Source organism: Hyperoodon ampullatus (assembly GCF_949752795.1).
Source record: "Hyperoodon ampullatus genome assembly, chromosome: X".
In the NCBI taxonomy this organism is placed as follows: domain Eukaryota; kingdom Metazoa; phylum Chordata; class Mammalia; order Artiodactyla; family Ziphiidae; genus Hyperoodon; species Hyperoodon ampullatus.
Window position 1 is genome coordinate 99,621,390 of NC_136913.1, and position 72,089 is coordinate 99,693,478.

Below are 72,089 nucleotides of genomic sequence, written 5' to 3' on the forward strand. Positions count from 1 at the left end.
TATTATTTTAGTCTTTTTCATTCTAGAATACTGCAATATATTAGTGTTTTTCAAATTGAATGTGCAAATGAATCACCTGGGGATGTTGTTAAACTGCAGATTGCTAATTGAGTACGTCTGGGTTGGGGTCTGAATTCTCCATTTCTTCTAATAAGCTCCCAGGTAATGCCCACTCTATTGGTCTGTGGACCACAGAGTAGAACCATTATGAATAATATTATATATTGATCCAAATTAAAACTTGATTGTAATCTGTAGGTCATTATTCTCTAAATTTTAAAGTAACTGTCTATAACTAGGTTGCCACGTCTTCTCCTAGAAGTCAACTGTCAATTAGTCTGAAGTTTGCATATACTTTGAAAGGCTTCTTACTGATTTCAGAGGCTTGTGCCTTTTGGTCTCTGAACTAATAAAAGAAAAAAAAAATCACACCATCAGAAAGTAGGAAATACTGCCTGCCAACTAGTATAGGAAACTCTCAGGCTTGTATTGTGCACTTTGTGACATCTGAATATTTCGAATATGATCTCTAGTCATTTCATTATTTTCAGCCTTTTAAGCACTGCATTCTTCCCACCTTTTGATGAAATGTGAAGCACACATTTAGACTATGAATGTATTTAAAACTTCTTGCTTCTTATTAATCCTCTCCACAGGTTATTTTTAAAGCCAAACAACCTTATTCATGGTGAATACTTTCATCCCAAGTGCAATGTTAAAAAAAACTAGAATCTCATCTTCCGAGATTTGACAATATCTCTATGGCTCAGTGCAAGTCACAAAATCACACTGCTTTATGAATACATCACAGATTAGATTCTGACCCCTCCCTTGACTTTTATACATGCAGCACTCTCATCTTGGATTGAGGAATGTTAAAGAGAAAAACCACAGGCCCAAAAAGGCATAACTTGTGCTAAAGCCCATGATACCAAACCTAGATTTAACAACTAACTTAACTGCAGTTTTGACCTTCCCCAGAAATGTAATCTTAATCAACCAGCCTGGAATTTTCTGGTCAGCACCAATGAGGTCATCTGCCACATAGGCCCTCTACATCCCCTAAGAGGAAGAAGAGGCAATCTGCATGATAAAACCCTTTCCTTTCCCTTCCCCCTCAGAAAAGATGTCTTGGCCTAAAAATAATCTTTTCTTTTTTCTTTTGCTAATAGGACCTTGTCCCATCCTTCTTCCTATAAAAACCTTTTATTTTGTACAACCCCTCAGAGTACCCTTCTACTTGCTAGATGGGATACTGCCTGATTCATAAATCATCTAATAAAGCCAATTAGATTGTCAATTTAATTGGTTGAACTTTGTTTTTTAACAAGAAAAAAATCTGTTAATAGGATTCAGACAATTTGCTACTAGTTGAGGATTTTAATAATCTAATGCCTATTTAAATACAACAAAGCTTTCAAGGTAAGATTTATTCAACATTTGGGGAAAAAATTCAGTTTGATAAGACTCTTGTTTAACATTTGGCCATAAGCCTGGAATTTACTGAGTCAGCCGTGTATCTCCTGATTAGAAAAGCCTTCTTTTTCTGTATGAAAAATCTGAAATTAAGAAAGAGCTCCATTATTAACAGTCATTAATAACACAAACTATTTCACTTAGATTAATAACTCAGAGAAATAGACAAAAAAGCATTCAGCAGAGAAATAAAGCAAAACATTTCACACACATTCACAGTTCTCATTATCTTTAAAAGACTTGGCATTAAGATATTTTTTCTCCAAGTCACACTTCCTCCTTAAAGCTCACCAACCCATAGTGGTCCCTCCATCTTCTGAAATTCTATAGCATTATCTGTATAACTCAAAGAGCAATCAGCTAAAATCAGGTCATAATGAAGGTTATATTTTTTTGTATAAATTCTAGCTCCTCCAACTAGAGTGTAAGCTCTTGGAGGGTACGCACCAAGTTTTTTTAATCGTTGTGATCTTTTGCCTGTGGCACACTAGTAGTATATCTCAATCTATGTCCATTTTAAGTCACTCTTTCCTTTCCCCAATCCTGCTTTTCTCCTGTAATTCTCATATTTTTCCTTTATCTAGAGGTAGTGTTTCATGTTCTAAAGCATTATTCTTATATTTCATTCAAAAGTAAATCCACCCCAAAACGTAGCTTTTTAGGGTTGATTTTTAAAATTACCGTACTTTCCCTGAAGACATTATCATAGTCTACACAACATCAATGAACACTCACAGTGTACAGGCAAAATTATAAAATGTAGGTCCATCAGTTCTAAATGCAAAATATTTTTTATCTACTATCTCAGACTAAACATTGTAATGTCATACAACTTACCGTTTTCAGCAAATTTTTTTGCTTGTACGAAAGCAGGCAAGCTATTAACAAAACAAGTAATGAGACAAAAGCAAATGGTGTCAAGGAAAATATTAAGGTTTCCTTCCATGTGTCACCTAGGATTAAAATCACCAAAAAAGGGGGAAGGGTTAGATGTGTACAATTATTTTAAAAACTGAATTATTTTATAAATAAACTAGTAAATGGTGAAGAAGTGAGTTAAACTTGGCAACTTCTGCCATATTTGCCAGTACCTAGATACCATAGTGATGCTTGAGAACAGCATTCCTTTCATTTGTGCACTTTTTTGCTGTACTACTTTACTGAACTGTGACATCTCTTTATTTTGCTTAGAAAAATAACTACCTAAGGCCCCATTCTTATTTTCTTACAGGATTTTGTTTAAAATTTGACCTTGCGAATTTTTCATAATAACAAAATGATAAAACGTTAGCCAAGTGATTAGGTAACCATGTCTTGTGTATCTCTTAACTCTCAATAACTCAAATGTTTACATTATATCTATCATACAATGATGTAGTGAGTGAAAGCAGGTCTTCAATAAAAGTCTCAGTGCAAATAATGGAGCCAGTCTTTCAAGGTCATGTTTTTAAAGTTGCCTCACATTCTGGATCCTAAAGAGATGAGGTTTTTCTCTTCTTTTTTTTCTTTTCTTTTTTTAGGGATGAAGTTTTAATGGTTCGTCTGCATAGCAAGAAATGAGCAATCACTAGATAAACTTAAAAAGTACACAAAGCTTGTCCTTCTAAAACTAGTATCTCCCACATGTTCTGAAATACTACGGAACACTTTGAATCCTAGGCCTATATCTATACTCAAACCTACCTCCAACCCCACATTTTTCTTTGTCCTATTCCCTTAGGATCTTATTTTCTACTAGAAAATTACCAAATTCATAGGCTCAGTTCAGTTCAGAATTGCAAGGATATAATCCAGAGAAATGACTAATAATGTAAGTTTTTTGGCATGCAAAATTAACAGTGGGAAAACAGGCTTCTTTTGTGAAGTTCCAGTAGAGTTAATCTTATAGTCATTTCCAAAAAAAATTATTGTGCTATTTTTCTATAACTTAAAACATCCAATAAGAAATGTCCAAAAGAACTAAAGACCACATGCATCTCAGGAAAGTCGTTGTTCCTAATCTGAAATTTCTTAATATTCTACCAAGAGATACCCATCAGGGCAAAAGAAATCGGTCAAAAATAACACGGTTAAGTGTATATTAAAAAAATTTAAAAAACAAAAACAAAAAACAACATTGTAAATCAACTATTCTTCAATTTAAAAAAAGATTGCATATAAAATACATAAAAGGATGTATATTTTGAGGATATGCCTAAAAACTCACCATATCTACTTTAAACCATGCACTGAATAATAACAAGATATAATTCAGGGCATGACTTTCTCAATGTCAGTTCCACAGTCTCCAGATTTCTTATATTAGTTTCAAAAATGAAGAACAGAACAAGTAAGTATTCTTTCTGATTCTATATATCTTTAGTTAATTGAGTTCTTCTTCTCTCTTCCTATTTTTTCTCCATAGCCCTTAGTGATTATATGATATATTTGGCTTCTTTATTTATTGTCTATCTCTACTCAACTTGGGAATAAAACATAAATTCCATGAGGACAAGGATTTTTTTTTTACTGCTATATCTCCAGTGCCTGAAAGACTCTGACACATAGTAAGTGCTTAATAAATATTTCATGTATGAAAGAGAACAATGATACCACTATATTAATAGGGAGATTACAGTCAAACACAAATTCTATTATAATGGAACAACATAAAAGGAGATGAATGATTGATAGAAATGCCATTCTGTTTGCATCTATATCTGTATATGTATTTATATACCTTTATGTGAAAGAGCAATGCTGAGTTAATCTCCTTCAATTTCAAACAACTATTAATATTTTCTATTAAATATGAATAGACCAATCACAAGCACTGAAATTGAAACTGTGATTAAAAATCTTCCAACAAACAAAAGCCCAGGACCAGATGGCTTCACAGGCGAATTCTATCAAACATTTAGGGAAGAGCTAACACCTATCCTTCTCAAACTCTTCCAAAATATAGCAGAGGGAGGAACACTCCCAAACTCATTCTACGAGGCCACCATCACCTTGATACCAAAACCAGGCAAGGATGTCACAAAGAAAGAAAACTACAGGCCAATATCACTGATGAACATAGATGCAAAAATCCTCAACAAAATATTAGCAAACAGAATCCAACAGCACATTAAAAGGATCATACACCATGATCAAGTGGGGTTTATTCCAGGAATGCAAGGATTCTTCAATATACGGAAATCAATCAATGTGATACACCATATTAACAAATTGAAGGAGAAAAACCATATGATCATCTCAATAGATGCAGAGAAAGCTTTTGACAAAATTCAACACCCATTTATGATAAAAACCTGCCAGAAAGTAGGCATAGAGGGAACTTTCCTCAACATAATAAAGGCCATATATGACAAACCCACAGCCAGCATCGTCCTCAATGGTGAAAAACTGAAACCGTTTCCACTAAGATCAGGAACAAGACAAGGCTGCCCACTCTCACCACTCTTATTCAACATAGTTTTGGAAGTTTTAGCCACAGCAATCAGAGAAGAAAAGGAAATAAAAGGAATCCAAATTGGAAAAGAAGTAAAGCTGTCACTGTTTGCAGATGACATGATACTATACATAGAGAATCCTAAAGATGCTACCAGAAAACTACTAGAGCTAATCAATGAATTTGGTAATGTAGCAGGATACAAAATTAATGCACAGAAATCTCTGGCATTCCTGTGCACTAATGATGAAGAATCTGAAAGTGAAATCAAGAAAACACTCCCATTTACCATTGCAACAAAAAGAATAAAATATCTAGGAATAAACCTACCTAAGGAGACAAAAGACCTGTATGCAGAAAATTATAAGACACTGATGAAAGAAATTAAAGATGATACAAATAGATGGAGAGATATACCATGCTCCTGGATTGGAAGAATCAATATTGTGAAAATGACTCTACTACCCAAAGCAATCTACAGATTCAATGCAATCCCTATCAAACTACCACTCGCATTTTTCACAGAACTAGAACAAAAAAATGTCAAAATTTGTTTGGAAAAACAAAAGACCCCGAATAGCCAAAGCAATCTTGAGAACAAAAAACGGAGCTGGAGGAATCAGGCTCCCAGACTTCAGACTATACTACAAAGCTACAGTAATCAAGACAGTGTGGTACTGGCACAGAAACAGAAAGATAGATCAATGGAACAGGATAGAAAGCCCAGAGATAAACCCACGCACATATGGTCACCTTATCTTTGATAAAGGAGGCAGGAATGTACAGTGGAGAAAGGACAGCCTCTTCAATAAGTGGTGCTGGGAAAACTGGACAGGGACATGTAAAAGTATGAGATTAGATCATTCCCTAACACCATACACAAAAAATAAGCTCAAAATGGATTAAAGACCTAAATGTAAGGCCAGAAACTATCAAACTCTGAGAGGAAAACATAGGCAGAACACTCTATGACATAAATCACAGCAAGATCCTTTTGGACCCGCATCCTAGAGAAATGGAAATAAAAACAAAGATAAACAAATGGGACCTAATGAAACTTCAAAGCTTTTGCACAGCAAAGGAAACCATAAACAAGACCAAAAGACAACCCTCAGAATGGGAGAAAATATTTGCAAATGAAGCAACTGACAAAGGATTAATCTCCAAAATTTATAAGCAGCTCATGCAGCTCAATAGCAAAAAAACAAACAACCCAATCCAAAAATGGGCAGAAGACTTCAATAGGCATTTCTCCAAAGAAGATATACAGACTGCCAACAAACACATGAAAGAATGCTCAACATCATTAATCATTAGAGAAATGCAAATCAAAACTACAATGAGATATCATCTCACACCAGTCAGAGTGGCCATCATCAAGAAATCTAGAAACAATAAATGCTGGAGAGGGTGTGGAGAAAAGGGAACACTCTTGCACTGCTGGTGGGAATGTGAATTGGTACAGCCACTATGGAGAACAGTATGGAGGTTCCTTAAAAAACTACAAATAGAACTACCATATGACCCAGCAATCCCACTAGTAGGCATATACCCTGAGAAAACCATAATTCAAAAAGAGACATGTACCAAAATGTTCATTGCAGCTCTATTCACAATAGCCCAGGGATGGAAACAACCTAAGTGTCCATCATCGGATGAATGGATAAAGAAGATGTGGCACATATATACAATGGAATATTACTCAGCCACAAAAAGAAACGAAACTGAGCTATTTGTAATGAGGTGGATAGACCTAGAGTGTGTCATACAGAGTGAAGTAAGTCAGAAAGAGAAAGACAAATACTGTATGCTGACACATATATATGGAATTTAAGAAAAAAAAAATGTCATGAAGAACCTAGGGGTAAAACAGGAATAAAGACACAGACGTACTTGAGAATGGACTTGAGGATATGGGGAGGGGGAAGGGTAAGCTGTGACAAAGCGAAAGAGAGGCATGGACATATATACAGTACCAAACGTAAGGTAGATAGATAGTGGGAAGCAGCCGCATAGCACAGGGAGATCAGCTCGGTGCTTTGTGACCGCCTGGAGGGGTGGGATAGGGAGGGTTGGAGGGAGGGAGACGCAAGAGGGAAGGGATGGGGGAACAGATGTATATGTTTGACTGATTCACTTTGCTATAAAGCAGAAACTAATTTAAAAAAATGGTCAAAGTGAAAAAAAATTTTTTTTCTATTGATAAAGCCAGTATACTGTGAAGTACAATAATATTTTGCCTCATTCTCAAGATTTTTTAGTTTATATTGCTATTTTTTGTCTTCTATGAAAGTTTATTTTCTTTTTTAAATTTTACATTGGAGTCTAGTTGATTAACAATGTTGTATTAGTTTCAGGTGTACAGCAAAGTGATTCAATTATACATATACATGTATCTATTCTTTTTCAAATTCTTTTCCCATTTAGGTTATTACAGAGTACTGAGCAGAGTTCCCTGTGCTATACAGTAGGTCCTCGTCGGTTACCTATTTTAAATATAGCAGTGTGTACACGTCAATCCCAAATATATTTAATTTAAACATGTCTTTTATCATAAATCACTTTAAATCAGTGTTGGAAGTGAACGGAATGTGCATTTTACTAATGATGACATATTAATTAGAAAAATATTCATTAGGCACAGTACCAGACACTCGAAGACAAGTGTATGCTACCTATCCTTGCTTTAAGATTTCTGTTCTCTTGAAAATTGAAAGCACAGGAAAATATTGATTAAAATAGGCTTCCCCACAAAGAACTAGCATATTCTCTTTACTGACAGAAAAACAAGATGTTGATGACTGAACTATAACAAGACTCTTAAACTAGTTAAAACTGAACATTAGATTTTCCATAAATCTATGTTCGATTGTGGTGATTGCTAATTTATCTTCTCTGTTTATAGACTATATGCAAGAGTATTTTGACTTCCATAATTACAAAATACACTGAGAGAAAATTATTTTGCTAGCCAATAGTTAGCAAAATAGTTTAGTTACTGTTCTTTTTTTAAATATATTTTCTTCAATAACCATGTCAACATATTTTATGATTGTTCATTCTTTCTAACATTTTATAAATGGATTCCTTTAACTCTCAATAGGGAAAAGGCACAGACTATAAAAAAGTTGAATAATGAGCACATAGTTTTTCAAAACCATATAAAGAAGGCACACAATAATGTCAAGATTCTGATAAAATACATATATACTTGTAAGTAAAACTTCAGAGTAAATATACGACTACAATTGGTACTAATACACGCAGATTTGGTTAACATCTAGTTAGTATATAAGAAGCTTGAGAATAGTGCCACCATACTTTGGAGCTAAGACTACCACTGGAAAGTAATCCACTAGTAAAATCAAAGCAAAACAGGTAAGATTAGTTTGTCAAATGAAAGTAGGAAGAATCAAACAGAATCTATTAACTCTTGAAATGTGGAAAAGATACAGCTCAATTAATGTTATAGACATCTATAAAAATATGGAATATAGCCAATATTTCATAATAACTATAAATGGAGTATATATAACCTTTAAAGATTGTGAATCACTATATTGTACACCTATAACTTATATTTCAATAAAAAAAAATAATGAAGAAGAGTTGACCCTATGACCTTCATAACCAGTGTCACTGAACTGTAGTGACCTATGACATCCAGTAAGGCATCTTCTTCCTCAAACAGTGCTAGAAATACTCTAGTTACTGTTATTTTATCTTATACCTTTCCAGCATTGTTCATCACTCCACTCACTCCATATTCCATCATCTGAGCAATAAATATTTACTTTGCTCCTTACTAAAAAGCATAATTGGTGGCTTTCACTTGATGTTCTTGTGATGTATATTTCATTTTCAACTGTGGTAGTCTGAAAGCCAAGGAAAAAATGAGATATTATTATTTGGTCTAACTGCAGCTAGCCACACCCAATTTGATTTGTCATTTTCTAAGTGGGTTTTGTTACATGAAAGAAATGCATCAAATGACTAGAAAGGTATATACCAAAATCCTAACAGTGGTCATCTCTCTGTATGGTGTTTTATTTTTCATTTTTCTTTCTTATTTATATTTAAATTTTTTTCTATAGTGATAATGGATTACTAGTAGTAAAGGGCATGTGTGACAGGGCAAAATTCCTAGGTAGTTTTGGTGCTTATGACACCCATTTTGGATTAGTGTCAAATTTCCCAGATTCCATAAATTGGAAAATGCTATATATACTGAGTTAGCAAAAAGAGTCATCATGTGAATGTTGTTTCTATGGAAACTGTAGAGTTCATATACACAAAGCTTCTTTTTTCCCTTATTCTTATTTTGGTTAATCATCTAACACCAGTGTAATAGTGCTCAGGGCTTGGCATGAAACTACCCCTTCCAGTATGAGAATACACAAGGCTGGACGATCTCAAAACAACCAAAAGAAAAAAATCACTGAAGTGATTACTTAAATTTTGCATTTCAAAGAGCTGAAGAGTGTTTCTCATCCAAAATAACAGCTTTTCTTTTGTTGTAACTTTTCTTGGGAGACAGCATAATGTAATGTAGGTTAAAGTGGACTGGGAATAAGATCTGGATTCTAGTTCTAGCTGTGTAATTTGATTGTAAGTCAACTCACTTCCTTGGGACTTGTAAATGTATTCAACTCCCAGTTTTCTCATCTGTATGTGAAATGAATTGATTAGAACTAATGGCTCACCTACTTGTCTCCACCGCTCCCTAAGTTGGAAACCAATGAATAAAATTAACATATAACACAGCAGGGCTAAAGGCATCATCACATTGCTGGTGCTGGGGGGTAATCAGTCTTGGAACCATGGCTTACTTCCCCAGTTAGCCTCTCTTCCCTGCTACAAGCAATTCTCTGGTAGCCCTGCCAGGCTCTATTCTGATTTTGACCTGATAGTTGCTCCTCAAGAAGTGGTTTTTATGTTTGTTTGTGCTTTTTGTTTTGTGTTCTTTTTACATGAGGCCTCTTCACAATCCGTCTTATGCATGTGCTTGACAACTTTAATTTTTTGACATAATATTAGAAACAAGTGACTAGATTATCTCTAAGGACCTATGTAGCTTTAAAATTGGTATAATTGATTGATAATACTTTCAGACTGCAAGCATCTTTCGTTTGTCCACTAGATTATTTGATTATTTGGTTTTCTGGAAGTTAAACTAAGGTACATGTCATGTTCTATTCTTCATGTAGATAGCAACTGAGTTTGGTTCTTAAGTTTGCTATTTTATTTAAAAGGCTATGTTCATGATTTTCTCAAATAAACGCAATATCCATACCACCCAGGTAGTATCATCTTCTGTGAATTCAATTTCATAAATGAAACACTTTGCTGGAATAGGTCCTTTGGGAATACTCCACTTCAGGTTAATTTCCTCTGAATTCTTCACGGTAAGACTAAGGTAGTCTGGTGGCAAAGGTTTAACTGAAAAGCAGAAGGAAATAATTTCAACATGGAGGTGACTAAAGTTTAGCAGTGGCCCTTATCAAAAGTTAGGGACACCTACTAACAGAAGCCTCCAGGATAAATTAGGTGGCCCAAGACTATTCACTATAATGTGAATTAAAATCAAAGCTGCTTGCCAACCAAGATTAGTTTATTAAGAAACCTGGTTATTTTGGGAACTCATGTTTTGATAAGTCACATATTGACAAATATTTAAGTCCAAGAGAAAAGTTAGATGATCCAAATCATTACAGTCATTTTTCCATTTTATAGCATTAGAAACAACTACCACAACAAATTACTACTACTATTTTTATTAATAGCTAATTCTTATTTAGAGCTTATGATGTGTCAGGCAGTGAACCAGGAATGTTACGTCATAAACTTATTCATGTCTCACAATAAATCTATGAGGTGGTCCTCTATTATCCTCATTTTACTGATAATGAAATTGAATCACGTTAAAAGTAACTCACCCAAAGTCATACAGCTAGAAAGTGGTAAATTCAAGGTTCAGACCCAGGTATGGCTGACCCTAGAACCTGTCATCCTCATAACTGTTAGAACTGAGAACACAAACTCAGAAAATATCCACCCATTTGCCTATTGAGGCCTGGGAATAAGTGATTCCATAATTACTCCATCACCAACACTGGACAAAAATACTTTATAGCAGACAGACTCAAGCTGGGAAACAAATTGTGAGTTCTAAATGAAAATGATACTTTATACTCATTCAATTCCTTATCTTCCATACTTTCGTATTTAATCAGTGCTTCCTCATACTCTGTTGGCCCCCAGTTTTCTGGCTTTGCATTTCTGTAGGTATCTCTTTTATCTCTATCTCTATCTCTATCTCTTCTCTTCCACATGGTCGATTGTAAATGGCCTAAACTGGAAACATTCTGAAGTTGTTTGTTTACCTCACCTATATTTTGAAGCTGAATAATGAAATAGCTGGGTCTGATAAATTGGGATTCTGATGATCCATTAACACAGATGTAGAAATCTTTATAGTCTGATGACTCCAAGTAGGGAAACGTGCAACCAATATTTTTTCTGTTAACCTTGATGTAATCATCACACTGTAACGCATGGTCCAAGCCCTCATACCTGTAAAAAGAAGTGTTGTAAGAACTGTGTTTACCAATATCTTCTAGTAGCTTGGTATTCAATTTTCAATTATTATAGGATACTAGGTAAATAAAAAATCATTTAATAACATACAATATTCATTGAGCACCAACTATGTGCCAGATCCTATGATAAGTGCTAGGGCTACAATAGTAAGGAAAGTAGAGATAGGCCATGATTTTACAGAGCTTACAATCTGGTGGGAGTCTTTACAAAATCTCAGATATATGGCAAGAATTCTTACTCAATATACTTAGGTTATGTTGACTCACCAACAGGATTTGAGAATCAAAGAATAAGATTCCTATTAAGAAAATATGGGGTTTATATTGATAATCCTAAATGATACTGCTTTTTTTCTATTGTACTGGAGAACTTGTTAGAAGAAAATAGATTTTTTAATAAGAAAACAGATTTAAAAGTAGACTTACAAGATGGCCAAAAAGCACGTGCAAAGATGCTCAACATCGCTAATTATTAGAGAAATGCAAATCAAAACTACAATGAGGTATCACCTCACACTACTCAGAATGGCCACCATCAAAACGTCTACAAACAGTAAACGCTGGAGAGGGTGTGGAGTAAAGGGAACCCTCCCACACTGTTGGTAGGAATGTAAATTGGTACAACCACTATGGAAAACAGTATGGAGGTTCCTTAAAAAACTAAAAATAGAACTACCATATGATCCAGCAATCCCACTCCAGGCATATAGCTGGAGAAAACTAATTCGAAAAGATACACGCACCCCAATGTTCACAGCAGCACTATTTACGGTAGCCAAGACATGGAAGCAACCTAAATGTCCATCAACAGAGGAATGGATAAAGAAGATGTGGTACATATATACAATGGAATATCACTCAGCCATAAAAAAGAATGAAATAATGCCATTTGCAGCAACATGGATGGACCTGGAGATTATCATACTAAGTGAAGTAAGTCAGAAAGAGAAAGACAAATATCATATGATATCACTTATATGTGGAATCTAAAAAAATGATACAAATGAACTTATTTATAAAACAGAAACAGACTCACAGACTTCAAAAACAAACTTATGATTACCAAAGGGGGAAGGGATAAATTAGGAGTTTGGGATTAACATATGCACACTACTATATATAAAATAGAAAATCAATAATTACCTACTATATAGCACAGGTAACTTTACTCAATATTCTGTAATAACCTATATGGAAAAAGAGTCTGAAAAGGAATGGATATATGTATATGTATAACTGATTCACTTTGCTGTACACTTGAAACTAACACAACATTGTAAATCAACTATACTCCAATATAAAACAAAAATTAGGGGGCTTCCCTGGTGGCGCAGTGGTTGAGAATCCACCTGCCGATGCAGGGGACACGGGTTCGTGCCCCGGTCTGGGAAGATCCCACATGCCACAGAGCAGCTAGGCCCATGAGCCATAGCCGCTGAGCCTGCGCGTCCGGAGCCTGTGCTCCACAACGGGAGAGGCCACAACAGTGAGAGGCCCGCGTACCGCAAAAAAAAAAAAAAAAAAAAAAAAATTAAATATAAAAAATATATAAAATTAAAAAATTTTTTTGATTAAAAAATAAAAGCAGACTTACAAAATATTGTTACGTTTAATAAAGTGAATTAAAATCCTCTGAGGATATAATACGCATCAAGAGATAAACCTCAGAAAAGCCAACAGGGGCTCAAAAAGAAAAAGAGGAGTTGTTTGGCAAGTAAATATCTAATTTCCCATTCTCCTAGACAAGAAATGTTGCCATATCATTGAAAGTTAACCTCTTTTCAGTAATAAAGCTAATGGGAATTAGGGGAGAATTTCCCTACTGATTTCCAAAGAAACAAATGCCTGGTTTATTTTCCTAAAGAATAACTTGTAATACAAAATTAACATTATCTGTAAAAGCAGCCAAAATCCCATTTGCAATGAGGCTAATCTAGCAGCTGATAAGGTGCTGGTACAAATATCTGGACTCTACTGAATTCACTTTATGCCAAGTATTTATTTTAGGCCAAGTCTGCAAAATTGTAGTCTCTGGTTTAGTTCACCTGGTTAGAGTTTGGGATATTTGCCTTCTAGGCTTGACTTTACATAATTTACTTTATGCCAGTGGAAAGCCTCATGGTAACCCTTATTTTCCAGTCTCTAAAATGTCAATATTTATTCCTCACTACTTTACTAAGGTGAGGATAAAGTTATGTTAAACATGAGCTACAATGAACAAGAGGACAGAGACTTTGCCTTATTCATACTTCCTTTTATCTAGAACAATGCCTGGCATTTAATAATTGCTTAATATTTATTGAATTAATGAACAAATAAATTGGAAATTAGAAATTGACCCATCCAATTCCAGATGAGGAAACTGAGACCCCAAAACAAGAAATTGTTTGCCCAAGACCACTAAGTTAAGTGATGCCATAATATGGATTAGAACCCAGTACTCAGGATTGTTAATAGCTTATACCATATTGCTTATACATTGTAATTTTCTAAAGAAAAACACCATGATAATTTGTGCCTGAGACTCACAAAGAGTAATGCTTTGTCCTCTCTTGTTTTTTCTGTTATTTAAAAATACATAAGTTCTGATACTTGTCTATCAACTTACTGATGTTATTATCATCCTTTGGTTCATTCATTTAATGAATATTTAGCGATAATCTACTATGGGCATAGCACAGCAGAGACAGTCAAGAGAAGTATCAGAAATAGTTTGTGCCCACCAATCTCTTAAAAATTTAAGAGAGGAAGGAGACAAAAATTTAAAGGTCATCTGGACAATAAGTAATTAAGAACTATAATAAGTAATAGTTCAGAGAAAAACTGAACAGAAGCTAATGTGAGCAGTAAAGGGTTAATGAAATTGAATACCAGATGGGTCTTGAAGGATGGATAAGGGTTAGTGAAAGAGAGAGTCAGATGGTATTCTAGGTACCAATGCACACAAAGGCATAAAAGATCAATCATAACATGGATAGAAAAATATGTAGAGATGGGTCTAAATGGAGCAGAACATTCACATTGGTGGTAGTAGAAGGTAACGTTGGAAAGGCAGTGATGCAGTGAGGCAGAGACTTGAATGGCCTAGACTTTATCCTGGAGGCAATGAGTAGCCACGGCAGGTTTTTGCGCAAAAGAATGGCATATGAAAATAGAAGAATAGGAAGATAAATCTGGCTACAGTGTGCAGAATGAATAGGAAGGGGAGAGACTAGAAGCAGAGAGACCATCATTTGGGAGGCTTTGGCAATCATCCAGGTGTGGAACGAGGTAAGCCTGAAGAAGAATTCTTACAGTAGAAATGGGAAGTAAAGAACAGATGTGAGACCTTGCAAAGGAGTGTCATTGTTGATTATGGTGATTAATGTTACCATGAAACAATTAAGGAATGAAGGAGATAGAAGATTCAAGATGGTTGTAAGTTTAAAAGCCTTAGTGACAGTTAACAAAGGTAGGGACGTCAGAAAAAGGATCAAAAGGCAAGAATATGAAATATGCCAAAACTTTTTAGGTTATAACTCCATCTATCTAAAAGATACAAAATATTTAATCCAGTACAGAAACAATGACTGCATTCCTTATTATCGCCCATAGAGTGCCTTCTAGTAGCTACAGCCTAAACCTACTTACTCCCATTGAAAATCCCAAATAATTGTAAATAAACTTCATCATAAATACAACTCTGAAAAGATATAATGAATTTAATTTAATGAAAATACAGTTACTCATACTGTGGATTAATTTTGATAGATACCTTCCTAATATGGAATTCTTATTATAAAAATACTTACCAATAAAACAAGTTGTAATTGGTATCAGAATGGACACCCATGCCAGGTTTCCAAGAGCAAAGTAAATATTGCCAGTTGTAATATACACAATCCATATCCTGAATTTTAGTTTCCAGATTTCCTAAGAAATGAAAAAACTGTGAATGCTTGAAAGACATGGTGATGAATCATATGGGAAATAACCATGCAATTTTATTTCATTTCCTTTGACCTCTCCACTTGATTTAGCAATCAACATAATGAGGAATATTCCAAAAGGAAGTTGTTGCAAATCACTTCACTGTAAGTGGAACATGCAAAATCAAAAACTTTTGAGGGCTTATTTACTGGTACTAGTGTAAGCATATGCAAAAGTACTAAATTAATAATTCTAGGATGCTCTGAGCAGTTGCATAAATAGTCACATGCATATTTACTAATATGAGCCCAAAACTGGGAACTATATTAACCTAATAAGATGTAGGTTTTGCCACATGTGTTTGCTGATTTAAAGAATTCAAAAAGGCCAGTCACCCACTCCTAAGAAGGATTCTCTTTTGTGCCACATTCTCAGTTGTACATGTAATCTGATGTATAAAGGTTAAGGGACTTACTTCCCATATAGATTGTTCTGACAGTATTAAATACGAAAAGAGAGCTTTGTTTTAACCTTGTGGTGATATCCAATAAGTAGCTTCTGACCATGAACTTTGAACTTCTGATCCGTTTGTGCATTGCCCTAGCAGAATTGTGTGTATCTTTGCTTCAACACCTTTGTTAAGATCAAACCCATCTTTGTAATGTAGATTCTTAGTAATGATCGTCTGTTTGATAAAAAGATGAGACAAAGTTAAGCTTAAAACAATAATGGTATCATGAGCCACATTTGTAAGGCTAAAAATTCATTAACACCCTGGAGAGTTCCCAATATCTAAGAAATTCCTGATGATTATCTGATAAAATGTCCCAGATATATTTCTGGCAGAATTCACTTCTGCATATTATATCATTTGATGAGATCATTTGAATCTTAGCATCTCATTAAAAAAAATTCTGGAAAACAAAAAAGGCTCTATGGGAGGAACTTCTGAGCTATAACTAAGTTGAAATTGAGAGAGAATTTTCATGTACCATATGCCTATTACATGACAATTTATCACGTTTCAAATATCATATGAACTCTTCAGGAATCATATAAAATCTTTGAGGTACCTGAAGAAAGCCAGACAAAGTGTGACCTCCTGAAGGACTAAAATCATGTATCGTTTATCCTTCTATTACTGATACCTAGCTAGTGGAGTGCTTGGAGAAAAAAGTTGCACAATGAATGTTTGATTTGAATTGTCCCTTGAAACTACCTAGCTGAATTAGGAAGGTAACAGAATGCCTTGTACAACCAAAATCTTTGAATAAACATGCTTGTTGACTATGTAAATAGTTAATTCAATAAACTTTCACTGAGCACTTAATACAATATATGCACAGAACCGTGCTGTGTTCTGTAGGGAGAGTACAAAGATAAATAAGGCTTGATTCCTACAGAGCAAAAGCTCACATAGCCCAGGAGCATATATAAGACCCATATACAGGTATATAAGTAACTGAAATATGGTAAAATGTGTAAGTACTCTTCAAGTCCATATTCCATGGGACCAAGTTTTCTTTTTTCCTGTATTTCCAATGGTAGACTTAATACTGGGTGGGGTGAAAACAGATGTTGCAGGATGCACAGAAGATAGCAGCAGGCATGCAGCTTATATATATATTTTTTCTTAAGAACTTTTATTCCATGATACAATACTTTAATGAGTCATAAATCAATCAAAAGCTGATTTAATGCAATGGACATTGTAATTACTATTTCAGAAATAACTGAAATGTCCACTCTTTTCCAATACAAATAAAAGAATTGCCATTTTATGCCTAGATAATTCAGGAGGAAAATGTGGTGAAACTGTGAAGAATATTCTTTTTTTTTTTTTTATTGGAGTATAGTTGCTTTACACTGCTGTGTCAGTTTCTGCTGTACAGCAAAGTGATTCAGCTGTATACGTATACCCCCTCTTTTCTGGATTTCCTTCCCATTTAGGTCACCACAGAGCAGCGAGTTAGAGTTCCCTGTGCTATACAGTAGGTTCTCATTAGCATGCAGCTTATATCTTAATAATAGCTATTGAGATACAGGAACAAAAGTAGACATTGACATCAGGAATCACAAGAAAACTAATAATCATTCCAATATCTTACGTGCATGCTTTACTTACCTTCCAGCTTGCACTATCAATGTTTCGATACTTTAATTCATATTCTACTGTGCATTCCTTAAAGTTATCCAGAGACAGTGGAGGTTGCCACTGCAAATAGAGATAGCCTAAATATCCAGGATCCACTATTTCAAAATCCTGAGGAGGATTAACTGAAAAAAATCAATAAAATATTTTTATTTTTATCCTGTATCTTACGACAAAGATTGCTAACTCTGGATTACTTCCATATGTCCATCAACTGATGAATGGATAAACTGTGATATATCCATACAATGGAATATTATCCAGCCATAAGAAAGAATGAAATACTGATACATGCTACAACATGAATGAACCTTGAAAACATTAAGCTAAGTGAAAGAAGCCAGCCACAAAAGACCACATATTGTATGATTCCATTTATGTGAAATATCAGAATAGTCAAATCCATAGGGACAGAAAATCGATTAGTGGTTGCCGGGGGCTGGAGGGAGGGGAGAATGAGATGTGACTACTGAATGGATTTGGGGTTTCTTTTGGTGGTAATGTAACTATTCTGGAATTTGATAGTTGTGGCTGTTACACAACTTTGTGAATACACTAAAAACCACTGCCCAGTATACTTTAAAAGGGTAAGTTTTATATCCTTTAAATTGTATCTCAATAAAGCTGTTTTTAAAAATCTAGGTTACTGCTACATAGTTGTCCCTTCTTTAAGGAATTGCATATGTAAAATGTGACTTAGCCAAGCTAGGTAATAAGTTTTCATGGAAATAAGAAATTCAACATGGAGTTATCTCTGTGGTCATATAGACCAGAATTTAGTCTAGGATGGGAACACTTTATTACCTAAATCTCTCTCATAGCAAGAATCAGTCAGTATTAATCCTGTGTTTACCATATGTAAATAACATCATGGCCCACACGAAAAAAGGGATAGAAAATATAAAATATGACTACTATGGCTAAGCGCCTTAAGAATTAGGAGAACAGGGGCTTCCCTGGTGGCGCAGTGGTTGAGAGTCAGCCTGCCGATGCAGGGGACACGGGTTTGTGCCCCGGTCTGGGAAGATCCCACATGCCGCGGAGTGGCTAGGCCCGTGAGCCATGGCTGCTGAGCCTGCGTGTCCGGAGCCTGTGCTCCGCAACGGGAGAGGCCACAACAGTGAGGGGCCCGTGTACGGCAAAAAAAAAAAAAAAAAAAAAGAATTAGGAGAACAGGCAGATCTTGTTGGTCCATTCAGGATAATTGGATCCTCTAGTCAACTGAAGTTCAGAGCTATTTGTAGAACATGGCAAACCAGAGCCACTCTTTGGAAGGGCTCAAGAAAAAGTGGCAGGCAGCTGAGTAGAGTGACAGGAAACAGCCTGTTTTATTTTGAGGGGGTGGGGGCAGTGGGAGGCAATGGCTCCCTCATCTGGTGATTTAAAAAGCAATAAAAACAATCAAATTATTCTATAAATTTACTAAACCTACTAGCAAATCTAGTACTATAGTACTGTCCTCATGTTGCCTTTCTGCTAATAATTTCCTCTCATTTTTGCCCTGTTGTTCATTTTAATACTTCACTTCATATTACTTATTGAGGTGAGGAAAAGAATCAACAGAAAGAAATGGTGGCACAAATAATTATTTGAAATGGGACCCACATGAACCAACAAAGAAGGTTTCTATTGAGGATGAAATGACAATACTATTGTTTCAACTTTTATGATTAGAAATCTTTGTTAAATGCATTGTTCTGACTACCTTCTGCAATGAAAAGTTCATTAGACATGATTTAATAATTCTGTAATTATTTTAAAATTTTGTTTTAAATCTCTGTATTTTTAAAATTTATCTAATTGTCTTAAAAGTTAAGGATAGTAATAAAGGAAAGTTTTCAGTTAGTTGGGTACCAGGCAATGAGGTTTCGGATAATTAACTTCTTTGTAGAAAAGACTACACAGAAAGGTATGGAAAGTGTCTTTTAGTTTGGCTTTTATCCCACAAAATGTTTATTATCATCAGTTACCTTATACATGAGGCTGACTAGTAAGACCATACCTTTTGTGTATGGACTCCCTGAAATATTTCCAATAACAAGCCATCTACTTGTTATGCACTTTTCATAGGGTAGGTTGAAAAGGCAGTTAATATCCCTAATTTTAAAACTAAAACTACTCCATTCTTGGTTTACCTTTTATCTCAGCATTTGAAGACAAAGTAGAGCCAAATGCTGTGCAAATAAGAAGAGTATATAGGCATCTGATATCCAAATGAATGAAAGCCATTTCTCCAAGATTTAATACCTTCAAATTTCCACTCTAAGAAGGAAAAATATAGCAGTTTAACTTTACCATACCTCAAAAAGGACTAAATGTGACTAAAAATACATTTGGGAACTCTCTGTGTGCTTTCTATCAAGACTTGTGAAAACTGTGCCCCTTTGAACCATTTAAACAGAAAAAAGATCAAGTTTGGAACCAAAATAATTGGAAAGGAGGATTTTAGTCTCATTCTTCTTATGAGAGAAAAAAAAAAAAAAAAAGCAAAACAAACAAACATATCCCTTCAACCCCCCCCGCCACACACACACACACACACACACACACGCACACACACACACGCACATACTTTTCTACACATCATATGCTATGACCAGGATTTGAAAGTTATCTGAATACTGACAAAGCTCAGAATCTACACCAAAGCCTCAGATAACTCAGAACTTTGCTTCTTTTCTTCATAAATATTAAAATCATCATCATCTACTCTCTTACCTGTTCTACTCTTCCCTGTTATTTCCTATATCAGTAAATGGCACCATCATCTTCCCAGTTGCCCAAACCAGAAACCTGAGAGTTTTCCTCAACTCCTCCCTCTCCCATCCAATCTCCCCTTCCTAAATCGAGGATCTCATCATCAGGGGTCTCCTTATCCAGTTTTTCCTGCCTCCAAACCATTTTCACACCACATACAGTAAGGACAAATCTGAATTTACCACCTCTTTCTTAAAAGAGCACTTCACTGTCACAGAATACAATTTATTCATCTTTTTATTATTGAAGAATAATAGTTTATGATTGAAACTAAACTAATAGTTTATGATTGAAACTAAAAGGATTCATGTCTCCACATATCCATTCAATCAAAAAATACTCTCCTTGGGCTTCCCTGGTGGCGCAGTGGTTGAGGGTCCGCCTGCTGATGCAGGGGACATGGGTTCGTGCCCTGGTCCGGGAGGATCCCACGTGCCGTGGAGCGGCTGGGCCCGTGAGCCATGGCCGCTGAGCCTGCGCGTCCGGAGTCTGTGCTCCGCGGTGGGAGGGGCCGCAACAGTGAGAGGCCCACGTACAGCAAAAAAAAAAACTCTCCTTTCAATGAAACATCACTACTTGCAGTTCTACACTTCTCTTTGAGTCTATATTCCTAAAACCAACAATTTCACAGGAAGTTAAGGATTAAAGGTCACTTACCCCAACAGTCAGGGATTACCTTTCTTTTCTCCTACATAAATTAATTAAGCAGGACAGACCCTCTCTCCCTGCTCCATCCTCTTCATCTTACCTGGTCCATTTGTAATGTTCTCATGTTGGTAGGCTTCATTATTATATAATGGAATCTTGGGATCAAACTGTTAGAGCCAGCAAGTATATTGGAGGCAATGCTAGTCCAATCCTCCTTCATATATTGGGAAGTAAAACTCAGACTTACCCAAGATTACACAGCGAGTTAGTAACAGAGCTGGAAGTAGAACAGAGATATGATTCCCAGTCTAGTGCACTTCCACTTTACTATGCTGGATCCCACACGTTTGATTCAGGATTATGAAAGCTTTTCCTCTGAGACTCCAGCATTTAAGTCTTCCTTCAATTAGCTAGCCAGGCTGAATCAATACAATGCTGGTTCTTTTTCTATGCCTCATAAACTCATAAGGGGATGCCATTTCTCTTACTGAGGTCTGGTGAATCTCTCTCCTCAATTCCTCCCTCCCCACCACCAGCCCACTGCTGCCTTCTAAGACATCTGTAAGTAGTAAGTAGGTTTCGTCAACAGAAAGCCATATTTCTGCCATAGAGCTGCTCTTACAGATTGAGGTGAACAGACGGTTTATTTTTGGATCCAAGGCAATAGATCTGACAAAGAGAAACCCTTTCATATGACCTATAAGGACTAAGACAATCAGGCTTCCCTTAAAATGCTCTCAGAGAGATCTTTTTATTTAAATAACTATTTATTTTAATTTTGGCTGCATCAGGTCTTAGTTGCAGTATGCGGGATCTTTGTTGCGGCACATGGGATCCTCCCCTGCAGCACGCAGGCTCCTTGTTGCAGCACGCGGCTTCTCTCTAGCTGTGGCCTGCGAACTCAGTAGTTGCGGCACGTGGGCTTAGTTGCCCCACAGCATGTGGGACCTTAGTTCCCCGACCAGGAATGGAACCCACGTACCCTGCATTGGAAGGAGGATTCTTAACCACTGGACCACCAGGGAAGTCCCTCTCAGAGAGATCTTAAAGTTATCTCTCCCCTATCAATCTGTCCTTAAATATTTCATAGCCCTGTGTCATGTACAGCATAAATGTTAAGAGCTAAAAATACCTTGCTTCTATTCTATTTATAGGCTACTGAAATTTGATTCAGGCTATCAAATAGCACTTCCTGGATTAGCCAAATACATTAAGCAAAGGTAGGAAATGGGATAGCTGCCTTCCTGAATCACTTATCTAGAAATCCACAAAAGGAATTCTTGAATCAACCTTAGTGTCCCACCTAGACTTTCTTACCCAAATGAACATGAAGACAATTCTTTCCTTGGCTTGTGGGTTACAGGACTGTCACTAGTGCAACGAGGTGTTTTGTATACTATATGGTTACCAGAGGACAGAGTTTTTCACAAGAGGGGAAGGGATCTGAAGACAAAGGGAAGATGGAGGATGGAAATGCAGAGATACAAAATTTGAAACATTTTCTGATATACTTCCCACCCCCAGCCCACAGTTAACAACCACTCATCTGGTCATTTTATTTTTAAAAATGAGGAAATACCCAGAGAGGAAAGTGAGTTATCCTAGCTCACACAACTTATTGGGGGCAGGGCTAGGACTGAAAACCAGCTCTCTTAAGTGCTTTCCACTGACTAGCAAATGAATTTTCTTGTTATAAGGAGTCTGTCCTGAACCTATGCTACCAGAAGGCTCCCTGCGAACCTTCCTCAACCTATTGTCACCACCCATACCATCAACCCCACCACATAGTTTTATCATCATGACATCTTTAGCAGAGTAATAATTCAATAATCTTTCATTGTGCACTTTTTTTTTTTTTGCCAAATACTATCCCAGCTGAATCTTGTCTAAGACACAAGGTACAAATGATGAATCATAACATCTGTAATAATGAAAATAATACCTCCTACTATTTATTTACCCTTCCAGCATCCTAGGCACTAGCCTGTGCTAAACCCTTTACGTGCATAATCTCATATAATACTCGGTCAGCCTTGGATGTATGTACTATTATTATTCCCATTTTAAAGATCAGAAACTGAGACAAGGAGAAATTAAACAACTCCCTGCAAGTTACCACAGGCTATAAATGGTGAAGCTTGGATCTGAACCCAGACAACCTAGTACCAGATCCCTTGACAACCACCACACAAGTGTAACCCTTGTGGAGGACAGCTTCCTGTTTCTACCCACTCAGTTTCCCACAACACTGTTACTTAGACAGTTTCCCACTAAGAATCTCCTTTGGAATGGCAGGCCTAAAGTTATTTCCTGGTTTCAGCCTCACTTCTCCACCTCTTCAAAGCCATGCTACATAATCCCTTCATTCTAAGAGTTGGCTGGGATAATCCTTGCATTATTGCAGAAACTCCAGGTACTTACCAATAATACAGTTTCTCAAGAAATGGATTATCATAGGCAATTATCACAGCCCCTCTTTTCTTCCCCTCTCCAACTGAGAGACAGTTACTGAAACTCTAACACTTCCCTTCCTGTCTGATAATCAAGCACACTGAAAAAAAATAGATTGGTATTCCTGAAACAGCCAGTGGGCCAGGATACAGATTCTGTAAGTCACAAGATAGGGGAGGTTATGGGTAGGGCTAAAAGCCATCCAAAGCAAACTTAGAATCACAGCACAGTGTTGCAAAAGCTGATGGGACTAAGTAATCTTTGAATAAACCAATAGATATATAGATGAGGAGCTTGTATACAGGCACAATAGTATAAATATCAACCTGGATTTCAGCCCTACCTCAACCACTAATGTGTTTGGAAGCAAATTATAACTCAATTTTCTTCTATAAAATGGAGGTAATGACACCAGCCTGGCAGTTTTAAGATTAAATGAGATAATGTATGTAAAAGTGAAAGAGAATAGTAAATTGCTCTATATACTTGCAAGGGGTTTGTTTCTGAGCACCTTGTTACTATGAAAAAACTTGAAAACAACTTGCTCCAAACTACACATCTGCTCCTACTAATTCAGCAAAATTGACTTGTGCACAGTTGATAAGTAGGTACTTATTATTAACCTCTAACTTCTACCACCCTTATTGATCCAGTAGCTGCCTTTACTGATCTTTGTCTTAGTAATAATAACCTATTGCATTTGTTTAGCTTTTTATAGTTTACCAAGAATTTATTGAATTATTTTAACAAATCTGCAGGTGTGAAATGTTGGTATCACATATTTACAATCAGTAAAATTGGGGCTTAGAGAGGTGATGTGACTTGAACAAGACTCCACTGCTGGTATAATCCACACTGAAAGGAAAGGTAACAGAAATAAGGAACAGAAATATGTTGTAAAGCTAATAATGCACACTTACATAATACGGTTTTGTAGAAAATTCCTTCTCTACCTTGACAAAGAAAAAAAAAAAGATTCTTCCAAAGTATCTGAAATAGCCACAGGTTCTTGTTTTGTTTGTAAAGGCAGTGACCAAGTTACAAAGACAAATAATTATCTATTAGAAAATGATGAATGGGGTTTTGCAATGTCACTAAAGTGGCTTCTAAGATAACCGCCTAAAGGAAGTATGGCCATGTTATTTCTGTTGCCGTTGTTTAGAAAAAAAAAAGTTATGAAATTTGATACTTTCTGTATTATTTAAAATATCTAAAAATATCATCCAAAGCAATTAGAATAGGGATAGGAGAAAAAGAAAATGGGAAAATAGAAGAGAAGTAATGTTTGAGGAGAGAGAAATGCAAAAGTAGGGTTGATACTGGAAAAGCTTTATCAAAAGTCCAGGCTCTTGTTCAACTTGTCCAAAAGAGTTTGGGCAAGGAACACAAGACACCAAGGAAAAATAAACACACACACACACACACTGAGGCTGAGGAGCAAAGAGAACAAAGAAGCAGTTTATTTAGGGCAGAAGCTAAGAGTGCTGGCGTCATCGAGAGTGAGGAGTGCCCACAGGCTTGTTGATCCCCGTTTTCATCTTATTTTTAGTCCTTTGAATGGGTGGGGGTCTTTTTGATTAGGAGCAGAATACTCGAGGGGAAGGTTTAGGTGTGGCCTGGATTGCACCAGGTTGCATCAGCTTCCGGTCCTGCACATTTGCCTCCTGAAGCCACTGTACATGCGTTCTAAGAGCTGTTTGCCCTTATATTTTCCCTCACTAGTTGAGCGCCACACCTGGAAGGTTGTACAGGGTCATCAGCAACCTGTGCATTTTTATTTGCACATGCTCCACTGTTTTCATGTTCAGAGTTTCTTGCTCAGATGCTACAGTTTCTGTTTTAGATGCCATTCTGACCTGCGTCATGGCCTCATTAAATGCAAAACAAGGAGGTGGCTTTGCCTTGTGCCTAATGCCTATACATGAGGAGGATGTCCTTGGGCCCCACCCTGTCTTCCCTGCCTCAGGGTGATTGCAAAGGCTTAAATGTTGTCTGGGGGTGAAATGACAAATTTATATGATCTTACATGAAAAGGCATTGACTAGGAGATCTGGGCTCTAGCACCAACTATGGCAGGGGATTTAGAAAATGATAATAATAGGGACTATAGTTTATTAAGCTCTTACCAGGTGTCAAGCTCTGTGCCAGATGCTTGATATGGATTAGCTCATTTAAGTCTCACAAACGTTGATAGTTACAATTATTATTATCACAATACTGTATTATAAATGAGTTGTTTGAGGCTCAGAAAGGTTAAGTAAATTACGCAAGGTCATACAACTTAAGCAAAAAATATGCGTATATCTAATTCTAAAGACTATGCTCCTATTAACATATAATACTGTCTTTCCATCTTACTTTAGTGAAACTCAATTTCCTCTCATATGAGTTATCCCTGGGATATCTTTCTGTTTTATCAGATAATCTGGTGTGTATCCATCCATGGTTTCAGGATGTGACTCAAAAGCACCGGCTTCCTGAATAACCAGTCTCGTTTCAAGGAGACCATCCAACATGTACAAATGTCTATTCATAGTTCCTGGAGTATAGCCATGACTCAGCATCAAAATCAGCACATCTGGAATGGGACAGATCCTGAGGCCTGACAACATTTTAAGATCAATACATAGCTCAATAATAGTACAATCAGTCTATGAACTGTTGGTGAGTCAAATCTAATTTAGGTAATAACTAGCACGTAATATTTCACGCAGTGGAGTAGTTTATAAAGAATGCTGAAGGTGACTTTGTGTACTTTCAAACATAAAAGGACTTTGAATCAGACAGATTCATCATGCTTGCCCCTAGTCAACTGTCATTTCCCACAAAAATACACAAAGAAGTTAGGCACATACTGAATGATGAAAATCACTGCAGACGAATGAAGTACAGGTAGGATCTCTTTTTAACAAATACCACTTTAACATCCAGTTACATATAACATGATTATATTTGTGTCCCTGCCAACATTACATACTAATATTGTTTCTTGATATTTATGAAATATGTTCAATAAATCCTGTAAAACATAAGTAGTCATTTTATTCCCAAATCCTTTTTGTAGATGGTTTCCTGTATGACATCCTGAGTTCATCCAGCTGACAAGTTTCCTGAAGCACTGTCAAAGCTACAGAATTCAGTTTTGAGCTACCATAGCAACTGACAGGTTTATAGTATTCCTTCATGAAGCAGTTTACACATTTCAGAATCTGTCCCTAAACTGGGCAGATCAGAGCTTTTTAGCTTATAATTCCATCCAAATAAACCAACAACAGGCTTTTACAACCGTTTAAAAAAAATCTATCAGGTCATCGCTTTCTTAAAATAGGTCAGATTCTTATTATTAAATACACCTTAAGTTCTATTCAAATGAAGTCACAGCTGAAGAGCAATGCAGTTTCTTGAAAGGCACCACTGCTCTGGAACTAGCAAAACAATCTCTTTTGTTTGTTCAACACCCTTCTCCTCACTCCCAGATGCTCCCAAATAATTATTAGCAAGCAAACACTGTGTACCCAAAACATTCACTTCAAGTAATGACTTTAGAATAACAACTTTAGAAGTCAGTAATAGAGTGTGACCCACCCTCTCCATACTAAGTAAAAACAGAATAGAAAATGTATAATAGCAGATTTTATATTGCTTCAATGTTATTCTACCAGTATGCTCTTGCATGTACATAAGATATAAACTGTAAGTACATGAAAATATGGCATTGTGTAACATATACTGCCATCAGTTATGGAAAAGAATGTTAACAAAAACACATAAATATTTCTATCATGTATTCATTATTCAATGATTATTTCTGGAAACCTACTACATGCCAGGCACTGTTCCAGCCACTGGAGGTACTGCAGTGGACAAAACAAAGAACCTGCTTTCTTGGAACTAACTTTCTGGAGTGGGAGACAGACAATAAACAGACAGACAGACAGACAATATCAGATAATTATAAGTTTCACAAAAAGAAATAAAGCAGGATAACATGAAAGAGAGTAATGAGAGTTCATTTTAGATAGGGTGGTCAGGGAATGCCTCTCTGAAAAAGTAACATTAAGGACCTCAGTGAAGTGAGGGAATGAACCAGGTGAAGATACAGGGAAAGAAACTTCCAGGTAGAAGGAATAGCACATTCAAAAGCCCTGGGGAGGGAATCAGCTTAATAGTTCTAGGAATAGCAACAACGGTAGGATAGGAAACAGAAAAGGTTAGATGATCTCACAAAGCTAGGCTGACTGTGGGCAATGGTCCTGGATTTCCTATTTATTTTTAGTAAAATGGGAAGCAATTGGATAATTGTGAGTAGAGTAACATGATGTAACTTACATTTGAAAAGGCTACTCTGTATGGAAGGGAAGGATAGAAGCAATAATCCAGGCTAGAGCTGATGGTAAGTTGGACCAACTTGACAGCAGTGGAGATGCTGATAGGATTTTACTGATGGATTGAGTGTGGAGTATCAGAGGATGATGCCGGTATTTTTGTCGTGGGCAACTGAACAATTGTTTATGGGGCTTGGGGATGATGGACAAGAGTTCAGTTTTATATGTTTCAATTTGAGCTGCCTAACTAACATCCAAGAGGAGAAGACGAGTAGGCAGTTGGATAGTTGACTCTGGAGATTAGGGGAAAGACCAGAGCTATAGATATATTTTTGAAAGTCATCAGTATATAGGTAGTATTTAAAGCCACAGGATTAATTAAAGTCACCTAGGGTATAGTGTAGATAAGATAAAGAGAAGAGGACCAAGGGCTGAGATCTGGGACCCTCCAATATATAGAGGCCAAAGAGATGAGGAGGTACCAACAAAGGACACTAAGGAGAGGCCAAGGAGGTGAGAAGAAAACCCAGAGTTTGTGGTGTCCCAGAAACCAAGTATGGAAAACGTTTCAAGGATAAAGTGATAGACAATGTCAAAAGCTACCGATAGGCCAAGTAAGATAAGAATGGTCTAACAAATTTGGCAAACTGAAGATAGTTGGTGACATTGATAAGGAAATAAGTGGAATGTCTGGAGCAAAACTCAGATTAAAGTGGGTTCAGGAAAGAATGGGAGGGAGACATGAGTATGGATAACTCTCTTGAGAAGTTTGCAATGAAGGGACATAAGGTGCTCTTGCTAGGAGGAAGTCACTCATTTCTTCCTTCTTGAAAACAGGAATGGAGAACATCTCACATAAAGGTTTGATCCTGTTGTTACTTAGATTTTTGTCGTACCTGTTTAGTAACAGTGAATGTTCTTATTTGAGGGATGCAGGCCAGAGTATTTTAGGATTGTACTTATCAAAGGGTACCATACCAAGGTAGAACATTTTTCTGAGACAATTAGAAACTATCAAAGTTTAGTTTCACCAGTGATTACTTTAACAGATACTTTCCATCTGCTCAAATTGTTTTACAAAGGTATCTCCATCTTGTCACATTTCCAATGAAATATTATTTTTAAAAGCCTGCAATTTCTCCAGACTGTAGAACATCTTTACTTTCCATCTATGTGCAACCTGAGATTTCATTGTTTTTCTTCTAAATTTGTCTTCTGCAACAAAAGTAATCAGAAACAACTTTAACTATATCTTTATAGGGCACTTTTAAAACTTGGCTATTGGTCTAGAAACATGATTGAAAATCAGAATCAAGGGATATCAGAAATTCTTGTTCTAGGGAACATAAAGCCTTTATTGTATTTTGAAAACTCTGAAACTGAGGGATCAGTTTCAGATGTAACTGTCCATACTCCCAAAGGGCTCCAATAAGTGCATATCTCTAGGCAAGAGGATTTGTATTCTGGCTTAGATTGGCAGCCTATTTGAGATTCAGAGCATGGATGATCCTATTTCATCATTCAGGCTCTTGCTGTTTGCTTCTTCTCCCACACGCCCCTCATCATCTTTCCTTATACTTTTCTTTTTCCATTTTCTCCCTCTTTTCCTCTTTCTTACTGATGTTTTCTCTTTTCCATTAAGTGGAAATAAATATATTTTTGGATTCCTGGCTGTCCTTATTTTAAATATACTGGAGCATTCTCTCTTCTCAATACATTTTCTTTTCTTTTCTTTTTTTTTTAATAAATCTATTTATTTATTTATTTTTGGCTGCATTGGGCCTTCGTTGCTGTACGCAGGCTTTCTCTAGTTGCGGCGAGTGGGGGCTACTCTTTGTTGCAGTGTGCGGGCTTCTCATTGTGGTGGCTTCTCTTGTTGCAGAGCACAGGCTCTAGGTGCGTGGGCTTCAGTAGTTGTGGCTCGTGGGCTCTAGAGCGCAGCCTCAGTAGTTGTGGCACATGGGCTTAGTTGCTCCGCAGCATGTGGGATTTTTCCGGACCAGGGCTTGAACCCATGTCCCCTGCATTGGCAGGGGGATTCTTAACCACTACACCACCAGTGGAAGTCCCTCAATACATTTTCATTAGTTGTTTGGCTTCAGAATATTTTCCATGCATTACTTGAAGATTAGACCAGTTTTGTAACTTTGTGAGTTTACTTTTTTAAAAGTACTTATGATAAAAAAGTTATTTTTTACTTGTATGTCGGCAGAGCTTTACTGTTTTTCACTGGACTGACTGCCCTTCATAAAAATGAATTTCCTGCTTTAAGAGAACTGGTTCTTTATAATCATCTGCTTAAAAGCTCTAAATTCACTCATAATTTTAAGTGGTAGGTCTGCCTACTCACCTACTTTCTCACTTTTTTTGATAGCTGCTTTTGAGGTTGGGTTAGACAATGTTTCTTAAATGACTTTAGGGGCTTCTCATCAAAATAGAACCTCAGTTTCTATTTTTATGGCCTGTGCCTTTGACTGCTGTATTGGTGCTGATACGATCATAGGCATCTATCCAGATCTTCTTTTCACAGACATTTCCTGAGCATCCATTTTGCACTCAAGGCTGCAGATATGAAAGCAAGCAAGACACAGGGTTCCCTGCCATCAAGTTTATGGAAGGAGAGCCAAAGAAACCAGAAACCAAAAAACAAGAACAAAAAACCCCCACAGTAACTCACTACACACTTGTCAGAATGGCCAAAATCCAGGACACTGACAACAACAACAAATGATGGCAAGGATGCTGAGCAACAGGCACTCTCATTCTTTGCTGGTAGGAATGCAAAACGGTACAGCCACTTTGGAAGATAGTTTGGTGATTTCTTACAAAACTAAACATACTCTTACCATATGATCCAGCAATCATGCTCCTTGGTTATTTACCTAAAGGAGTTGAAAATTTATGTGCACACAAAAACCTGTACACAAATATTTATCGCAGCTTTATTCATAATTGCAAAAACTTGGAAGCAACCAAGATGTCCCTCAGTAGGTGAATGGATAAATAAACTGTGGTACATCCAGACAACGGTATATTACTCTACTAAAAAGAAATCAAGCCATGAAAAGGCTTGGAGGAATCTTAAGTTCTTATTACTAAGTAAAAGAAGCCAATCTGAAAAGGCAATATAAGTGATGATTCCAACTACACGACATTCTGGAAAAGGCAAAACTATGGAGACGGCAAAAAGATCAGTGGTTTCCAGGGGTTGAAGTGAGGGGGAGGGATGACTAGGCAGAACACAGAGGATTTTTAGGGCAGTGAAAATACTCTGTATGATATTATAATCATGGATACATGTCATTATACATTTGCCCAAACCCATAGACTATACAACACTAAGAATGAACACTAATGTAAACTATGGACTTTGGGTGATTATGATGTGTCAATGTAGGCTCATCACTTGTAACAAACATACCACTCTGGTGCGGGATGCTGATAATGGGAGAGGCTATACATGTGTGGGGGCAGGAGGTATATGGAAAATCTCTGTACCTCCCTCTTAGTTTTGCTGTGAACCTAAAAATGTTCTAAAAAAATAAAGTCTTTAAAAATTAAATTATATAAACTTACAGTTAAATAATTTATAATATAAGCAAAATTAATAAACAAAATGGTTACTATAGAGTGTGAGCTTTCTCTTGGGCTACTGGCAGAAATGTGAATTGATAGAATCTTTTTTGGAGGCAGTGTGGCTGAGATTACTACTTGTCCCCTAATATTCATTCTCCTTTCCTCCAGTGTAATGAAACCCCCATGTTTTAGCTGGGCACATGGGCATACAAAATGAAGGCTACCATGACAACATTAAGTTCTTGCCTAAGAGGTATAAACAGAAGTGTTATCTCCAATCTCTGTCATGCCTTTAAAGAGAATAGACCATTTCTCCCCTTTCCCTTTCCCCCTTTCTCCACTCTGCTTCTTAGAATGTGGTCCTAGTAGTGAGCCATCTTTGATTAAGCAGATGAGGAAAACACCCTAGGCATGGCAGAACAAGTTTGGAATAGCCCAGGGCCTTTGACCTCATGAAGTAAAGCTTCATGCAGCCCTGGATTAGCTACCTCCAGACAGTTATGTGAGAGCAAAATAAACCACTTTCTTATTTAAGAAGAGCCTGCAACCTAATTAGAGGCGTATTTAGCACTGTGTATAAAAGTCCTTTTCTTTGGCTGCGCCACGTGGCTTGCGGGATCTTAGTTCCCCGACCATGGATTGAACCCAGGCCCACGGCAATGGAAGTGCTGCGTCTTAACCACTGGATCCCCAGGGAATTCCCTAAAAATCCTTTAAAAGTTCATAACCTTTTAAGCCCAAATTTCCAGGTAATCAAAGTATGCGCTTATACAGTCCAACCCCTCATTTTCTACATAGGCTTTGAGTCAGCTACATTTAAGCTGTGTAGCACTTCTTTGGCTAAAGTCTCCAACCAGATAACTGGGGGGAAAAAATCATACTGAACCACCCCACTTGCAAATATAACCACAAATGCTGAAGTAGAAACTTTTCACAGTGACAAAACACAATGTGATAAAACTCCAACATCCCCTTTGACGCCTTCAAAGTCCTTACTGTGCTAAATAAGTGCTAGAGAACTCTCTCTGGCCATCTGGAGATTCTACTAATATGAGCTGCTCTCAGGTACCACAGCACTTTTCCCACCACCATGAGCTGCTGCCACAGTTTTCTGAATGATGTTCTGATGGTGCACTCACGTAATTTTAATCCTATGCTGCTTCACCTTTTCCAGATGTTGATAGCTCATCCACATGCTTTGGTTATTAGCAAAATGCCCTGGAGTTCAAGTTTCCTCTCAATGAATCAATACTAATTCCACCAATAATGTACACTGTTCTTCCTGAAAAAGTGCCAGATAAAGGAGATGGCTGATTCCATAGTTAGAGAGTAATCACTGCTGGATGAGCAAAGTCAAACATACCTAGAGAAAAGAGAACTACTTGTAGTAGAATCACACCTATAGAAGCATGGCTTTGTCTTCCTTTGACTGAGCATCCGTGGGAGAGTTAGAATGACTCATACCTCCTACCCTCCAACCCTGTTCCATTCCACTTCCTATCCTCCAACCCTACTTCATTCCTTAGAAGTGGGCAGGATGCTCTTCAGAAATTCCTAGGCCCTCCTGATTCTCTTGATACTTACTATCAAAAGACGATGAGATACATGCATAAATTTATACACAAAACATACTTGGCTTCCACTGTCTATCACCGTGGCTTATATACAGATGAGAAAACAAGCCAGAGAAGTTAAATGATTTTCCCATAATCTCCTTTCATTCTAGCTTACGTTTTTAAGTACTGCCACTGCGAGCATTTTTCAGCTTTGCAAAGACTTGACAGTTTTTTCCAAATCCATTTGGCAGACTTTGCTTTCTTTCTTTTTTTATTCAATCTAGATTAGTCTCCATACCCCCAAACTAAAGCTGTCCCTCTGCCTGTTTATCATAACTTCCTAACAAATTCCCAAGCTTGAATGAATCCAACTTTCAGGTTTTCTCTGTGCCTATACCGGAGAAGGTGGGTGCTGAAGGAATAAGTCCCACAGTAGATTAGTTCCATGATAAAGTTATAATATTCAATTTCACACGAACCCACAGTACTACTCAGAAACATTACATGTCTCTGTTCAGCTTTATTCCATTCTTGACAACAATTACAAACTTCTTCCAGTATCTCCAATCCTCTCATCTCCTCTCCCCAATCTCAGCACATGACTTTGTTTCTTTAAAAACAAAATTGAATAAGGACATACTGTATAGCACAGGGAACTCTTCTCAATGCTCTGTAATGACCTATATGGGAAAAGAATCTAAAAAAGAGAGGATATATGTATATGTATAACTTATTCACTTTGCTGTACAGCAGAAACTAACACAACATTGTAAATCAACTATACTAAAAATTAAAAAATAAATAAAAACAAAATTGAAGCTATCAGATGGAAATTCCCTCATCTTCTTTTTTTTTTTTTTTTTTTTTTTTTGTGGTACGCGGGCCTCTCACTGTTGTGGCCTCTCCCGTTGCGGAGCACAGGCTCCGGACACGCAGGCTCAGCAGCCATGGCTCACGGGCCCAGCCGCTCCGCGGCATGTGGGATTTTCCCGGATCGGGGCACGAACCTGTGTCCCCTGCATTGGCAAGCAGACTCTCAACCACTGCGCCACCAGGGAAGCCCCCCTCATCTTGATTCCACATTTTCCACACACCCTCTCTTCCTTCCCTACTGCTATAATAAAGGAGTATATTTCCTATTAAGGTAAAACTCCTCATGTGTGTTTTGGATTCCAACCCTGATCACATTATCAGGAATCTTACCATTTAATTTTTTCTTCTCATATATCTTCAACATACGTGAGATGTATGTATACATACATACATAAATATCAGGTGGATATATCCATTAGCATTTAAATATGCTCATTTCTCCCCAAACTTAAAAAAAAAAAACTATCTTGTGCATATATTTGTCTCCAGCTACTGCCCCAATACTCCCATCTTCTTCACAGCCAAATTTCTAGGAAGAGTTGTCTATACTTGCTATTTGTCGGAAGCCATCCTGGAGCCATTGCACCATGACAAAGTCATGAGCAACAGAAGGCGAAACTGCAAGGCAGCGCCATGCCAGGAAGGTGGACTACAGCTCTGTTGTTATGTTTTATGATAATAAATTTACATACAGGGGCAATTTTGGGGGGATGTTGCTCCACGTGAAAGAAAAAGTCCTCTAGGACTCCCCCTCCTGAAACTACCATAGAATGGGAAGTACCCGCTAAAGCCCCGGGGAAATGAGTAAAGAATTAAGAGCCTGGAACTAAGGGGATGTTTTTATGAAAAACACCCTCTAGTATGGAGTTATGGCCATGGGCCGGAGTTCCTGATGACATAGGAAATTTATGGTTCTATTATAAAGGAAGATTAATTATAGAAAAGCAAATGACTAGAGCAGAATCGGTTGCCAGGATAGGGAGAACACACTGTCTCAGTTGAAGGAAACAACGAGAAAGAGCATGCAGGTACATTGTAAATATTTTCATGGAACCATTGTAAAAGGTTGCCCATGCAAGAAGAGAAATAGGAACAAGTAGCTCCAACTTTTACAATTAAAATAATCATATAACTGCTTGGCTTGGTTACTAAGAAATAACCTGTGATTAATGGGAACTTGGGGAAATATTTTAATAGGACATCTAGAAACTAGGGGATTTTTTTTAAAAAAAATCTTTATAGAACATTTTGAGGTTTGGTTGTGCTAAGATTGTTTGGCCACGTACCTGGTAATGTAATCAACTACAATATATAAACCTGTGATTGTAAACAATAGAAGAAGAATAAAGAATAAAGACTTGAGAAAGAGAAACATGCAATGCTGATACTTTAAGAAGTGTAATAGAATTATTTCCTTCGTCAATGCTATCCATCCCTCGGGTATCCCTGGACTCTCTGGAGCTGGACTCCGGCAGCTATTTTCACACCTCCCACTCACTCTTCACCACTCCATTCCCTTCTAGCTTCTTCCTTCATCCCACCACCAATCCATGACTCTCCTGAAACATGTCCCACTAAAATAACTAATGGCCTCCACGTTACTGAATCCAATCAACATTTTTTATCCCAATCTTAGTGGCATTCACCTGTTTACCACCATCCTTCTTGAAACACTGTTCCCTTGGCTTTTCTCACACCAGTTTCCCAGTTTTCCTTCTACCTCTCTGGCCACACTTATCATTTCAATTTTAGGTTCATCCTTTACTTATCCTAATATTAAATGAAGTTCTTTGAAGCCCTCATCTTTTTTGACTCTATGTTCTCCCTACGTAATTTTATCCACTCCCAGAGCTTCCATTACTATCTATATGCCAATGACTTTCAAACGTATATCTCTCACTCAAGCTACTTTTCTGAGCTCCAGACCTGTATATCTAATTGTTCTCTCAAAATTTTCACTTAGAAGTCTCAAACACACCTCAAATGCAAAATATCAAACACCAAAATCATGATCTTCCATCTGAAAATGGGTATTTAGAGAAGGAGATTTGTGATGTGTGTGGGTACGAAATGATGGTTGAAGATAAATGAGAGAAAGGAATCTAGGATGATTCCTATGTTTCTGGTTTAGGACACTGCTTGGGAATTTATGCTACCATTTGGTACTGGAAATAGAGGAAAGGAAAATGATGATAAATTGCATTAATGTTTTGAATATTTATAATCCCTATGTGTATTCATGTTCTTTGAAACAGAGAAAACTGAATTATATCATCCATCTGTGTTTTGAAATCATGTATTGAAGGATCATCTGGCTATTTTAAGAAAATCTGCATACATAGAATTTATCCCTGTTCTAGGGAAGACATACTTTCTTCTCCATGCCTTTCTTTGATAAGTACAGGTTTGTTATTTACACAGCTTAAAAATATTATTAGTGACTGATGTGCAAATGAATGAAAGCATATGGCAGGACACCAAGTCTCCTGACTTCCATTCCAGTGCTCTTCCCACTCTACCACAACTACCCATACCAGATATTTAATATATTATAATTATTATAATAAGGGCCTATGCATATACATTATTATCTCTGTTTTCTTCAAGAAGAAAGTGAAGCTCTGAGAGATTAGTTATCACATGCAACTTAAAAAGCTAGGACTTGGTGGCATCAGAATTCAGTTCCAGGTCTTCCTGGCTCCTAAATCTGAGCTCTTTCTCCAATTTCACACTGTCTGCTAAGGTATTAAATGATAAAAGATTTAATACATGAACTCTCCTAGGGGTATGTGCATTTGAAAATCCTCACAACCTCCCCACTGGCAAAGAAAAACGAAACAAGCAAAGTAATCATTTTAGTGGTAAAATCTCAGGGAAAGTGAATGTGACAAGCCAATGAAGATGATACTTGTAGGCAGGCCTGTCAACTGCTTCCCAAATCATATCATGTAGGCACCTGCCTACCTACTCTGTGACTCCACGTTATCCATCTCCCCAGTATAAGTCTTGATCCCACAGAGAGAATGGAAGACATAATTCCAAATCTTCTCAGTATTGCCCCATGAGACTCTTGGAGCAGCATGGAATAATGGAAAGAGCCCAGACACTGAAGCCACACAGATCTAAAGAAGACACTTCAGCTCTCTGCACTTAATTTTTCTTATCTATAAAATGAAGGCAGGGGCTCCCCTGGTGGCGCAGTGGTTGAGAGTCCGCCTGCCGATGCAGGGGACACGGGTTTGTGCCCCGGTCCGGGAGGATCCCACATGCCGTGGAGCGGCTGGGCCCGTGAGCCATGGCCGCTGAGCCTGTGCGTCCGGAGCCTGTGCTCCGCAGCGGGAGAGGCCGCAACAGTGAGAGGCCCGCGTACCGCAAAAAAAAAAAAAGAAGGCAGTAATACTTGGGGCTTAGGAAATAATTAAATGGGATAGTGCAGTGGTCCCCAACCTTTTTGGCACCAGGGACCGGTTTCCTGGAAGACAATTTTTCCATGGACTGGGGAGGGGGGGTGCGGCAGGAGGGGGGGATGGTTTGGGGATGGTTCAAGTGCTTTACATTTATTGTGCACTTTATTTCTACTATTATTACATTGTAATATATAATGAAATAATTATACAACTCACCATAATGCTGATAGGAGGCGGAGCTCAGGCCATAACGCAAGCTATGGGGAGCAGCTGTAAATACAGATGAAGCTTTGCTCACTCACCCACCGCTCACCTCCTGCTGTGCGGCCCGGTTCCTAACAGGCCACAGACGGGTACTGGTCCATGGCCCAGAGGTTGGGGAGCCCTGGGATAGTTCACATAAAATGTCTGCAGCATAGTGGCCATAATAACTCAATTGTTATTAGCTGCCTTCAGCTTCTCCCATATCCAGGAGTCACCTCCTATTAATTCTTTGAAGACACTCTGAAAAATACATCAAAAGGAACCAGCAACCTACCCCACCCCCACTCCTCCAAGTTGCAGAAAAATACAGGTGATATTTCTCCGATTTTCAAAAAAATACCCTGAAAGCAGCTTTTCATTTACAGGTAAGATCTTAGCATTAAAAAAATAATAATAAGAATCCAATAGTTGTTCTGTCTCTCCCTTGTTTAATCCTATTGTTTAAATAATCATTTTTAACATTTCTACTGCCTTTCACAACATTAGGCAGAGTCAGGACAGCTGGCTCACTCTACAGATGAAGAAATAAAGATGGAGAGGGGGTAGGATGTCCATCCTAAGGTCACAGGACTATATGGGAAAGATCTAGAACTAAAACCCTGATCTCTTAGTCCTTAGTTTATTACTTAATAATAATAAATCTATGCAATTAAGTCTTGAACGCTCTAAAAATTCTATACATTAATAAAATTTTAACCAAAAACAGCTGATAAATGCCCTATATTCATGTTCTGGTTTTATATATCTTTTTACATATTAAAAAAAGAAAGCTAACCTGGAAGCATCCAAAATGAGTGCAATGTATAAAAGTGATGGTCAGATTTAAACCTTAATTATGGATTCTTTCAAAGGAAAACAAGCATCAAATGTATAAAATGTTAGTTCATTTCAGAGCAAAAGCAGTGAAAATTGTAATTTTTATTTTAATAACCTACTATATATGTAACCATAATATTCAAATAAATGAAATCACCATATATACAGGTATGCCTGTTCCATAAATTAAATCAAAATATCATATAAAGGTAAATTAAATCATTCATTTTAGAGGAGCTCTATGGTTATTTCTGAGCTTAAGAGAGAAAAGTTATGGCAAAGTGGAAGATTCTCACTTATAGAAAAAAAATCACCTAGAAAACAATCTCAGAAAACCTCTTAACTCTAAAATGCAACTATTCTTACCATTTCTAAAGGACCAGGTTTGCTTATAAGAGGTATGATTTGTATAGAAAGTAAAGGCTAATAAGAAAACAACAATAAAAATTAAAATCACTAGTGTTATTTATACTGATTAACCAGCACCTATTAATTAGCTTCATGCAAAAAATTACATTATTTCCCCAAATTAACATTATGTCAAGTCAAACAATTTTTGCCACTAAAGAGATTTATGAACCCATTTAAAAAGAGGTGAAGAAAGTGAAACAAATAATTATTCAAAACAATTTACCTCTAATCCCCTCTCTCCCTCCCCCAAATTTAAGTTCCAGACTTACTATAAGTGAATAATGTGTCCAGTTATAATCAAATTCTTCTGCAATATCACTGAAATCTGCTCATTGAACAGCTTCTTAGCTTAGTGGATTTTAAATGACCTTAGAACTGAAGTCTTTATGTAGGAGGAGCTCTGCTTTATCCACCAAATGTACTGTCATGAGAAAATGTGCATTCAAAGCAGTTCAGCATTCAAGGTTACATTTGTCAAAAGACTCAGAGGAAATCATGAAGTTCATCTGAGTGATTTTCTTTCCCTTTTAATTAGTTCCTGATACAGCATTTCAGTATGCTAATGTTATTTTACTATGTGACTCACCACACTGGGAGTTAAAAGATAATCCAAAGGTAAGTATGTGATTGATAGGACTATGCCAGGACTATAAACTCACTGTGTTGAGTTTCAAATATCTTTAAGTACGAAGAGATTCATAAGTGGACAAGGAATCCAGAAGCCTGGGTTCAACTCTAGGCTCTCCTTTCCACAATCAACTAGGTGACCTTGGGCGACTTCCTTAACTTCTTTGGGCCTCAGTTTCAAAAAATTTATTGAATGTAACCTCAGAAGTCATCTAGTCTAACTTTCAGTTCCAAGCAAAAATTGCCTCTGTATTTTCCCTAAGAAATGGTCAGTTTCTCATATGTAAAATTAGCATTAGAACTAGATGATGGCTAAGGTTTCCCTGATTTCTAAAATCCTCAGTGTTATTATTAAAATTCATTAAGTGTCATGTATATTTTCTCCCATTGAAAGTTTATCAAATAGTTCTTTACATAACCAAACAAGATTTTATTTCAGCCCAGATAAAATTAAATTAAGAAACTCAGATCAACACCAAATCATCCCTCATCTTTCAAGTCTCCACAGAGTTTTTAATCCACCCCTGATTTTATCTCCATGACCAGGAACCATGCAAAACTATAAGAAGCCAGGATACTTTTGATGCTTTTCTAAAGTAGATGAAGTGACATCAGTGATTTATTCTGAAATAGGGATGAATTGAGATTGGATCTCAGTCTATATACCATCTAATATTCCAATGGATAAAAAGTATCTTCCTTGCTTTGGAACACAGGTTCAGAGTTGATAGCTTCTCTCAAATACCAAAGATATATTTTACACTAAATATATGAATAAACAAATAAAAAGCAAAGAGTCTGAATAAAGAGGGGATCATGGATTACAGTCTTCACTCCATTACTAACTTTATGTTTTACCTAAGATATTTTTTTCTTTCTGTGTTCTTTTGCATAGTTAATGCTTCCCCCTAAATTGAAGTTGGAAAGTGGAAAGAAACTGAGAATTGTTTAGGGAGTTTGGTATCTGCTTTCCAGATGTCAGCTAGTTTGCCTCTTTCACAGTCATTTTTGTCAGAAATTACTTATCAGGCCTATGCGAGGAATTTTATAATCAGAATTTGCTGACATGATGGTAAGAAAAAGGAGATCTAGATTCAAAATCTTCTTTCCTTTCCCTGTGACTACAATTCCAATTAACTCATTTACTTTCTTCTATTTAAAAAAAGAAAAAACAAAAAACAACTCTCCAGGAAGTTTTCTTCAAGCTTCCTATTTCCCCCAAATTTTCTGGCCCTTGCAAATATTTTATTATACTATACTTTATAGTAGTATAATGGAGAGGTACAATTCAAAGAAATAGAAGTATCATAATACCTTGGAATAATACAGCACATTTATCTGTAGACATGCAAACCATAAATTAAATACAGTCATCCCGTGGTACCCACAGGAGATTAGTTCCAGGATCCCCACACGGATACCAAAATCCATGGATGCTCAAGTCCCTTATATAAAATGGTGTAGTACAGTTGGCCCTCCTTATCTGTGGATGCAGAACACACAGATATGGAGGGCTGACTGTAAAGTTAATAAAATGCTGTTGGAAACAATAATGCACCATGCCTCAGATGTTAAAGTTGATTAGATTTGAACTTCAACTTTGATTTGAAGCCTCAGTGAAAGCATAGGCTTAGCTTTGCTCCTTGGTGTGAAGAGAAAGACACTAAAAAGACAACTCATTTTAATATACTAAAAGTCCTATTTGATGGCTTTCTAGTGACATCGTTAGAAGTTGCCAGTGATACCTGTATGCTTATACCTTAGCACTCATTACTCTGACACAGATACAAGGCATGTTGCAACTCCTAAGAGAGAATCTGGGAGTAAGCCTGATTGGTGTAGAGAAAGGAGGTGGGATAAGACTAGTTGGAATGGTGCCCCCATAGCTGGAAGCTGGTCTACACCAAAAAAAGTGTATAAACCCACATCTGATGCAGGCCAGGGTCATGTCCCTTCATTTCACCCAAGGGACATGAAATGAAGAGGTACATCAAAGCCTCAGAGTGGGGAAGTTCCTAAGGACAATTAGGGTCAAGTCATTCTTCTGAGAGAATCAGGAAAGATGATACAAATGATTCTGCAAGCAGTCAACTGTCAGTCCCTGGAAAGGGGCCAGCAGAAATTAGGCAAAAGATTTAGGTCTGGATCCCAATTTCAAAAGAGACACGGAAAAAGAATTGAGCTTCCAGATTGGAACCAAAGTCCAATTAAACAGCCAGTAGCAGATGGTGGGGTAAGAGATAAATGCTAAAGCCTGACGCTTACAAAGTTTCCCAGGGGCCCAAATCAATTCCAGAGGCATAGCATACACTAGGTTATTTCCAGACTTCTACCTGCTAAAAGAAAATGGTTCTCATTGGGCCAGGGGTATATCAGAACTGAGACTTCTTAGGCTGACACCATGAAGTGAAGCTGATGGGCCTAGGGTAGACAAGTACTATCTCTGAGCTCTTTAGCAGGAACATATATATTACTTTATTTTATCCATTATCCCACTGATAGCTAAGTAGATAATATTTCAGTTTTATAAATGGATATCACTCAAGTTTCAGTAGGTTAAATAACTTCCAGAAGTCAAAAATTCAAGAGAAATGAAACCTAGGTAGACCTGACACATAGTCCAGTGCTCTTCCTACAGAGCTACTGCTGGGATTCTTCCTGATACCTCAGCAGCTAAAATAGCTTACTGGCAGGGATCATGATATCTCTTTCATTGTGTAAAGCTCTGTAACTCCCATTCTGTTGACCATCAAAACAGGAAATGGGTATTCCTGAACTGCTGTTCAAGTGAGGCAATCAGCAAAGGCATTATTTAATACCCCAAAGTGTTATTTCCTTTGTAATGCTAAAAGACATCAAACTAGCATGAACAAGAAAAATAAAGATTTAAAAAATAAATAAAATAACCATTCTAGTTTATATATGCGCACACACACACACACACAGAGACACCCCATTCTTAAAAAAATTCTCTGAATTTGAGAACAGTTTTTAAACTTTCGGGCAAATGTTAAACTTCTTAGGCTCTGTGGGGATTTTTCAAAAATCATAACACCCCGGAAAACTGACTTGAAAAGTTATTTGGTATAGTTGACATGTATACAGAAAAGCAGTGTCCTATAAAGAACATGCTCTGTAAGACAAAGGGCATCTAGACTGCCTGTGTTCCCCCAAATCCAGTTTTTAATACTCTGAAACCAGCTAATTTATGAACTCTGAGTTCCCCTACAGACTACCACAGATCCAACAGCAGGATACCAGAGCTGAGATTCTCAGGAAATCCAAATGAGCTGGGAAATACAGTTAGCAACATCATGATCTAGTCCCCAGATTAACACCAAACACACTTAAACACAGACACACGGACTGCCAAAAGTCAGCAGTGCCATTCTCTGCTTTCTATCCTCTCACATTCATTTAACGGTTCACAGAGCAATGATGTGTCAAGCACCTTGCTAGATGCTGGGGGTACAAATGTGAGCTAGATACTACCTCATGTAGCTCACATTCTAGTTAGAGGGATAGAAACTAGAAACTATTGATAATTATAGTACTGTGTGATAAGAACATTATACTATGATAGAATCATTGGTAGCTAAGGAAGCTCAGAGGAAAGAACAACTCATTCTATGTGCATTGTGGTAAAAAAGGTGAGTATCTTTAGGAAGAGATGGCTTGGGTGGGGGGAACTGCTGCTCCTGATATATTTGGTCCTTTGTCCCCAGTTCCTGGCACAAAGCTCCTAAAACCCTTGGAATTTCCTGAGTTAATGGAGTGTCTTTTGTTATTCGTAATGAGCTCCTTTCAGCCAAACTTGAGTTTATGCTAATGAGGTGATGATTGGTGAGCCTCCACTTCGCTCAGGATGAGGGCTGGTTGCCAGAGAAACCAACATTGAGATTAGAGGTTGGAACTATCATGCCCACCCCCTGAGCTCCTGGAAGGTGAGAGGGGCTGAAAGTTGAGTTCAATCACTAAAGATTTAATCAATTATGCCTTACTAATGAGACTTCTATAAAAACCCCTAAACAACTGGGTGTGGAGAGCTTCCAGGTTGGTGAGCACATTAAGGTACTAGGAAGTTGACATGCCTGGAGAGAGAATAAAAGCTCCATGAGCTGTGGTACCCTCATCCCCACCAATACCTTGCCCTATACATTTCTCCCATTTGGCTGCTCTTATAATAAACCATTAATAGCAAATAAAGTGTTTTCCCGAGTTCCTTGAGTCATTCTAGTGAACTATCAAACCTGAAATGAGTCATTATGACTTCCTGAATTTATAGCTAGTTGGTCAGAAGTACTGGGGCTTTCGACTGGCATCTGAAGTGGGGACAGTCTTGATGGACTGACCTCTTAACCTGTGGGGTCTTTGCTAACTACAGATAGTGTCAGAATTGAATTGAATGGTAGGATACCCAGTTGGTGTTAGAAAATCTGAGACTGAATAATTGGTTGATGTCAGAAAACACCACAGACAAGTCAACCGTCTTTTTAACCATTTATGACTCATACAACCCCCCTATTTGGAAAGGCCTAGGTCTTTCAGGAAGCTTATCAAGATAAAGTTGTCTGATAAACTGTGGCAGAGACTCTAATTGTTTCCCAGTATCCATTCTCCTATTCTTCCTGTTAGTAACAGAACCTTATGAACTTTAGCTGTGTACATGGCCTCCCAGCCAGAGACTATATTTTCCAGACTCCTTTGCAGAAGATGTGACAGAAATTTAGACAATGATATGCAAGCAGCAGCAATGTGTGCAACCTTTGGATCATGTTTTGACAAAAAAAACTCTTGTCCTCTTCTTTCTCTCTCCTCACTCAACCAGTAGGCTATAGCACAGACATGATAATGGGAGCCAATTTGACCACATAGAGAAAGTCACCATACTAGGAGATAGCAAAGCAACAGGCAGAAGGACCCTGGGCCTTGGATGACCTCCTGCAGCAGTGCTGCCTGCCCACTTTTGGTCTGTTGCTTGAGCCATAATATTTTGATGTGTCTTGATTATAGCAATTTTTTCTGTACTCTAAATAACATAGAAATAAATCTTCATAAAAGTGCAATTGAGCTCATAGCAGCACTATTTACAATAGCCAAGACATGGAAGCACGCCAAGTGCCCATCAACAAATGCTTAGCTTAAGAAGATGTGGTATATATAGAATATTACTCAGCCATAAAAAAGAATGAAGTATTGCCATTTGCAGAAACATGGATGAACCTAGAGAATATTATGCTTAGTGAAATAAGTCAGACAGAGAAAAGACAAATATTATATGAAATCACTATACATGGAATCTAGAAAATAATACAAATGAATCCATGTACAAAACAGAAACAGGCTCACAGACGTAGAAAACAAATTTATGGTTACCAAAGGGGGGAGGGAGGGAGGGAGGGAGGGAGGGAGAAATTCGGGGTATGGGATTAACAGATACAAACTACTATACATAAAATAGATAAGCAACAAGGATTTACTGTATAGCACAGGGAATTATAGCCATTATCTTGTAATAACCTATAATGAGATATAATTTGCAAAAAAAATATTAAAAAAGAATCACTATGTGGTACATCTGAAACTAACACAATACTGTAAATCAACTATACTTCAATTTTTTTAAAGATGCAATTGATATTACTTAATGTGTTACTCTTCCCAAAGGCATTTGCACATGGAATCCAAAAATCAAAGACTGTATAAACTCCAAAGAAAAATATGCTAATGGTAATTCAGATGTAGCGATAGGCCAGAGGTTTCTGGCTTTGGTTATATTTTGTTTTTAGCTCCCTTTAAATCTCAGCATGCCAACAACTGCCTACTCTGTCACTCCTTTAAGTTCAGCCCTGACTCTAAGCTTTCACATGTCAGTTTTTCCCCTTAGTATGTGATTTCCTTAAGAGCAGGAAGTGTGCCTTACTTGCCTCTATAAATCCAGTTCCTAGAGTACAGCAGATGTTCAATAAACATGTATTGAATGCTTCTAGTGAAGGTAACCAAAACAGCCATATTTTCTCCCTTTAAAAAAAAATTTCTCCACACATAGCTTTATTCTAATAATGCAAACAACTAAGTGACAAAAATAATAATGACAGAATAGGCTCATGATGTTGGTTTAAACTGCTTGTCAGGCAGTGTGTTTAATGATTACCCATGTTCCTTATTCCTCACAATAACTCCATGATGTAGAAACTACTATTGACATTCCCATTTTATAGAAAAGATAACTGAGGCTCAGAGAAGTTTAAAAGCTTTCCCAAGGTCTCACATTTAGGAAATGGTTGAAATAGGGATTTAAACCCAGGATTTCTCAGCTGCAATGTAGTATGCCATATTATCTTCCAGAAATGACCTGGCAATGTGTAGGGTGGTGAGGGGAAAAATTAGCCTGGGTTTAAGAATGAGGTACAGATAATTAAGCCAATCTAAAGTTCATGTTGTGAGTTGCCAAATCAATATAAATTATATGATGCTTGTAAGAAACTTTTGTTAGTTTTCTGATCAAGGAATACTTTCACCTTGAAAATCTGTACATGGGGATATTTTTAATCTGGTCGTGAACCTTGGCGCAGTTCCCTAAAAACTGAAGAAAACTGCCCTGGAATGATCATAAGAGGAACTGCTATTTTATATAAATGTTTCAGACGACACTGGAAGAAAACAGCATAGACATGAAATAGACTTCACAAGATCAGTTTGAACATAATATATTATCTGCTATCAAGCATTTTATTCATCAGTTATATTTCTAAGTTTGCTATTGTTTAAGAATATTCAGATATATAGAAGTAGAAATAGTATACTGAAACTGCATGTACCCATTATCTAGATTCAACAATTATCAAGATAAAATTTTTATTAATCATATCATGAAAACTGATATTCCTACTTTCAAAGGTAAGAAAGCATCATGTTCACAGATACTGCTTAAATGCTGAAACAAATCTAAAAATCCTAGTCTAACACCCTCTTTTTACAGCCAAGTAAACCAAAGCCTTGAATGCAGCGATGACCTAATCAAGGTCATTTAGTTAGTAACAGCCTATATAAGAATCAGTTTCCACTATATCACACTGCTATTTAGTATTCAATACTCCTTAGTTTATTTGAATCCTTTGAAAATAATTGATGAAACGTGGTAAAAGCCTTTTTTTCCATAAATTCATTAAAACAGACTAGGCTATTCTCCAGATGAGTCTGTTCTGCCGAATTTTTTTTCTGAGAATACAAGTTACAACTGTCCCACTTATCCCCTTTAACATCTAAATGTATTATAAAATAAACAGTTTTCAATCAAAAGAGTTCAGAGAAACAATCATATAGAATTTTACCATAACATCATGATCTTTCCCTATTTGTCTTGATAATGCTGAGACAGGAACAAACATATAATGAACTTGTTAATGAACTACTAACAGGAAACCAGAGTATACACGTGTGTCCTTGTATTGAGCCTTAATAAAATTAGGAAGTTAAGTCCCAGCTGGAGGCCGGACAACCAGCAGAAAATTCCTAATCAGCCAGGGCCCAGCGTAATTTTAGGAAAAATAAAGATCAACAATACACATTAATTTTCTCAAGTTGTCATTCTAATAGTGGCATACGGGTTTTAAAATGCTTAAACAGTTCCTAAACCTGGTTTCAAAACCATCTCATCTATTAATCTTTGCATTTAATTTAGAAAACCACAGATTTTATGGATCATATTTATTGCATATTAACATTTGACTTCAAAGTGGCTGTATCACCCAAAAAGAGAACAGCTGGATACTTTACACTAATATTTGTGAATTATATTTTAGATTGGCAGCATATCTTTAAAGAAATGTTTTATTTCTTTCCTCAGACTATGACCTACTTTCTCCCTAGGTTACCGTCATTCATTCGTTCAGTCAGTCATTTATCTGACAAACATTGAGTTCTGTGCTAGGTAAGCGGGATACAGCAATGAATGAACAAATTCCTGCCCTCACTGAACTTACATTCCAGTGGTGGGGATAGATCATAAACAAACAAGCAAGCAAAAAAAATATGTTAGGTAATGATAAATGCCATAACAAAAAGAGGCAGGGTAAGAGGTTAAATAGTAATGGGTGGAGTGAGGAAACAAGGCTATTTTAGAGAGGATGATCAGCAAGGCCTCTCTGAGGAAGGATCTGAATAAAAGGATGGAGGGAGTCATGAAGATAACTGAGTAGAGAGTGTTTCAGGCAAATGGAATAGCAAGTGCAATGGCCCTGACGAGGGACTGTGTAGGTTGTGACAAGGAAGCCTGTGTTGCCGGAGCAGAGTAAGCAAGGAAGAAAGTAAGAAGAGGAAAGGTCAGAGAGGTAGACAGAGGGGGCAGTTTGTGTGGTGCCTTCCAGGCCATTTTAGACTTTGGCTTTTGTTCTGAGTGAGATGGGGAGCCATTGGAAGGTTTTGATTAGGGAGTATATGAAATTAGTTATAGCTTAGAGATAACTCCAGCTGCTGAGTAGACAATAAACTGGAAAAGGAAACAGTTTTCTATCCGAGAAACTTTTGTAATTTTCTAGCCAAGAGATGATGGCAGCTTGCATTATGATGGTGGGGAGCGCCATATTCTGAATATATTTTGAAGGTAGGGCTGATGTGATTTTCTAAAGGATTAGATGTAGGGTATGTGAGAGAGAGGGTAATCTAAAATGACACCAAGGATTCTAATCTAAGCAACTAGGTAAATGGTGATGTCATTTATTGAAAGGAGGCACAGTGGGGGAGGAGCAGTCTTGGTGTGGGAATAAAGAATTCAATTTTGGACATGATAAGTTTGAGATGCTCATTAAACTTCCAAGTGAAGATACAGAGTAGACAGTTGGATACACAAATCTGGAGCATAGCAGAGAGTTCAGTACTGGAGATAACATTTGAGAGTTAATGATATATACATGGTCCTTAAAGCTCTGAGACTGAGAATGAGATTGTCCGGTGACCATTTGGATTGTGTAGCAGGTTGAGGCATGGGTCATTCTAAAACTAGAAAATTAGGAACTCTAGAGAATTACCACACCGTTAAAAAAAGATGAACATTTGCTGATTGGAACAATTATCAAACATCACTAGATAAACTAAATGGTGTTCATTGGTTTTAATCTTTCTGTCCTTTATTCTCAAGTACAAAAGTATATTATCTCACATGGTAACATGTTAGAACTAATTCAGACATCTTTCTTTTAACTTCTTCTATTTTAAATAGTCAAAGTTTCAGCAATATTAACACCACAGTGCTAATCACTAAGTTTCTAAAAGCCACACAGTCTTTTATTCACTTTATAAGACTCGTTCTTACAAAGTTCTTTTCTAGAACTTTTCCTTGCCTGGCTGGTGGCATTACTGCATTAAAATATGAAACTTCCTTACTTTTAAACCCCTCATTTCCTTTCTTTTCTATTCAAGTTTGAAGACCAATTAAGCATTTTTGTGCTCATGTGACAACTAAGGGGCAATAAATGAAAATTTCCCTGAAGAGAAAGTTGTTCAAAGACTCATAATTTCAGGACCCAAAAGACATCTTAAAAAAAAATCCTCCAGGGCTTCCCTGGTGGCGCAGTGGTTGAGAGTCCGCCTGCCAATGCAGGGGACACGGGTTCGTGCCCTGGTCCGGGAAGATCCCACATGCCGCGGAGCGGCTGGGCCCATGAGCCATGGCTGCTGAGCCTGCGCATCCGGAGCCTGTGCTCCACAGCGGGAGAGGCCACAGCAGTGAGAGGCCCGCGTACCGCAAAAAAAAAAAAAAAAAAAAACCAACCCCCCCCAAAAAAAAAACCAAAAAGAAAAATCCTCCAAACTCATCAAATTGTACACATTAAATATGTACAGTTCTTTGCATATCAATTATACCTCACTAAGCTGTGAAAAATAATTTTTTTAAAAAATCTTCCTTCATTCTGTGTCACCAAATTGTTGCACTGATTTTCTGTTACTACTAGTTTCAACTGATCTTTCTGGTATATTCCCCATTAATCCCTGTGTGCTGTGTTTAAATGTTGAGAGCAAAGTTACATACCATTTTCCTTGGTTCTGAGCTGTTCTCTAGCATATATATGTGACACACATTTAGAAGAAGACACAGAATAGCTAAGAGAAATGCAGATATACATACTAAATTAATCATAAAAGTTTCAGATCTTAGTATAGTGTCTAAGAACATTAAATCTGGAGTCATATTGCCTGGGTTTGAATCTCAGCACCATTATTTACTAGTTGCGTGACCCTAGAGAATGTACTAAACATCTTCATGCCTCACTTTCCTCATCTTTAAAAGGGCTTACTTCACAGGATTGCAGTGAGAATTAAATGAATGTGTGTAAAGCATCTACTATGTGCCTGGCGCACAGTAAGCCTATGTGTGAATTAGGTGATAGAAGATTTTAATCAGAAGACTGGGCAGGGGTTGAATAAAATAAAGCTCCATCTGTCCATTTACTTGTCAAGATTTACCCCTTGCCACCTACTGGGGTTACAAGTCCCAATTTGGCATAATGCCTCTGTGATAAACTCTCAAAGCAGGAATTATTTTCTCTAAAGCATGCATTGATATTCACATAAAGTACTCAAGAGGTCTGTATGGGAAAGAAGCAGGTAGGTGTTAATCTTTCACATTTGCACAGTATGACTAATTCTTATCTTGAGTATTTTGCAAAGTACAAAGGCTAGGACTGCTACATTTTAGTGATCTGTAAGGAATGAAGGTATGAATGCATGGATGCATGTATGAATGAAACAAAAAATCCTAGAAGAGGGAGGATAAACATAATGAGAAAATATCAAAAGGGAAGGAGATGGGAAAGCAAGAATTGCTAAGCCATCAAAGACCTCATTCCCACACTTGGCAACTATGCCTAAGCCTCTTGCATTTTTTTTAAGTAAGAGGAACAATTTTCTGTAAATGCTTAACAGAAATCCTTAAAGTTCCATTATTGATACAAAAGAGGCCCTTCCTTTGGAGAAAATGCAGCAGAGTGTCTCAGGATATAACATCCACAGATAATTATAAGTTCTCAAACATTAAATAACAATGACCAGATTCCTTCCCTAGTTTATCAGTTCCATACGCCAGAGTGGGCTGCAGAATCTCAGAGACCCAGAAGATAGAATAAAGGATTGTAAGGAAGCCAGTGTAGAAAAGCAGTTATCATTTCCACTTCTTCCTAAAGCTTGGAAAACCTAAATTAGGGGAAAGGCATAAAAATATATTTTCTTCCCTCAAGAAGTTCACAGTCTAGTCCAGGGAGGTAGACAGGTGCAAAGACAAATATGATGCAGTCTACTAAATACTATCATAGAGAGAAGCATTTTTTCCTTGTGGGCCTATGGAAATCCAGGCTATGGGTTTCAGCGAGGGGATGATGTCTAAGTGGAGTTTTAAATGATAAATAGGAGGTCTCACTATCTTCTCTTTGGAGTATTGAAAGTATTCCCTATCTTCCCTCTGGCCCACCCTCTCTGGCCCCACAAGAAAAATATGAAGGAGGACTTGAGTTGTCCAGGGAGGGAGAACTTGAGATGGGTCCAGCAACAGAGTTTTTATTTAGGACAAGGTAGCCTGACTGTGTGTAAATTTGGACTATCTTCTTTTTCCTTCATTTAATGTATCAGTGACATTAGCCTTCCACATTACCATGAGTCTTTTAGAATGCCACACTGTTTGACAATTGTCATTTGCTATGTCATCCAAATACTTAATGACACAGACAGACTCTAATTCCAAGCTACATAGATGCTGCTTACTATGGACTCCTTAGAAAAAAATTAAACAGCTGTGAACATTCTTTTTCATAAGGTTTGGTGGGATTTGTTGTGGCCAGTATATGCCACATTTAATTTCTTAACTATCATCTATGATATTTAATATGAGTCAAATTTCCATGATATCAACTGATATCAACCTTTTAAAAAAAATTTCCAAGCATGGTAAATTAGTATCTCTCCCTTCTCCTCCTCACCCCTTATTCTAGAAGAGTCCCAAAAGAAAAAGATCATCTCTAAAGTCATAAGAAATATCTTCTGTATGAATCTCCCTCTGCCATGGTACCCTTCTTGTGTCCCTCGATCTTAAAGAACATGCTCTTCTGAGTCATCTCTCTCTCATATGCCTGTCACACTTCTATGGACCAACAGATTCTTATCCCTCACAGACATACACATACCCATGGCACCTCACCAGACAAATAACCATCAAAATAGAGACAGATTTAGTGATGTGTATTAAGAGCACTAGACTGAATTAGGGGACATGAGTTTTGGCCATAATTCTACCACTGTTACATTGGATGCAAATTTCATTTTCTCAGGACCTCAATTTCTTCAACAGTAAAATAAGCTTGATGACCTACAAAGTCATATCCAGCTCTAATTAGTCTCCAAAAATACTTTAAAATAAAATTTGCTTTATTACAAATACATTTATTTTACACAATTTTATTATAAATCTTAAGAAAATTAAAACTTACCTTTCCAAATGTGTGAGACCCAGCCACGTCTTGTGAACTGTCTCTACAAGGCCTGTGTAAGAAGATAATATGGGTTAAAAGCAAACGAACTTATATGAAAAAACATATTAAATGTGGTAACCTCGATGATATCTGTGGAAAGGAAATTATTCAAATAAATACTGTTTGCTTTTACAAAATGCTTAAGGTAACAGAACTTGTGTGGACTGGCACAGTTCACATTATTTTCCCTCCTTCCAAGAAGAATGGGTAATATTTATACTAATCATCACCAGTGAAATAATTATTACTGATATGGTAAAGAAACATACTGAGATATTACTCAGACTATCATTATGTTTTGAAATGAGAGGAAACTACTAAAGATTATAATTTGTTTACAGAAGATTTTTTTTTAAAATATCACTTAACCAATAGTTTAAATGCAAATCATGCCAGCCCACTCCAACATTATATAAAGACAACATGATTCCAAAAGAGCTGGTGTACCAAATGTAGTACTACAGAAGAATCCTTAGGGTCGCTAGTTCTTGCTGCTACATTCAAACCATCATAGACAAATGAGACTTTCTCCTATTTATAAACCTCTTTAGAGAGAAGATTCCACTACTTTCCTCAGGATCCATTTCCAGTGTTTCACAATCAAGATTCCTCCTTAAGGGTCTAACAAAAATCTCCCATGCCCTTTCTTAAGTTTATTTAATCATCTAAGAATAAAGAGACTATTGACTATCCTCTGCATCTGAGTCATTGATATTTTAAGAAAATTATTAAATTATCCCTCAGGCTTCTCTTCTTTGGGTTGATGAATACTGTTCTTTCAACATTCCCCTCAGAGCACATCTCTTATGTTCCGTGACCTGTTTTCTGTTTCTCTAGGTAAATGCCTTGCTTCAGAATTCTGGTAAGGCCTGCCTAGATTTGAGCTTCTCATTTTATGTTTTACACTCTAAAACTCTTTAGAATGTATTTAGAATTTACATGGGGTCTATAGTATCTGCTCCTTACCTAAGATTTTATCTGCCAGAATAATATTAAGCAATCACCCAGATTATCCAAAATATAGCCGTATAACCACAGTGCGAAAAAATATAAATTAAAAAAATGTAAAAGTCCTAATTCAAGCTCACAAAATAAGAGAAGTGCAGTTTTAGCTTTGTGGTATCCTGTCCAGAAGCCAAGAAATTATTTGTGGTACTTCTCAGGAAACAAATGTTTAAACTCTTGGGAGAAAGCCAGAAATCTGGAGTCAGTGATGCAGTTCTTGGCTCCCTAATTCTTATGTCACCAGAGAAATATTTTGGCTGAGCACTAGATACTTGTCCTCATTTCCAGACCACTTCGTTTTGTGAAGTTAGATTCTCTGGAGAACTATATAGTGCAGGCCAAGGTGCATTTTTATGTTCTAATAGCCATATGTTATATATTTGAAATTTGAGCTTTTGGAATGTATGAAGGTATTGCCAATGTAAAAGCTGTCTTCCCATATATTACACAATAGCATAAGAACTAATGCCTCTCTAAGGCTTCTGTTTTCTATTGATGAATCAGACTCTCAACAAGAGAAAGTAATGGTGCCCTTTGGATTTAACCCTGACGTGGTATACATATCGGACCAACTCTACACAAAGGCAGAATAGGTATCACCTTTGTAGTGAGATTTGAGGGGCCCTAAAAGATCAGCCTAGTTCAGTACCTGACTTGCTCTCTTTGGTTCTCAAACATCTCCTTCTCAATAAGACCAACACTATGTCCACTCTATTTAAAACTGCAACCTGAGGGCTTCCCTGGTGGTGCAGTGGTTGGGAGTCCGCCTGCCGATGCAGGGGACACGGGTTTGTGCCCCGGTCCGGGAAGATCCCACATGCCGCGGAGTGGCTGGGTCCGTGAGCCATGGCCACTGAGCCTGCGCGTCTGGAGCCTGTGCTCCGCAACGGGAGAGGCCACAACAGGGAGAGGCCCGCCTACCGAAAACAAACAAACAAACAAACAAAAAACCCTGCAACCTGTTCCAATCACACACACACACACGCACACACACACGCACAGCACACCTATTTCTATATTTCAAAGCATGCATTTCCTTCTAATATATAATATCATCTAGTTAGTGAATTAATTAATTTGTCATTTATTGCCTGTCTCTCTCCTCTAGACTGTAGGCTATATGCAGCAGGTATGTTTGTCTGTTTCGTTCACTGATGATGCCCAAGTACCTAAAACTAGTACCTGACACACATTAAGTGCTCAATAAATATGCTTTAAATGAATGAATGAGTTGAATAATCCCTGAGGGATAGCTAGTATACAGACTGGCACTATGACATGCTCTACTTTGATATACTATTGAACACATCAATCATCAGTTAAATCATTAAGTTGAAAACAGAAATAGCAAGTATTATTCAACCAATTGCAAAATATTATTGAATGTTACTTTCGTTTATTTATTTCAAAACATTTATTCAGTGCTTACAAGTTGCATTTCATCATTTACATAGATATATATATTCATATACACAACCACATATGTATTTTCTATAAACACTTAGACAAGGGCACACATGGAAGAAGCAAAAGGAGTAAAGGAGAATAGAAGAAAGTGAAAATAAAATAGAGACAACCATGGGCTGATTTGAGAACTGAGAGGATAGTAAGTGGTTTGGGGGTAGTTGAAGAGAGTACTAAAATGGTCAGGAAAAAATCTAGAGGTGACATTAGGACGTAATCAGGAAATATCTCACCTGGATCTCTCATGAAACTTAACTTAGATCAGGTAGGATAGGTCAGCCTCACTCCACATAAACCTCACTCCTTTTTTCCTGCTCTTGGGATCCCTACCTATTAAAAACCAAATTCCTTTCTCCCAAGGTGCTACATCTCCCTGGTTTCATTAAACTACTGTAGTTCATTTCCTCACACTCAAAAAAAAAGAAAAAAAAACCCCAAACTTATTTGTTTACCTTAGTTAACAAAATAGGAATGAAGCATTAGACTTGCCTTTTCATGTGACTATAAGCCTTCACATTCTCTGGAAATGAGTCTGAAACCAAATGGGGAAGCTGCCCCAATGGTTTCCCTTTTGTGCTTTCCATTTTCATTTCCTATCTCTAAATGATTTCTTTTTAAGTAGAATTGACTAAAACAAGAACAAAGGGAATGCTGAAACCACTTGAACTATAGGAAGCGTTTGGAAATGGTAAGCAATGTCTACATTTCCCTTTCTCTTTTTCAAAAAAACCCTGTAACATTTATAGTATGTTCATTGAAACAATTTCTTTGAACAACTGGAGGAAACTGTCAGCATTCCAAAGGCAAAACACACTAAAAGGCATTTATTTTAATTTTCAGGACATAGTTAATATTCTTCTCCTCTGTCATTCTCTTTTTTTAGTTTTTGATGATATTAAGCTTCCAAAGTAGTTTATATTTGAAAAATAGTATAAACACATCAGAGCTGTACATGGCTTTAAATTTTATATTTATTTTTACATGTGAGTTTCATAAGAAACCATTGAGATACGAAGAACAGGAAGTATTCACCCCATTTTCTAGATGAGGAAAATAGTGCATTTTCCAAGATCACATAACAAAAAATTGTCTATCTGTTAACAGAGATCAGGCTGCCTTTTAATGTTGTCTGTATTCCTATATTCTTCTATTTCCGTTTAGCAGATATTAATTGAGCACCTAGCACTTAGCACTAAAAAACCAAGAGCTACATACTCTAGATACAAACATAAGACACAGTCTCTCTTCCCTCAAGGAAATTAGTATTTAGTATAGAAAACAGACATGTAAATAAATATTGCTAATACAGTAAGAGGTTGTATTAAAATGGTGGTCTCCAAACTTTGTAGATAATAAAATTCACTGTTTTCTTATTTTGAACACATCATCTCAGTAGATGTATGTTCATTTATAAATTATACACCTACAGTGTCATAATTAGCTAATATCTTAAGGCAAAAAACATTTTCAAGGTGAAGTTCACTATTACTATACAGTATATAAATTCATATATCAAAGTCTTGTTAACTTTGAACACTGTAGGCCAACATTTTAGTAGGTCTTATTAGATCATCATGTTTTTTGGATTTCTTTTGTTTTGTATTTAAACTAATAATGTAGTTTGCAAAGAATGCTGTCAATTTCTTATTCAGTCATTCTTACATTATTAGTAATATCATCAATATTCTTTGCAGGAATCTTTTAGAGTCATTTTGTGAGGCTTAGTTTAAAATTTGATGATGTGATTGAGAAATCTAACTGGGAACATGTAAACTGCAATATCTTGCACTATGGTGAAATTTAATAAATGAGTGTTTTGGTCCATTCCTCTACACTTTTGCTCTGGGATACCTCAGAGACATTATATGACATCACCTGTGACCCTCTGTTATCAAACAGGCTAAGTGATGACAACATTGTTTATATATATATGCAATTATATATAATATTTTGTTATATATAATAAAAGATTCATTATTTTTGATTAAAATAAATATAAATAGACATTCTTACATGTATACTCAACAACAATGTCCACCTAAAACAACCCCTAGAGTGTATTTTTCTAGCTTGACATACCACTGCACCAGTCCGTGCAATGGTCAGAAAATGAATTTATAAATTTTGAAGTATTTTCCAACAAGGACTAAAAATGTTTTCTGTTGCTTTCTGATCCCTAACCAGAAAATTGTCTAGCCATGGTGTCTCAAATTCAATCCCCATGCCTTCTAGCTGAGCTTTTACTATATTTACTCTATAATTTTAAAGATCACTTAGGAAGAAAGAGTGTAAGAGACGGTTGTAAACTGGTTACCAGACTAATTAAATGGTTCTATTAATAGGCTAAGATTATCTCATGTGTTATTACTTTATTTAGAGACTAAGTTCCAAGTGATTGTACTTTGCTTTGAATCATATTATATTCTCAAGATTATAAATCTAAACAACAAACATGGTGTACTAAGCCAAACATATTTAAGGCAGCATGATGTAATGGAAAGAGTTTTGAAGTCAGACAGGCTTGAATTTAAATTCCAGCTCAGCCATTTAGGAGTTATGTGGCCTTGGGAAAGTAGCTTAATTCTCTGAACCTGTTTCCTCAGGTGTTAAATGGAAGTAGTATCATCTCCCTCATCAGGATTTTTTGTGAGTAAAACATGTCATTCAGTTAAGTGCTCAATAACTGAATATCAATTATCACTTAAAATAAATGAAATTATGTGCAAATGGTGCAAAATTTTCAGCTTAGTGTTGCATGGTAATTATACCTTCTGGGAGAGTTTTCATGAATGGGCTAGTGTAGTGGCTCATTCATTCAACTAATATTTATTGAGTACCAACTCTATGCTCAGCACTGTGCCACATTTTGTGGGGAACACAGTGCTCTCCGACAACATAGTAGGGTAGGTTAGACTCTTGTTAACAAATAAACACAAATATGCAATTGCTCAAATGCAACAAAGGCTTACTTCTTGTTCACTTAACAATCCAGAGTGGGTATTCAGGTCACCAGGTAATCTTTCTACTTTCAACATATGGTTTCCAATGTTGCTTTGGTTGCCATCATTCCTTTCCATGGAAAGGGAAATAAAACTTGGAAGTGCACATATGGAGGTTCTATGGGCACATCCTGGAATTGACATATGTAACCTCTGCTCCCATTCATTGGAGAGAACTTAGTCAGATGGCCTAATCTAACTGCAAGGGAAGCTGGGAAATGTAGTCTAGCTGGGTGCACAGGAAGTAGGGCAGAACAGACTTTGGTAGACAGTTATCAGTCTGTAGTTGATTTTTGAACAGACATAAGAAAGACAACAATGTCTGTATGTATAGGAAATCAGTTTATAGAAAGGATGGGGGAACACATACACCACTGCTGTTGGAGAAAAGGTTCACAACCAAATCACTGTGTTTATATACCTTCCAATTTATTATACAAGCATACCTTGGAGATATTGCAGGTTTGGTTCCAGACCACCACAGTAAAGCAAATATTGCTATAAAGCAAGTCACACAAATCTTTTAAATTTCCCAGTGCATATAAAAGTTACATTTACACTGTAGTTTATCAAGTGTGCGATAGCACTGTCTAAAAAAATATATACATACCTTAATTTAAAAAATACTTTATTTGCTAAAATGCTAGCCATCAACTCAGCCTTCAGCAAGTCACAATCTTTTTGCTGGTGGAGGGTCTTGCCTTGATATTGACGGCTGCTGACTGATCAAGGTGGTGACTGCTGAAGGCTGGGGTGGCCATGGCAACTTCTTAAAATAAGACAATGAAGTTTGCCGCATTGACTAACTCTTCCTTTCACGAACAATTTCTCTGTAGCATGCAATGCTGTTTGATAGCATCTTACCACAGTAGAACTGCTTTCAAAATTGGAGTCAATCCTCTCAAACCCTGACACTGCTTTATCAACTAAGTTCATGTAATATTCTAAATCCTTTGCTGTCATTTCAACAATCTTCACAGCATCTTCACCAGGAGTAGACTCCATCGCAAGAAACAACTTTCTTTGCTCATCCATAAGAAGGAACTCCTCATTTATTAAAGTTTTATCATGAAATTGCTGCAATTCACTCACATCTTCAGGTTCCATGTCTAATGCTAAGTCTCTTGCTATTTTCACCACATTTGCAGTTACTTCCCCCACTGAAGTCTTGAACCTCTAAAAGTCATCCATGAGGGTTGGAATCAACTTTACCCAAACTCCTCTTTATGTTGATATTTTGACCTCTTCCCATGACAGGAATGTTCTTAATGGCATCTAGAATGGTGAATCTTGTCCAGAAGGCTTTCAGTTGACTTTGCCCATATCCAACAGAGGGATCATTATGGTAACTATAGCTTTACAAAATGTATTTCTTAAATCAGAAGACTTGAAAGTGAAAATGACTCCTTGTTCCATGGGTTGCAGAATGGTTGTTATGTTAACAGGCATGAAAACAACATTAATCTTACTGTACATCTCCATCAGAGCTTCTGGGTGACCAGGTGTATTTTCACTGAGCTGGAATATTTTGAAAGCAATTTTTTTTCTGAGCAGTAGATCTCAACAGTGGGCTTAAAATATTCAGTAAACCATGTTGTAAACATGATGTGCTGTCATGCAGGCTTTGCCATTCCATTTATAGAGCACAGGCAGACTAGATTTAGCATAATTCTTAAGGGCCCTAGGATTTTTAGAATGGTAAATGAGCACTAGCTTCAATTTAAAGTCACCAGCCGCACTGGCTCCTAACAAGATAGTCAGCCTGTCCTTTGAAGGCAAGCATTGACTTCTCTCTGGCTATGAAAGTCCAAGATGGCATCATCTTCCAATAGAAGGCTGCTTCCTTTACATTGAAAATCTATTGTTTAGTTGAGCCACCTTCATTAATTATTTTAGCTAGATGGTCTGGATAACTTGCTGCAGCTTCTACATCAGTATTTGTGCTTCACTTTGCACTTTAATGTTATAGAGATGGCTTCTTTCCTTAAGCCTCATGAACCAATCTCTGCTAACTTCAAACTTTTCTTCTGGAGCTTCCTCATCTCTCTCAGCCTTCATAGAATTGAAGAGAATTAGACCCTTGCTCTCGATTAGGTTTTGGCTTCAAAGAATGTTGTGACTGGTTTGATCATCAATCCAGCCACTAAAACTTTCTCCATATCAGCAATAAAGCTGTTTTGCTTTCTTATCACTCATGTGCTCACTGGAGTAGCACTTTCAATTTCCTTCAAGAACTTTTCATTTGCATTCACAACTTGACTGCTGCAGGAGGCCTAGCTTTTGGCCTATCTTGGCTTTCAACACACATCTTCCTCACTAAGCTTAATCATTTCTAGCTTTTGATTTAAAGTAAGAGAAATGTGGTGGTCCAGTGGTTAGGACTCTGCACTTTCATTGCCGAGGGCCCAAGTTCGATCCCTGGTCAGGGAACTAAGATCCCACAAACCACGCAGCCAGCAATCAATCAATCAATCAATAAAGTGAGAGAAATGTGACTTCCTTTCACTTGAACACTTAGAGGCCACTGTAGGGTTATCAATTAGCCTAATTTTAATATTGTTATAGAGAGGAATAGGGAGGCCTGAGGAGAGGCAGAGTAATGGGGGGAATGGCTGGCCAGTGGAGCAGTCAGAACACACACAGTGGTTATCAAATAAGTTCACCATCTTATATGGGTGAAGTTCATGGCGTCCCCAAACAACTGCAATAGTAACATTAAAGATTACTGATCACAAACCACCATAACAAATGTAATAATAATGAAAAAGTTTGAAATATTGTGAGAATTACCAAAATGTGACACAGAGACACAAAGCGAGCAAATGCTGCTTGAAAAATGGTGCTGATAGACTTGCTTGAAGCAGAGTTGCCACCAAGAAAGAAATGTATGAAAAACACAGTATCAGCAAAACACAGTAAAACGAGTATGCCTGTAGTCCCATTTGTACGTTTATTCATTCAAACTGTCTCTTCCCCTTTTCCACAGGGATCGTAGAAGAACATCATACTAAAACAGATAATTTTCTCATGGCTTGGCAAGGTTTACAATTTTTCTTTTCTTCCCTAGTCCATCTTTATGATCAAAGTGGCCTTCAAAAGAATTAAGCCTCTACATATTCTTTTCCCTCCCATATTCCCCAAGGCCATCTTGGCTATGTCCTATGTTCCCTAGAGCAACAGGGAGTAGTTTCTATCCCTGCAAATACATACTGTTCCCATGGAAAAGGAGAGAAAAGCTAATGCAAAGGGAATACAGAGAGCGAGAGCGAGAGCGAGAGAGAGAGAGAGAGAGAGAGAGGAAAAGAGAGACACTTGCTAAATAATTTGAGTAACTAAAAAAAAGCTTATTTTCAAGTCTGTATCACAGATCTGATAGTCATAGTTCACTGGAAAACAATCCAAAAATAATAACAGATACAAGAAGAGTTTCCTGAAATAGATAAAATCCTCTTTCCCTGAATGCAGTTGTCAAGCAGATGTCCCTTGGAAAGAGGTTCTTATGTTGATTGGAAGAGTCTTCATTCCGCAGAGACTGTAATTATAGCTTTCAGTAAAGCTTGCAAACCTGTCCCTCCATGTGTGTGTGTACATTTAGGTATTGTCCACTCTCCTCATACACACAACCACCACACTTCACTTAGACTCTCCTGGTGAAAGTAGCAGTATCTTCTGGGAATTGAACATGTACAAAGCCTAGTGAGACTGGGGTAGCTGGAAGAATGAAGTTCAGGAGGGAAGCAGACATGAAAGTGAGAAGTATGAAAGTTAGGAGCACAAAGTACACCCATATACAATGGTGAAGCAAATTCCATTAAGTCATTAGGAACTCGTTATTGGGCCTAGAGAGAATTCTACTCTGTAATAGACTTTTAGTAAAATGCAAATACTTGTGTGAAGGATACTTTTAGATGGCTCCATTATTATCTTAGAGGAAACAGCTGACAAGCTAGCAAAGGGCAAGGCCGTATAGGAAGGAAAATCAAGCTAGGTGGGAAGGGGATGAAAGAGCAAAAGTAGGATGGTGGAGATGGGGAGAGAGGCTGAACAAGGAGAACAGAAGGTACCAAAGATATGTGCTTGTCTGCTTCATAAATTGGATTAGGTCCATCTCCAGATCTTCTGGTTCCCCCTTTATTTTTCTTTTTCTGCAGATTCCTCATTCTATACTTCATTTCCTAATCACTGTTCTTTAATTCCTAATCCAGAAAGGGTCGATCTAGCAGATTGGAAGATAAAGAATCAGTGTGAAACTTCTGGGCACAAATAGAGGAAGTATACAAGAAGAAAGCCAAATTATAAACAGGAAAGTATGAAGTACAGGCAAACATGTATTACGGGTTTTTTCCCCATTAGAGTGCTTCAATCTCAGTTTGTTTTCTCACCCCAAGTAACATTCACAATCAAAATTATATTAGACAATCTTTAGACTAGAAAAAACTGGGAGACAGTCCAGAGAAAGAACATTAAATTAAAATACATCTGGGAAGACTGAGTTATAAACCCTGCACATTACACAACATAAGCTAAATTAAACAAAAAGGAAATTGGCAGTGGAACTTCCAAAAGAAGGAACTTGTTTTGCATTGGGGTGGGGGGGAACACCCATGCCTTGAAACTCCTGAGCATCCTAGAAATCTTGAGGTTTTATTTAAAGTTTCATAAATTTATCATTTCTATTTCAAAATGTTTTCAAAATTATCAACCTTGGGCCTCCCTGGTGGCGCAGTGGTTGAGAGTCCGCCTGCCGATGCAGGGGATACGGGTTCGTGCCCCGGTCCGGGAGGATCCCATATGCCACGGAGCGGCTGGGCCCGTGAGCCATGGCCGCTGGGCCTGCGCGTCCGGAGCCTGTGCTCCGCAACGGGAGAGGCCACAACAGTGAGAGGCCCGCATACCGCAAAAAAAAAAAAGAAAAAAAAAAGAAATTATCAACCTTTTACAGCTTAAAGATTTCTTATCCTACCTTCCTAGGAATATATGATAAACATTTTTATATACATGTCATGACCTGAAAAATTCCAATAAAAATAGAGACCTTGTTACTAATGTCTTTTCTACCCGTGTTAAAATACTGCACATACTATATTATTCTTGGAAGGCACAGATCATGACCATAATTAAGGAAATGTTCTTCAGAACCCAGTCTTCTTGGACATTGTTTATTAGTGTGCAGTCAGCTGTTTATGCAGCTCCATGTCATAATGTTGGCTTATTTTCTCTCTTTGTTCATTTTTTTTTCTCCTCTAGGGGATTTATTCTTAGCATCTATTGAAATTAGAGAGTTTAGTGGAATTAAATAATAAATAAAAACAGCTTTGTCAGAAAAACAAAGAAATTCGAGAAAAAAAACCACTTGATTTATCTTGGTTGGGACTAATATAACAAGCCCTTGGCTTCTAAGGAAAAAGGAACATTTTATCTAATTAACCCTTGCAAATCTTTCAAAGTTAAGGGTCAATCTGTGGGTTGATTTTCTCATTCGACTGAGAAATTAAATGGCTCAAGTTACCTGATAAAGCATATCAATGAGTAGGTACACAAATCCTTTGAGAACAGGTCTTCCCTAGAGTTTTAATCCAAGTTTGTTCAGATATAACGACTGCCAATGTATAGCCCAGGAAACAATTGATTGATTCCTTCCTAGTTATCTTTAGGTCAAAGGACATATTTTGCTTTCTGCATGCCTACTTGGGACTTGTATACATCACTCCAGTTTACTCCCTGTGATCCAAATAGGAAAATGGGATAAAATAGAGGAAAAAAGCTTTATAAAAAAGAAGAAAAAATCAACTGAAATTACAACAGAAAATTGTACACTTTGGGTAACTCAAATTCAATATATGTAGAACTTAACTGCCCTATTCCAAATCTGCTTCTTCTACTACCTTCCTTATATTGGTAATGGCATCACCATTAATATGATTCAAGTCAGAAAGCCTAGAATATTCTTGATATCCCCTCCAATGCCAACATGTAGCCACTCATCAACTTCTGTTGATTTTGCCCCTAAAATATCTCTTGTATCAGTCCCTTCCTCTCCTACCCACTGCCGCTGACCTAGTCTGTGCCCTCATCATTTCTCACAAAAACCTGTCTGTCAGACTTCTTGCCAATCTTCCCTCTTATTCTGCCACACTGCCATCCACACGTCTCTCTAAAAGCCCAATATGAATATTCCTTTTCTTAGAAACCTTCCTTAGCATCATTACTTACAGAATCACGGCTAAATTCCTTAGCATGGAGATCAGGGTTTTTCATAACCTATCCTAGTCTACCTTTCCAACCTTATCTCCCAGTCACTTGTTTCTATGCATCATATATGCTAGCACTCAGGATTTTTTTCTCCCAGTTGAACCATATAATTTCAGGCCTCTATTTTTGTTTTTGTTTTTGTTTTTGTTTTTTCCCCTCATGATTTTTCTCTCAGCCTGGGATGTCCTCACCACTTTCAACCACTAATAAGCCCTAACTCGTCTTGAAAGATCCAACTCTCAAATATCACCTTTGCTCCACAGCTTTCCTTTATTTCCTCCACAACCACCATCCCCACTCTAGGCACACAGAAAAGATTGCTCCCTCGTGTATGTTTCTATAAGTAATTTTCTTACAGTTCTTACCAATTTATATCATATGTGGATTATTTGTGTATACCAGTCATGGCTTATTGCCTGTTTCTCACAACCCTGCTAGGTACATGTCACCATGGTCTATAACAAATGACCCTGTTCACCCTCAAGCTATGGCTGATTAGACCAAAGAGGAAATAGTGCTTTACAATGGACAGATCTGGTGGTCACCACATTAACCTAGTGGTCAAGCTTGACCTCAACAATAACGGAATGGCTTGACATGATATGTATCCTAATGTGATGCTGTGGGAATTATACACACTCTCATGTTATCTTCTTGTTAGATATGTTTCACCTGAAACTCATCATAAGGAAAACTTCAAATAAATCCAGAATGTGTGACATTCTGCAGGACATCTAGCCTGGAGCCTGGACTCTTCAAAAGACTTAATGAAATGAAAAAGAGGTAATGGGAGCCTCACATCTACTCTGAATCTTTAGAGCTATGAGCCAGACCCCTTAGAATTCAAGCCAGATAATAACTCCCTCCCTTGAATACATCAAAGACTCAAATCCTCTCAGAAGTGCAATGGACCTACACCTGCTTGTCACCATCCACTAAGGGAAAGCCAGGATTTCTTATAACTATCAACCAGCTTAATCCACACATCTGTCATCTTTGTATGACTATAAGTTCATTCAGCTGTCCATTCTCCTTCTAACAATTCTTTTCCCCTGATTGAATCTACCACTGGTCTCTTTAATCTCTTACCTCTCCTTTTAAACCTCCAAAATATTTTAACAAACTGTGATACAACTTAAGCTCCTTCACTGACTGCAATTTCCTTCTCTAACCTTAAACAGGTTTATCTCTGGATAATACTTCTCTTGCTATACAGCCAGGTAGAGGCTGCTATTTCTCCCACATTCAATTTAGCTCTGGGTAAGTGATGGGACCAGTGTTCTCTTCATTTCATATTACTTTTAGAGCCTCACACATCTAGTTGCCTGTGAAAACCCTGGTTTATGCCATCTAGCTCTAACCACACCTTCTTTGGTTGTGGAACTACCAATTCCTGCTAATATTCCTCCATTCAATGAAGATTTGACTTATGGTTAGTTCAGAACACTTTTCCACTTCAAGTCCTGACATTTTAGAGTATTTCAAATCTATGTTAATGACATATCCATCATTCTGAACTTTCAGTACCTTAATCTCTACCTCCCATGACTTCTACCCCATTTCAGCCATATACTTCCACGGCAACACTCTGGACCTTGTAGTCACCCAGAACTAATTACTTCTGAAATAAATTTGGTCACTATACCATTTGAGAATATTTTTAGGACTCTCACCCTACCAATATCAAGACATCAGTTCTTCAACTACCATCTCACAGACCCATCTGCTTAATCCATATAAACCTTCTTTTGTCTTTGCTTTTCTTCCCTATCATATTTAGATTTCATGTTCTATCACTTCAATCTTCTGTTGTCAGTATCCTCAACTCTCATGTTTTGTGGCCTTACACTTGCTTGGTGCACCATTCTATATAAAAGTGATTTTAGTCAGATATGTTTATTGTGCTGTCAAAATTTTCTCTATTCTTAACTCATTTTTGAGGGGTCTTCTTAATGAATCAAACACTAAGAAAGATATATTAAAATATCTACAATGGTAGATTTGTTAATTTTTAAATTTTCTATCTAGAGATTTTGCTTTACATATATTAAGGCTAAGATACTGGGTACACACAAATTTGGACTTACTATACCTTCATGATAAGTTGAGACTTTTTTTTTTTTTTTTTTTTGCGGTACCCAGGCCTCTCACTGTTGTGGCCTCTCCCGTTGCGGAGCACAGGCTCCGGACGCGCAGGCTCCGGATGCACAGGCTCAGTGGGCCTAGCCACTCCACAGCATGTGGGATCCTCCCGGACCGGGGCACGAACCCGTGTCCCCTGCATTGGCAGGCGGACTCTCAACCACTGCGCCACCAGGGAAGCCCCAAGTTGAGACTTTTATAATGTGTTAACTGTTGTTAGGACTGTGTCATACTTATTGTCTATTTGCCTCAGTATAATACATAAGCTCTTTATTGTTAAAAGTTGCCTGCTAACTCTACCATGATTTTATGACCTCAGTGTATCTTTTTTTTGGGGGAGGGGAGGCATGCCGTGCAGCCTGTGGGATCTTAGTTCCCCGACCAGAGATTGGACCCGGGCCCTCAGCAGTGAAAGCGCAGAGTCCTAACCAGTGGACCACTAGGGAATTCCCTCTCAGTGTATCTTACAGACAGCATATAATTCTTTTTTCTTTTATATATTGATTCAATCTGACAATCTGTGCCTTTAACTGGAAATTTAGCTTCATTTACATTTATTGTCTAAAATTATTTTCTACTTTTTGTCTTGCTTTTCTCCATATTTTATCTTTTAAAATAACAGCATTATTGAGATATAATCACACATGATAAAATCCACCCTTTTAAAGTGTACAGTTTAATAGATTTTAGTATAGATACAGGGTTGTGCAGCCATCAATACCATGAATTTTAGAATATTTTCATCACCACAAAAGGAAACCCCCACATGCATTAGTATGTACACCCAACCCCCTTTTTCACCCTGTCAGTCCTACGAAACCACTAACCTATGTTTCATAGGTTTGTCTATCCTGGACATTTCATGTAATTGGAATCATATAACGTATGGTCTTTAGTGACTGCCTTCCTGGCATTTTTTCAAGGTTTATTCATGCTGTGGCCTGTATCAGTTCATCATTCCTTTTCACTGCCTAATAACATTACATTGTATGAATATACAACTTTTTGCTTATTCATTCATCATTTAATAGGCATCTGGGTTGTTTCTGCTTTTTGGTTATTATAAATAATGCTGCTATAAACATCCATGTACAAGGTTTTGTTGTGGACATGTTTTCATTTCTCTTGGGCATATACTTAGAAATAGAATTGCTAGGTAATATAGTAATTCTATGCTTAGCCATTTGAGAAACTGTCAGACTATTTTCCAAAGCATCTGCACTACTTTAAGTTCCCATCAGCAATATACGATGGTTCCAATTTCTCCACACCCGCACCAACACGTGTTATTATCTGTCCTTTTGATTATAGCTATGGGTGGGTGTGAAGTGGTACCTTATTATGGTTTTGTATTTATAAATGTAAATGTAAATGCAATGTTTTCTATATATCTTATGTCTTTTTGGTTCCTCTATTCCTCAATTACTGTCTTCTTTTCTCTTAAAGATATTTTGTAGTATACCATTTCATTCCCTTGTTTCTTTTAATCTCTTTTTAGTTATTTTCTTAGTGGTTGTCATGAGTTACAATTAATATCTAACACTAAAGCAATAAAGTTCAGATTAGTACCAACTTAATTTCAGTTGTATTCAAAAACTTTGCTCCAATATTTCTCTGCCCCTCCCCCATCCTTTGTTCTATCATTGTCATACAAATTACATCTTTATACATTATAAGCACATGAGTGCAGTTTTCTAATTACTGTTTTACACAGAAGTCTTTTATGTCAGATAGAAGAAAAGTTACAAACAAAATTGCATTTACACTGACTTCTATATTTATCTATGTAGTTACCTTTAGGGTGCTCTTTATCTCATGTGGATTCAAGCTCCTATCTAGTGTCCTTTCATTTCAGGTTTCAGTATTTCTTGTAGGGCAGGTCAGCTAGTGACAAATTCTATGTTTTTAATCTCAGAGTATCTTAATTTCTCCTTCACTTTGGAAGAATAATTTTGCTAGTTATAGAATTTTTAATTGAATCTTTCTTTTAGCACTTCATCATCTCACTGCCTTCTGGCTCCCATTCTTTCTGATGAGAAATCAGCTGTGAATCTTATTAAGCATCCCTTGTACATAATCAGTCATTTTTTTCTTGCTGTTTTCTTTTTTCTTTTTTATGGTCAGACCAATTGGTCTGACTTTATATAAACCATTTAATAAAATGAACAATTAAAAAATGAAGCATATGATTCATTCCTTTATAGTTGTCTTTTAGTAAAACAGGCATGTGATATGCTCCCTGGACCTAGAACCATACAGATACTCCTTGGGACCACAAAAGAAGAAATCCTAAAATGCGACTGTGGTCCTTGCTCATAGAATTGCCTGTGTCACTAATAGAAGGCTGGAGAACCAGGATTCCCTTCAGGTCTCCAGGGCAACAGGCCAGGTGACCAATCAACTCCTAGGCCTAGGCTCATTGTTGGAGGTGTAGATGTTGCTATGACTACTGAAACCTTGGTGACTGAACTAAACAAAAAGTAGAGCCTGCTTAGTCTCCTAAAACTATATCAAGCAAGTTTGTAGACATGTCTGTGGAAAAGATGGTAAAAGTAGAAGAGGTATGCAGAGTTGGAAAGGGGCTGGGTTGGATGTGTTTCCTTGGATGAGACTTCCAGATCAATTTACCAGAAATGGACAGTTTCCTGAGAGAGGCCCTTGAAGTAACAAAAGGGTAGTAGCAGGAGTGGGAGATTACGTCTGGCACATAGTAGGTATTCAAATTTTGTTGCATACTAACCCCTGAATGTTTCCTTTGATCCATTCTGAAAGTAGGACTTTCTCCCCACCTCACCTAGGAAATTGGCTACTCCCTGTCTCTAAAGAGAAAGGTCTATGTGTCTCCCAGTGTGCTAGGTACTGAGTGAGGTATTGGAGATCAAGGCAGATCAACAGAACTCCCTTTTCTTACAGAGTTTTCAAAGGGCCCTGGGACTTAAGAAGATGGTGGACAGGTGATCTCTGTTTCTATCCCTTCCCTTAGCCTTCAGCTTGACCTTTTCACCCTCCTATTCTCCTGAAGTCACCTCTGAGATCTGCTCCATCTTGTTAGGGGCTCCTCAAGAATGCAAACAGGTATGGAGGGAGCAAGAAGCAGCCCTTGTTCTCACAAGCAGAGATCAGCCTCCTAGTGCCCCTCTTGCTATTTTCAAGTTTCCCTCATTGTCTTTTGACAGTTTGACCATAATTTGTCTTGGAGTAGATCTCTTTGAGTTCATCCTACTTAGAGTTTGTTAAGCTTCTTGGATGTGTAGATCAATGTTTTTGTCAAATTTAGGAAGTTTTATGTGTAAGTAAGTGTGTTTGACGGTGTTCCACAGGTTTCTATTCATTTTTTTTTCATCTTTTTTTTTTTTTCCTGTTCCTCACACTGGATAATCTCAAGTGTCCCATCTTCAAGAATGCTGATTATTTCTTCTGCTAGCTCAATCTGCTTTTGAGCCTGACCCTAATGAAATGCACTTTCCAACTGTGAAATTTCTATTTGGTTCTGCCTTATAAATTCTATCTCTTTATTGATATTCTCTATTTGGTGAACATCATTCTCATACTTCAACTCTTGAGACATGGTTTCCTTTAATTCTTTGAACATATTTATAATTGCTTATTTATATTCATTGAGTAGTATATCAAAATTCAGGGCTTCCTCAGGGATAATTTCTATTGACTACAATTTTTAGGTATATGCACCATACTTTCCTGTTTGTGTGCCTTCTAATTTTTTGTTATTGAAAATTGGATGTTTTAAATAATATAATGTGGCAACTCTGGAAATCAGATCTTCCTTCCCCAGGGTTTCTTGTTGTTGATTATTGTTTAGTGACTTCCCTAACTAACTCTAATTCTTTTTTTTTTTTTTTTTTTTTTTGCAGTACGCGGGCCTCTTACTGTTGTGGCCTCTTCCACCGCAGAGCACAGGCTCCAGACGCGCAGGCCCAGCAGCCATGGCTCATGGGCCCAGCTGCTCCGCGGCATGTGGGATCTTCCCGGACCGGGGCACGAACCCGTGTCCCCTGCATCGGCAGGCGGACTCTCAACCACTGCACCACCAGGGAAGCCCCTAACTCTAATTCTTTAGAGTCTATATTCTTTGGCTTTTGTGGCCATTGAAGTCTCTGTTCAGATACCTGAATGGTTAGCTAATGATTGAACAGAGATTACCTCCATCACCTCAAACTAGTAAGCTTCCAACACTTGGCTGAGGTGCTGTTTGTTGAAAAATGCCTTCAATACTGGCAGTTTACAACCCCGCCTTAGCCTTTATTTCCTGTTTTTTACAGAGCTTCAAGGTCAGTCAGATAAGAGATTAGGGTCTTCTCAGTTCTTTCTTGGGTATTTGCTCAGATGTGCACATGTTCATGGCCACCTAGATCCTCAGGGATATGTCAGAACTTTTCAAAGATCCCTATGGACATTTCATTCCCAAGATTTTTAAGGTTTTTGGCCTGCTGTCTGTTTGCCCCAACTATTAATGGTCTCCTCAGGAGACTGTGATATTAAACAACTGCCTCTATTTTTTTTTTAATGAAAAATGTCCTAAGGATAAGGTTTTCCTCATCGAGCAAGCCAAGAGTAGGGTCAAACAAAAGCCAGTCCTGATAATGAGGATTTCCCAGGGAACTGCCAAAAAGGTCAAATGCTGACATTTCTCTGGGTATGAGGCTCTTTGGGGAGCTCGAAATCCAATCTTCCCCCTTCTGTGTCTGCTAGGCTACAGTTATTCACAGCTACACATGGTCCTGAGACTGTTGGTTTTTAAGGCTACCCCAGAACTCAGGAAAGGAGGATAGGAATAGGGCAAGTCAAAACTTCATAATGTTGTTTTACTGAGATTCAGCTGTTTTTTAAAAAATAAATGCTCCTTGGATTTTCACAAGCCTTTGGTAAATTTTCAGAGTTGTGGAAAAGTTAATTTTGACAGTTTCTGCTTTATTCTTATTTCTTCTGTGAAGGAATGGATTTTCAGAGGTCCTCACTCTACCAATGTGGAAGTGCTTCTCTCATCAGCCTTCCATTTTGATTGACTTTCTTTCTCATACAATTTCCTTCTCTTATTTTAGAATATTTTTCTTTAATCTTTTAGCTTTTACTCTAGGCATTTTCTCATGCATGCTTAAAATCTAAAGTTAAAAAAAAAAAACTTACCTTCTCCTGAAAAGACAAACATCACAGAACATTAGCTCAAATCATACCTCCCTCTCAAGGTTTGTTAAGTATGGTCTGGTATTTTAATTTTATCCTATATAGTCTTTAAATTAGCCATTGTTGTTATCATTTAATAGAGTCAATGTTAGTTTTGATTTACCCATATATTCACCTTTACTCTTATTTATCATTTGTTCTTGAATCTCAGATGATCTTGGGTCATTTTCCTTCTGCCAAAAGTGCTTCCTTAAAAATTTTCATTAATGTGATTCTATGGGTGGTGAACAATCTAATTGTTACATGTCTATAAATATTATTTTGTTCTAGCTTTTAAAAAACGGTCTCACTGACTATACAAATCTAGGTTGATAATGATTTTCTATCAGATACTCAGGATATTATTCTACTGTCTTCTAGCTTTCACTGTTATTTTAGAGAAATAAGCAATCAGCATAGTCACTGATGCTTTGTAGCTCTTTTCACTCTAGGTGCTTCATCTTTTGCTTTTCCTCTGGTATTCTGTATTTTACCACAAGATTTATAAGAGTGGATCTCTATTTACTTTGCTTGAGATTTGTTGGGCTCTTTAATCTAAGAATTGTTGTCTTTTATCCATTTTGGAAAATTTCAGGTTTCATCTACTCAAATGTTCCCTCTCACCCATTTTCTTTCACCACTCCTTTTGGAAACCCCATTACATAGAGCTTAGATCTTCCCCCTTTTATCTTCCATGTCTAAATTTCTCTTTTTCTCACTATGATGAATTCCAGGTAATTTCTTCTTCATTCTCCCTTCAGCTACTTCCAATATGCTCAAAATCTGTTCACTGAGTTTTAAAATTCAGTGATAACTTTATTTCTAGATCATTTTGATACTTTTTGAAAAATCTGCTTGGCCCTTTTTATCGTCTTTGGTACTTTACTCACACTGTCAATTTCCATTTTTAATTTCTTCAAACATTTTCAAAAATCTTATTTTATATTCCATGTCCAATAATTCCAATATCTAAAGTATTTTCATGTCTTAGTCTGTTTTCTGTTATTTCTGCTGAACCTTGTTTTCTTGCGGGTTTTTTTTTTGAAATCTGATTGTGAGCTCATATTCTATAGAACCCTATCTGTGGGAATTTGAGATTGAAGACACACTCCTCTAGAAGAGATACTCTTTTGCTTTTTTCAGTTACCTGGAAACACCACCAATCAGAGTATAATTTAATTAAATTCTATGCTTGAGGTTTTGGGAATATACACAAAAAAATGTGCAATAAGTCACAAGCCCATGCTG

The 72,089-nt window shown here is 37.2% G+C and overlaps 1 protein-coding gene across 1 annotated transcript; it reads right to left on the minus strand.

Annotated features, from left to right (window-relative positions):
* Window positions 1-322: 322 nt before the first annotated feature.
* On the minus strand, window positions 323-51,803 carry IL13RA2 (interleukin 13 receptor subunit alpha 2; the record flags this gene model as incomplete). Its single annotated transcript, XM_079728100.1, has 10 exons — window positions 51,757-51,803; window positions 19,705-19,831; window positions 17,543-17,694; window positions 15,949-16,102; window positions 15,300-15,420; window positions 11,298-11,482; window positions 10,203-10,348; window positions 8,640-8,784; window positions 2,314-2,429; window positions 323-406 (listed from the first exon to the last, which is right to left on the minus strand). Exons 2-10 carry the CDS (start codon window positions 19,796-19,798, stop codon window positions 323-325), a joined length of 1,197 nt encoding a protein of 398 aa, XP_079584226.1. The 5' UTR covers window positions 19,799-19,831; window positions 51,757-51,803.
* Window positions 51,804-72,089: the final 20,286 nt, after the last annotated feature.